At 39.8% G+C, this 72,089-nt stretch overlaps 3 protein-coding genes across 4 annotated transcripts in view; 1 reads left to right on the plus strand and 2 right to left on the minus strand.

Annotated features, from left to right (window-relative positions):
* Positions 1 to 2,092: 2,092 nt before the first annotated feature.
* LOC118784790 (glucocorticoid-induced transcript 1 protein) lies at positions 2,093 to 34,872 on the minus strand. Of its 2 annotated transcripts, none has more exons than XM_036539210.1 (8): positions 34,143 to 34,872; positions 16,849 to 17,000; positions 11,807 to 11,896; positions 8,327 to 8,440; positions 6,988 to 7,134; positions 5,642 to 5,852; positions 5,101 to 5,221; positions 2,093 to 3,544 (listed from the first exon to the last, which is right to left on the minus strand). In XM_036539210.1, the coding sequence occupies exons 1-8, from the start codon at positions 34,507 to 34,509 to the stop codon at positions 3,196 to 3,198; spliced, it is 1,551 nt and encodes a 516-aa protein (XP_036395103.1). In that variant the 5' UTR covers positions 34,510 to 34,872; the 3' UTR covers positions 2,093 to 3,195. The 2 variants fall into 2 exon arrangements, with proteins under 2 accessions (XP_036395103.1, XP_036395102.1); XM_036539209.1 differs by having other exon boundaries at positions 8,327 to 8,443.
* Positions 34,873 to 46,513: 11,641 nt separating this feature from the next.
* On the minus strand, positions 46,514 to 57,034 carry mios (missing oocyte, meiosis regulator, homolog (Drosophila)). The gene is made up of 11 exons (XM_036537849.1): positions 56,966 to 57,034; positions 54,673 to 56,028; positions 54,256 to 54,354; positions 53,876 to 54,130; positions 52,447 to 52,616; positions 49,983 to 50,048; positions 49,368 to 49,526; positions 48,386 to 48,538; positions 47,844 to 48,048; positions 47,262 to 47,391; positions 46,514 to 47,107 (listed from the first exon to the last, which is right to left on the minus strand). The coding sequence occupies exons 2-11, from the start codon at positions 55,973 to 55,975 to the stop codon at positions 47,017 to 47,019; spliced, it is 2,631 nt and encodes an 876-aa protein (XP_036393742.1). The 5' UTR covers positions 55,976 to 56,028; positions 56,966 to 57,034; the 3' UTR covers positions 46,514 to 47,016.
* An 11,361-nt stretch (positions 57,035 to 68,395) lies between these two features.
* col28a1b (collagen, type XXVIII, alpha 1b) overlaps positions 68,396 to 72,089 on the plus strand; it is a 21,785-nt gene continuing 18,091 nt past the window's right edge. The window contains exons 1-4 of the mRNA XM_036539038.1: positions 68,396 to 68,525; positions 68,961 to 69,526; positions 70,839 to 70,859; positions 70,962 to 71,021. Of these exons, the coding sequence (XP_036394931.1) occupies positions 68,405 to 68,525; positions 68,961 to 69,526; positions 70,839 to 70,859; positions 70,962 to 71,021 (768 nt within the window). The 5' untranslated portion in view covers positions 68,396 to 68,404. The remainder of the gene's footprint in view (positions 68,526 to 68,960; positions 69,527 to 70,838; positions 70,860 to 70,961; positions 71,022 to 72,089) is intronic.

A 72,089-nucleotide genomic window follows, 5' to 3' on the forward strand; every position in this document is an offset into this window, starting at 1 on the left:
CAGTTATTTTTTATGCTCTGATAATTATTTTGTTAGGACTAGAGAAAAACCATAGCGGTCAAACAAGGTTCACCTGAGGTGTTACCTGCAGTTTCATGGTGCACTAAATATCCAAAAGATTAAAGGGTGTAGTTCACACATAGCACAAAGTACAAAAGATAATGGCTTATTTTTTCTATTATTTAAGCTCCCATAAGTGAACAAAGTGTATAATCATTTGAAGATGCCTCTATATCACCATGTTGGAATAATAATTAAAAAACATTATTCAACAAGACTATATGTCTATATTAGTGTTAGTCTTTGTGCAGTGTTTGGAGAGCATCCTTCTGATTTTCATATTTTGCTAAATTCCATTATACATTTCAGTTTAACTGTACTGTATTGTTGCTTGCCATTACATTAACACCATTATGCGCTTCCTGAAATTTACAAAAGTAACACTGAAATGAGTCACTCAAAGTTAAGGACAAATTGCGGGGTGACTAGACTGAGTTCATGTGTGGGTCTCAAAACTGTTCCATTCGGAATGGTGCTTATGCTGTACGGCATATTTAACATTAAAGACATTTAAAAGCATAGCTATCCATATAAAGTGATGAGAATGTTAGGCTACACAAGACATGTAATGGGAGAGGCTAACATTTTTCAATGCCTGTTTTTCACTCATTTTGGGGTTTCTAAAGCATCCCCCATCATTAATTAAGTATCCACATATGCATATTTTCAATCTAGTTGCATGTTTTCTGATGAAAAATACAGGTGGAGAAATTGTGTTTTGGTTCAGCTATTAACTTTATTCAAATAAGACACAGCTCTATATTGGAAAAATACAAAACGAAAAAGCCACACGCAGCCAAAATTAAATATATATGTTTGTGTGGCAACTGTTAAACACTGCTGAACACAGTGGCTGGACATTACAGTGGGACTATGCACAAACTTTTAACAAGCTTATTAAACGATGCTCTTGAAATTTCTGCAAATGGAGGAGACACCAAAAAAAAAAAGAAAAATAACATGTCATTATAATATAAACTATTTGGGTTTAAACGTTTTTTTTTCCCATTACCAATATCCTAATCTTTCAATAGTGATCTGTACACACACTATTTTTTAAGGACACCAAGCACTTTCAAAGCTTAGGTGGCTGTGGATGCTGATGTAACATTGTGCTGTTTGTTTGGTGCTTTAGAACACAGGGATGTTGTACTCTACTGGATTTGTGTTTCTTTGGAAATACCCCACTGAATTCTGGGGTATGGGTTCCATCTCAAAGCATGTCAAAACAGTGGTGTTTGTTACTATGTCCCTTATTGTCTAAGTGCATTGTATTGTGTACATCCTCCTTTTCTTTTGCAGACTCTCATACTTCTTTATTGCCATTGTGTGTGAACACTGACAGGTTTCCATGTGATAAGGGTTTGTGTGGGTCTGTGTTGAAACAAAAAGTGTTCCCTCTAGCAATGTGTTTGTAGGACTTTTGGAGTGTTTTGTTTCAGTGCTTCAAATTATGACTTGGTTTCATCCTCAAACAAATGGAATGGAATTGCACATTTTTGAAATGGATTTCAGTATCATATTTAGAGTAACTTTAAAAGGTTACTTTCAAATGGTGACCAACTTGGTCATTGGATATACTATAACATTAAAAAAGGTGCTGGCTAACATTGCATCAACTTGATCCATTTTAAAGCCATATCTAACCTTGTAAAGGTGAAATGAGAAGGAATTATCAATGCTTCTATAGGAGCATATAAATATATCAAAACAAATGTATGTGTTTTTTTTTTTCATTCTCTTCTTTGTGTAGGGGCAAGGCCATCAAGAGAATAAGGGCGTATTACATTTGCAACTTTTCTTTTTGTCATTTAAGCAGCGGGTGCCTAATCAATATTTTCCTTAATCTGTAATTCAATTCAACAGACTTTTCCTTATAATATTCAAACTCATACAATATGTATGTATTTAATGGGTGTTTTGGGGTGACACTGTTAAAATGTAATAAATAGTATTCATGACTTCACAGCCTACACCGTCAATAATAAGGAGGCTTGGTAAGCCTGTGCTTGTATACTCCTGAAATATTGTAATGGTCGTTTTTTTTTTTTTTTTTGGGCGACTTCCGTATGTTACCAACCAACCTACACATGGAATGTTTCTAATGCAGCTTTGTACTGAACACATTCATTTTAAACATTTTAACAGTCATAGAATGAACAACACCTGAATATTTTAATGCAGTTTTGAAAATGCTTTTCTTATGTTTTGTATTTTTTATTCCCCAACGTGGAATGGTGACGTTGTACCGAACACCATCGCTGGTGGTGGAGAGGTTTTGTTTGTTCTGGGAAGCAGGTCCCAGAGTAGAAAGCACTTATTCCAACAACATGGAATGTCATGAGAAAAAGGTCAATGTACAAAGGGAAAGGCAATAGAGTGACGATTATTGTCTGACTTTCTTCTGCTCCAAAATTAAAAAAAAAAGATGCAGACCAGGATTAAATCCATGCATGGATACATTCCAAATTACCTGAGTTTAGACTTGGAGTGAAATACCTGAAGTGAGACCATAATGCGGACGCTGTACAACGGATGTGGCCATTTGTTATTTTTCTTTTTTCTCCTTTTTTGCATTATATGTTTTAAGTTTCAAAACACAACCTGGATTGAGTGTAAACATAATCCTGAAAAATACAGCATTATTATCTTTTTTTCCCATAACATACATGACCAGAGCGATACAGTTTTCAATCGGACAGGCATATTTTCTTTTCTGGTGATATGGAGCTTATTCATATTGTGAATGCGGTAACAGAATACAGGGCACCAAACGTATCTGATTAAACAATCTACCATTTTCAGATGCATGTCCTACCCCCCCACCAGCTCCCTCATCCTGCAGTCCCTTACACTTAATAAAGCATGTTTTTTTTTTTTTTTTTCCTTCTTTCTTAGTTGTTTGTGTGCAAGCAGAACTGCTTATTTGAGAGTAAATTCAAAAGAGATGTCTATCCCTGCCAAGAACAGTGTTTAAGAATATACTAGGAAACACTAAGGAGTTTTCTCTTGCTGGGAATCCTTGCTATGCCATGCAGAAAGGGGTCTGACAGAGAGATGGGGTTCCTCAGCGAGGGAGGCAGGCCGTGTTGTTGGCCAGAGATGGGGGAGGACAGATGCCTGCTCTGCCAAAGACTAGCTGATGACAAAGTTCTGAGGTTTTGGGTGCGGGTCAGCGGGCACCTCCTGGTGGTACACAGGGGACGACGCAGGTGCCTCCAGGGGGTCATCTGTGCTGGTGCTAGCGGAGACCTGAGTCGGGGGTGTGTGGGGTGGCTCGGTGGTCATGGCACATGGTGAGCTGGAGGTGGGGCTGGCAGCAGTGGCTTCATCATTTTCCCGGACAGGACCGGGGTCGGAGGTCGAGTTGAAGAGGGAGGGGCCAGGGAGTTTGACAGGACAAAAAGCCGAGCCAGTGGGGATGAAGTTCACCTTATTTTTGTCGGGGCATGAGAAGAGAGGGATGGTGCTTAACTGGCGAGACCTGAGTAAAACAGGAAGGAAAATTAAAAAAATTAAAAAAGATTTTATCTCAATAGTAGTTACATCTTTGGATATGGGTCATGTAGAATTGAGTACAACCAATGTTACCAAATCTAATAACACATAAACTTGGTCTGAAAAATCTTTTCCAATGGTGCCTTCTGTCTCCCTTGGATAGCATGAATAAATTTCACTATAAATATGTAAAACACATAAAACTGTTAGAGCAACAAGTATCGACATGCAAAGTCATGACTTTAAGCCTCGGAACAGCAGCTAACATATCTTAAATTTATTACGGTTAATAAAGGTTGGGGCTTCAGAGTAGTTCACTGGTTAAGGCAGTCACTGTTAGCATAAGCTGAGCTCTACAGCCCAGGTTCAATCCCAGGTGTGTCATTTGCCTAGTGAAAACAAATTAGCTTCATTTCCTCAGGGACAGGAGTGGGTAGGTCAGCCAGGGTCTCCTTGGCTCTCCACTCTCAGGCACAGAGCAATTCATGAGGCGCCCGTGACTTGCTGAGATGACATCAGTGAAGTAGCACCTATCTATCAGTGAGCAACCAGTCTGCTGTGATGTAGTCTGCTGCAGTGGTACTCCTTAATTTTTTTCCTCTTGGGGAGTGTTTATGGAAATTTTATGTATACAGGAGCTTTACTGACCTGACTTGGCATGCTATACACAAGCAGTGACAGTCATATCATGCACTTGCGTAGTTTCCACTTAGTCGTTGATTATTTGCTTTTAATTATTACTTTAAAATATTACTTGCAAAATTTATTAAATGCAAAATCTACACATGGTAGCAGCTCATCTCCTGAAAAAAGTGTTGAGTCTTTCGCTATAATTTTTAATTGCTTACAGAATGATAATAAAATGACCAGTATTCCTAAAAAGTAATGTTATAACAGTAATTAGGTATACAACAATCCTTAATAGGTGTCATGCATTTAACACATCAGATATTAACCTGCTATCCTATTGCGTGAAGTTGCATAAAGAGAACTCATTATCATAACACTAAAATAATTATTTTTGGTCAAGTGGGCTGTTTTTCTTAACATAAAAATTCATAAATTTTTTAAATGATAAACTAAATATTATTACCACATACTGCACATAAGTCAACTGTATACTTCTTCCTGTCACTTTCACAATATTAATTTAGTGCTGTTTGCACAATGACATATATGTACACATATTAAAGCATGACCATTCAAGCATAATGGTACAGGCAAGGGTTATGAATTTCTGAGGGAAATTGTCAAAGACAATTGCCAAGACAACCAGGATACATAAATTGCCACATTTCCTTAGCAGACTCTTACTCAGAAAGACATGCACAGCATACATATCATCCTTCGTACAGCAGGATATTTTACCAAAGCAATCTGGGTTGAGTACCTTGCTTAAGGGTGCAACAGCAGTGCCCCACCAAAGAGTCAAACCAGCAACTCTGGGTTGTAAGACCTGCTTGTTAACAATATAGCACACTTTTGCACAGGATCCACCTGAGAGGGTACAGTTAACCGCTTGTTGCATGAGGAATTACTTACGCCATCTCCTCAAAGACCTTGACCTTCTCGCACCCCTCTGGGGGCTCCCGTTTGAACATGTAGCTGTTGTTCGGTTTGGGAGAGGAGGCAAACTTGGGTAGAGGTGAGCTACTTCCACTGTCTGTGAACAGAGGAGAAACGACCATTAATTTATTCAAATTATAATACAGGCAAACGTCACCGTGATGATTTAAGATTTACAGTTTCAAGTATTTGCCTAAGGAAGCACCCCCAATTCATGACCCTGTGTTGCATTAATATGCACTGTAATACACCCTTTGCATATAAGCCCCGCAGATACTCCCACGAATGTGAACCTCAAGTGTCTTCTGTGAATGATGTGGGCCTGCACACGTATGGTGTTTGCTGAGTGAATTTTGTGCAATTCTGAGCAAACTTCACCACCACATCTAGTTGTAAGTCTGCAGCTCGGCTCTGCTTACAGGTTTACGGCAGCCGACTCCCACAGCGCTGCGGCGCTCTGGGAGATAAGGACAGGGACTACGAGAAAGGCTCTGAGACGCACGGCACGGGCTGTCACCTTTGTCGCGGTCGTACAGGAGGTCCTCGGCGGAGCAGGGGCTGCCGTCCCGGGAGCGCAGGGGGCAGGAGGGCGAGGGGCATGGCGAGTGGCTGGAGCAGCTGCTGGAGCGCCCGTGCGCCGAGGGCGTCTGGGTGTCGATGCTCCGTGTGCTGCTGCTGCGGTGCTGCGGGGGGAAGGGGGCGCGCCGCCCGTCCGGGACCTCCAGGGACTGGGGGGGGAGGGGGGGAGGGGAGAAGGTGAACAGGGATGGCAGAAGAGGAAGAGGAGGCAGGTTATTTGGGCAACACGTCGAGAGGGAAACAGGAAACACACCATTGGATGGTATGAATACGTCAAAATGTGTAAAAAAAAAAATATTACGCAATGAAGTTGGCTGCACTTTAAATGGTTTGCGGACTGTGTAAATCACAGCTTTCAGGTTAAATGCATACCGTCATCTTTGGAGGGTGTCCAAATGAAGACACACCAATGGTGTGTGCGTGAGTACCAATCATTAAATTACGAAAGCATAGGACAGTTTTTCCCCACTCGGGACAAAAGAATATTGCCATTTCTCCTTTCTCATTTTAATAACATGTATGCACATGTTTGCACGTGTACGCAGATGTATTTAAACTTTAAACACATTACTAATCCTAATAACAACAGACCTACTGCACGTAAAACATTTAAGTGAATCAAACGCTGACATGAACATACATGAAAATGGCGGCTGCTGAACGCCTGAGATACACTGTGACCTTGCGGTGACCTCTGTGCAGAGGCAAGGCGGCGATGCAGCTCATCTCGCTCTCCTGAGAGGGCTCCGAGTCACTGTGTGCAGCATTCTGGTGTGCTGAGCAGGCTCGCTGCAGCCTGTGCAGGCCCACTCCACTTTAATGCACCACGTCATCCGGAATTTACGGCCTTCCTGATACCTCTGCAATGCGATTCGGGCTCTGAGCACCGCGTCCTGTACTAGGGTTTGGCAGCGTGGAAAGCGGTGCCTTTTTTTGCAGCAGGACGCAGGCACGCGCACACAGACACACACACACACACACACACACACACAAAAACACACGCACACAAACACACACACACACAAACACACACACACACACACAATTCGACTGGGTGAAGCATGATATGCAGTAATTTAGTCCTCACCCAATTTTGTTAATATTTGAGAGCATTTACAACAACTGTACCGTGTGTATGTGCATAAGTGGATGAGTAGTGCATTCTGAAATATGTGCGCACATGCATGAGTGAGCTATGTGCACGTATGTGAATGTGCTTGTGTGTACATGTATGATGGAGTTTATGCATGCATGTGCACACATGTGTGTGCATCCGCACTGTACCTTTAGCTCCTCCTTCTCCCCATTGTCTCTGATGAAAACCTTCTCCAGCTCATGGTTAATTCCTTCCATGCTGCTGGGGACCCTCGAGATGGAGGACTTTGGCACTGTGATGTTGGACAGCAGCATCGGGACCGACTTTGACCCTGGCTGAAGAAGAACACCAAATCGTCTGGATCATCTAATGAATTAATGCAGGTAGACAGCGCTGGGCAGCTGGTCGAGATCACAGGTCTTTAGGAAGACAATGCAGAATACAGCCTGTAGCACAACTGTACAGACAGAGTACCGCCTGTATTATAGCTATACAGATGGAGTATAGCCTGTACCATAGCTGTACAGAGACAGATAAAGCAATTCTAACTCTGATGACAAAGACTGCAGTGAAGGTATGTGTTTACGTCTGTACCTACACAAACGCAGGGAAAACAAATACACCAAACAGACCAACAAGCTTTATGTTAAGTCATCCACGCAAACACAGTGTGCAGAATGTTACAAATTACATTCTTTACATACACCATATATCATAAATCCACCTGCCATGTTTTCATTCATTATTAAAAATAATCCCATGAGGCTCCCAATTCAGTCCTTTAAGAAAGTAATTTGACACAATAAATTGTATGCCAGAGAACTGCTTTATTGTGACTACAACGTACAATACCACTTTTCTTTCATACAGTGCCAATACTCCTAAGAAAACGCCTGAGCGACAGGGCATGTCCAGGCATGTCCCTCTCCAGCTCCCTCTCTCTACTCTCCTTGTCTTATCTCAGAATTGGGCTGGTAAACACAAACTGTCTGTAGCCAAGCAATAGGTGCTGAAGGTCTCCTGAAGTAACCCAAGAAAGTTTTTTTTTTTTCAGTTGCCCTAATGGTCAATGTCGTTTATTGCCATTGTTAATTATAAAAAAAATACTAAGATTCTAACTTTATGAACCTTCATAGTTTTTATCAGGTCTTTTCCAGTTAGGTCAAAACTACTTTTAGAGTTGGTGAAATCATTTTATCAATCCCAGGCCACATACCATTGAGCAGGCAAGCAACAGTAGAGTCATCTGTGGCATGCATTTAATAACTAAAAAAATATAAAAACAATAAAAAAAAGTGTCAAATCAAAATGATCCCTGTCCTCTTTTGGAGGTCAAAGCATACAGATAATTTAGGACACACAATGTCCCAGACACTAGAGGAGGACAAAGGGGAGGACAAGGGGGTGGCCAACTGCACGACAGAGACGGTGTCTCCCTGATGACTGAGGCTTCACCATGGGACACGTGCCTGAGTGTGCCAGATGGCTGTGCGCCGGTTCTTTTGAGTCCAGTGGCACCTGACTGACCTGGGCTTGGCTGGTCGCTGAGTGCACCCCCTGTTGGGGGGAGTGGCGCTCCTTCTCCTTGCTCTGACGGCTGCCTTGCTTGCTCCGCTGGAGCTGCTGTCTTAACTTTGCGATCTGCTGAAAGGAGAAAAGGAGAGAGAGATGAGGGAAAGAGATGAACAGGGCGGAGGAATTTTGGAGGTAAAAAAACATGAATTTTTGCTTGTGCCATGACCAACCACAGTTGTATATCCCTTCCACCCATTAAATGTTGTTAGCATTCTAGTCCTTGTACAGCATGTAGAAAATGTTGCAGTGTAATGCTATGGTTTAATTAAAAACAGGATTTTTCTCCTATTTCTGCTGCAGTGTGACGTAATGGTAAGGAGCAGGGGTCATAACCCAAAGACTGGCGTTTCCATTCTTAGGTGGGGAACTGGTGTTGTATCCTTGGGCTACGTACTTAACCCAAAATTGCCTCAGTAAATATCCAGCTGTATAAATCAATAACAAAAATTGCAAGCTATGTAAATTGCTCTGGAAAGAAGTGTATGCTAAGCAACTAATGTAATAAGTCTGTTAACACAGACGAAGACTGATGCTCACAGGATAGTACCTGCACATTCAGCATTTGAACAAACATTCTCCATGTGACTGTTCAGACGTGTTGCTTATGAGTAACCATTTTGGTTGCGCAGGCAACATTAACTTGCCATTCCAGCTACAGCGCCAGCTAAAATACTTATTTTCTGAACTGGGTCCAAGCAGGCTTGCCAGTCCCAAAGAGCTCTCTTATATGGTAAGAATAACCATGCAGATATTTCAAGTCAAAATGATTTGATATTAAGAGGAAACCACAATTACGGCTGGAGGAGCACAAAAACATCAGAACTCCCACAGGAGTAAATAAATCTAGAGCAGTCTATGGCCTGGGATAACCCAGATGCAGACATTGTATGTTTTTCTTGGACAAAACAAGGATGTCTAATAATTTCTGTTTTTAGCAGAGTCATATTGGGAAATTGGGAAATCTTGCTACAAATAAGTAAATGATGTGGTGCGTAGTTACCACGGTTGCAGGTCAATAGGAAAAAAAGCAACAAGAGGAGGTATGTACAATTAAATGCAAGGGAAAGGGGGCTTCCCAGCATCTCCATAACAATGAAAGAAGAGGAATTCTGCTCCATGCATCTAAGTATTCATAAAGTAGTAATCCATGTGCTCACATAATCGAATGTATGCCATGTAGGTTATCATCACTGTGTGTCATCCCACTTAGAATCCAAAGTGTCATTTGGAAATCGAGAATACTAAAAGAAAGAAGCTACTGCCTCATTGTTGCCTCACACCATGGCAACTGACCAGCCACCACTGTGCAGCAGTCCACATCCTTGAGAGTCCATACAGCTGTAGATAAAAAATATGCAGAAGGACATGTCTTATCTGAGCTTTCAGGCTCCTCTTCTGTGTCCTAAATCTAAGTACTGTAGGGATTGGTTTCAGTGTATTCCTTGAGTGGCTTGGCTGCACAAAGTTATTGATACTGACTAGTTCTAACATGGTACTTTTGCGTCTTTTAGCAGAGGTGGAAAGGAGTTTCATATGGAGTGATCAGGAGCTTTTGCTTTTTATTTTTTTATTTTCCATCTTATTTTTTTCCATCTTATTTTACATTAATTATGGCATATCCCTGATTTTATGTTCATTGCATGTGAAGCTCTCGATGCATGTAATTTCTTCATTGTAAAGCACTTTGAGCTGCATTTCTTGTATGAAAGGTGCTATACAAATAAACATTATTATTATTATTATTATCGTGTTACAATAGCATTTACTGTGCCTGCATTGCTGGGAACTGCCCATCCAAGATGAGCTTTATTAGTTATTAGTTTCACCAATTATCCATAAGAGATCTATAACACAAATGGAGAGCATTTTCATGGTGTCTTTCTATGGGGGAGAAATATTTAGCAGCTGTATAACTTTTTGTTCTCCAGAGTAAATCCTGCTGAAGAGATTTAACAAAAAATACATATAAATGTATTTTATTTTGTCAGAAGTAATGAAATATTTAAAGTACACTTAAAAAGCTGGAGGTGGATTTGCTTTAATGACACATACTGTCAATTCAATGCTTTTCCTCCTCAGTATAGTCTTGTGGGTGTTAGTAGGCTAGGAGTGTCCTACATAACATCACTTGCCTGAAGGTCTCACACTAACCATTCCAAGCTGTTATCAGAAACATTGAATCAAACCAAGATCATGCTAACTGAATGTATGGATACAGTCATCTAGTGCTAGCTTTGCTTCTGGGTTTTAACCATGAGCAAAAGTGAAGACAAAAATGAATACAGTTTACAGGCAGAAAAATTCCATACTAGCACAACCACAATGTGTCCTGTACTGAGAAAATGGCTCTGGCCCACCGGAATATGTATACCTCATGAATCACACTAATAAATGATCTGAACCCTTTGCCGCTTGACACCCCACATTGTTTTTTTTCCTCCTCACTGTTCTTGAGCAAACTGCCAGGGCTCTATAAATTGCAGCATGTTTCAGCTGTTGCAAAGGGAAGTGGGCAGGTATGCGGGAGATAGTGTAATCATCTTTCTCCTTGTAGGCGTATCAGCAGTGCAGAACTGAGAAAGGACGATAAGTCCATCACTCACCACACACATGGTCTTGCTCACGTGTTTCCACAATGAAATCAGAGGTAGAATAAATATTTATATATAGTGCTTTGAAGGCTGCTAGGAGAATAATAGCTCAATGGAGTTTGACATCTGCCTACAAATTTTGAAGACCTGTGAGAAAAATCAAGGCCTAACAACTGGATTGAAAATCTCTATATGGTAATAAAGGAGGCGGCAGTGAGGTTTTGTTCACCTAATCAGTCAAACAATTCAAGAGTTTAATTCTTAAACATGTTTTTAGTGAACAGAATATTTGGATCCTTAAACTCAAAAATCAAAAGTAACAGCTACATGCATGCACATTTTTAAAGAGAGATGCTCTGTAAAGATAGGGGGATTCCCAGCTGTAGAGCTACTATAAAGAGACTGGCATCACAGACAGACAAATACATGAACACCCACACATACGCACAAGCACACACAAACACTGAAGCCCTCAAGCACACACAGACACAAGGACACAAGCACAAGCACACACACACACCCATGCAAGCTGAAACCACAGATCATGGCTGTTGAAGAAGTCCTGAAAGAACGAGGGAATTTGTACGGGGGTTGCATAAACTGTTGGTGATGAAAAGAGGTTCTAACACGCAGTAACCATGCCACCATCCAGCTTTTAACCACCAACATTTGCATATGTTTCCGGCAGAACCAGGATGGCTCAACCACATAACACGAACACAGAAATAGGCAACACGCGTACTGACATACGGTCGATTTATGATCACCAAATTTGCATACACACAATGAAACACAACCCATTTCTTCCCGGGTTGAACTCATCTCTTGGCTATGTTGTTACCTCTTTGAGCTGGTCGGCGCTGCCCCAAGACGCAGACCTCTGGTGTGTACCCCTCTTCTCTCCTCCCTCTTCACTCCAGCATCCAGGCGTCTGGGAACATGCAAATCGTAGATGGGCATCAATAAATAACAACTCCCACATCACCTCTCCCACACTCTCATACTCCATTCACACAGAAAAGACGAAGATAGACAAGACTGGAATTTGTGTTTCTGGAGATATGATGCTGATTAAGCACATTGTTTAGGGTCTACTTCTCTCTCCTGTATAGGTCTTCAACACAGTCATTTTGTACGAAACACAATAAACCTAAACTAAAAAATATTAGAACAGCATGGCAAAATGTGAGGTTCTCATGTCGTCACAGGTAACGGAGATGGCTAATCAAGTAATAAAACCACATTGCATAACACTGTGGCAGTAGGTATAATACTGAGGGCTAAAAATGAAATAAAGAACGAAAATCTACTCTTTCACCACCCACTGAATCCCCTGAATCCCACCCCAGCCAAATGCAAAAATGGGGGTCTCTTTTTCCCTAAGCAACATCTACTTTTGCAGTGAATGGGGCTGTCTTTCTCAAATAAAGAGCTAATCTCACCACTGATCTGCCATCTGATGGGAATAATGAGGTCAGATGTGGCTGAATGATTCTCAGTTCAGAATCAAAACCTGCCAACAAGAGCTGAACAGTTAACACAGTGGTAAGTAATAGGTCAAAAATAAAGAATATGACATATGTAGTACAACTGCTGCTCTGTGGGTGTTGACAGAAAAATTCTCAAATGACCGTGGGCAGTGGAATAGAGGGAGGATTCTAAATGCCAATGTCCTTAGACTGACTCCTGGCAGACCTCCTCAGACAAAATGTGCTGTTTGACAAGGAAGGAAAATAGAAAACAAGACCAGATCATTTTCACTGGGCTTTGGAGCCGGTTTTCTGCGAGGACAGGGATTAAAGAGGCTGTTTGTCCTCTGAGAAAGATGCCTCTGTGCTCTGCCGTGCCGGAAAGCAGAAGGATCCTGCTTTGAGTGTAAAACAATTTTTAGCAGTGCCTGTGGAATAACTGGGTGATGCTTTTGCCAGAAGTCAAGTGTAAACGATGAAATCCTTCACTCAGCCAGTGAAAAGCACATGACTTAAGCACAGATAGATCAGCAGTGTTGTAGAGAAAATTCCTAATACTCTGAAGCACAAATTGCACAAATCTTTCGGCCATAAACGTAGGCATATATGCATGATAGATCAAGCCATTCGTGAGAGATTCCAGATATTTATATTGTATAACCTGCCGATAAAAAAAGGTCTAGCACTAAATAAGCTATTTCACTAAGACATGTTTGAAACGCCCAACTCTGTTTTCCATCGGTGAGAAATTATGATCCTTCGGGTATTCTTTACTCTCTCAGTTTTATGATCGTGATAACGAACCATATAAACACACACACTGTTGGCATAAGGTTAATAAAGGTACAAAAATGTTATTACCTTTTCCTTTCATGGGACTGTAGGATAAGCATACAACCTATATAGCGATTTTGTTTTAGTAAAAGAATACAAGCACTTTAAGTAGTCATAGATAGAAAACATTTGATACGACGTTAAATCACCTTGTTCAGAGCAACAGACAACAGTGCAGATGATTCTTCACTCATTTAATGCAAGAACCCTTTTTTTAAACTGCAACTCCAACAGAAAAAAAACGTTCTCCAAATGGAGGATTCCCCTGTTTTGTGTCTGCCAGGCCTGACAAAACATCTGGGGGACAATCGTGCCCTAAACGAACGTACTGTATGCACAAATGCTGAGCAATGAAAAGCAGCGGGCGTTCCACTCGCTCAGTCAGCACCCAGTAAGAGCTTTTCTTTACATGTAGGACGAGTGGGAAACAGACAATGTTCCTCCCAGCAATTAGGCCCTGTCCGTATGCGAGCGCATGTATACGTTTAAGCACATGGTTGTCACCAGATGTATGAAAGGCTAGCTGAGGCCTGACACGTGCCAACTTCAACAAAATCATTCATCGAGACAACATTGGAAATGAATTCACTCAACGAACAGAAGTCTCTACCAACAACAGTTCTGCTTCCTCCATCCTGTGACGTTACTTTGCACAGCTAGCTTTATGATGAAGTCATTCAAATGAAGACCCTGCGTCTACAAGTACAATAGCAGTCTGTTGCACAGACTTTGTGCAAAGGACCCTCTGGCGAGGCCTGCTGTCCTGACCATTACTTCATTCTGTTTCTGGTGCCTCACCATGATGTAAGAGAGGGTACGAAATCCTTAGTCATGCCAAGCTGTAGCCATCAGCCAAACTGCCAGTAAATCCTTAGTCATGCCAAGCTGTAACTATCAGCCATGTTGTTTGTACAATAGGTGGGTGTATTGTATTTTAACATGTACAGTAGATGAGGAAATGGCCTCATTATAAAAAAACTAAATTGAAAAGCAATCACCAGACATTTGATAGTTGATAAATATCAACATTTACACACACTACATATAACCTTAACATGAGATCAAAAGCTGTGCTAGTTGTACAGGGAGCTACTGTAAATAAGTAAAACTTGATTTGACGAGAGTATAATGTGCAACTTTTCAGAGTGAACTGAGCTCTAACCTAGAAATAAGGGGGGTACATTTGCATACAGCACAGTGAAAACAGGATGCTTGTGGTCATGAAGATTGTCATTTCTGACTGACATCATTCAACAGAATAAAGCACTTCTAGAGGCACAAAATCTGACTAAAAGATGGAAAAAGACATGTGCTATTAACTCACAAACAGAACGCAAACCCATCCATTATTCTGATTGTAGGACTGGACTCACACCCTCTATTATGAACAGCTTGCTTGTACTCATGTGAGACCTTTAATAAGCGGGAGGCCATGTGCACAGAGGAGGTTACATAACAAGTGTTGTGCTTGATAACACTGTGATAGAGAGGACGGGAACATACAGCTTAGTGACAGTACTACAGCTGGGCTGAGGGGAGAGAGAACTGGGCTTGCTCACATACACACACACACATACACACAATCAAATACACACACACACACACACACACACACACACACACACACACACACACACACACACACACACACACTGTTCGAGTGTGAAGTAGGCCGTGAAGATGGGATCACACACAGGCATATAGCGCAGCAAGATTTCTTTGCAAACTACATACTTATAATTGCCATCACATGCACAAGCATACACATACATACACACGTCAGTGTGATCTAGCCAATTAAATTTGCCTGCACAAATGCAAGACAATGCTTAAATATGGGAGCTAACAAGCTGCCATTCTCTGTTGCCACAGTGGTTCCTCTGAATGAGCAATCATGCAATTACTATTAATGTTGTTACAGTTTATGTTACTGTTATCATTACTGTACTGCCATGCCATCATCACCATCAACATCCTTTTCATAATATCATTATTAGTACAACAACAATACTTATTACAGTACTGACTAATTTTCATCATTATTGCATTGCCTTGTTTGTCATTATCCCTGTTGCTGATTTTTTATGATGTGTTGACTCGGAGGACCTACTGACACAACTTCCGACAAATTCAGAAATTACTTTCAAAAAGTAATTTTTCCAGTGGTACTGGGGGGGAATCTGAGTTTTAAAAACAGCAGAAAGTTAGCAAGACAGGAAAAATGTAGCCACTGCTGGAATACCATCTGACTGGTTCCAAAACACCTGGAGAGTGGGTCTAGCACCTGCTTCCAACATGATGATTCATTACTGTTCATTTCATAGTTGCACACAATGATGCAGATCCCCCGTTAACCTGCACCCGTTTCCACCCTGTCCTAAACAACTCATCACTGATTTGACCCCTACCCAAATCAATGGGGCTCAAGCCTTCTCCAAACAGCGCGAGACAGCGCAGACGTTCCCTTTATGAGCTGCAGCCACTCGCCTGAGCAGGCACAGTAACTGGGGGAGATTAGCATATCTATGGGGTTTAGCCGCGGGCCGCCCCGCTCCCTCCAGCCCTCACACAAAGGCGGTGGAGGAGGGACAGGTGGCGAGGCGAGACGAGGCGCAGTGTGAGCGCTCGCCAGAGGTGCAGGCCGCGGGACAGGTGCAAGCTGAGTGCTTCCCCTCCGCAGATTCTTTTCACTTCACTTCGCCCCTCCACAAGTTTGTTTTTTTTTTTTTTTTGAACTCACACAGTCTGTATAAAAGCCTTGCTTTTGTAACTGACTGGTTTTGTTATAGACGTGTTTAAAAAAAAAAAAAGGGCTGGGTGTTTCAGGTTTCTCTTTATGAAACAGAGATTCAGGAACTGCCCATAACTGGGTGATTGTTGTGCTCATGAAGCTACCTTTTCCTCTGTCTTAAAATAAGTCAGCAGCATGGAGCTGTGGTTAAGACGCTAATTCTATGTTGGGTACTGCTGTTGTACCTTTGAGCACAGCGCTTTACTAAAACTGCTTCAGTAAATAGTCGTTTAATGAGCAAGAAGTTAGTCACACTGGAAAAGGGTACCTGCTAAGCAAATAAATAAACGTTTAAGTTAATGTTCACACTACATTTGCTTTCTACCTTGGAATGCCACACCTTGAGGTTTACAGGGAAACAGACACAACAGAAAGGGAATGAGGTTCTACGGTACACAATTAGTCAATCAGCCATACAAGTTTCTCCAGGCAGGGTTGATCTTATCAGTTGCCAACTCAAACTGTAAGTAAGCGCCCCAGTAACAGTGCATCTATCATTTAAACCTGCGTTGTTGGGTTCTTGCCAGAAAATGCCATAACAACACCATAACCAACACATTAAACAACTCTAAAAATGCCTTCCACAGAAATTTGCACTTTGACACTGAACTCGCATACCATTTGTATCTGCTCTTCTCATTTTTCCCCATCCAACTCCAGCGAATATGTCAAATAATGGCATCACAAATGTCAGACAAATGGGTGGGGAAGCAGTTCACTTTTAAATAACATCATATGACTCTGGGGGAGGGAACCATCAGATGCACAAGAACCAGGAATCAGTCTTACCTGTGTGGCTTTGTCTTTCATGCAGGAGGGGTAGTGCACGTGAGGGTCGCGCGGCCACTGCCCGGTGAGGTAGGGTCCCGTGATGGTGTCGAGGGAAGACGTCCGCCTTATGGTGTTGGAGCTACGCACCTGCTGCGACTTGGACCTCTCTGCTGCAAGAGACAAGGAGAGACACAAGATTTTTAGATGACACATGGCATTACTTTAAAATGTTCTTTCCCCCGTTTACCCAACCCCCCATTTTTGTAATCAGTAATTGCATACAAGACTTGTCTCAGTGTGACAATCTCTGTACTCGAACGCAGGAGCATAGGGTTAGCGAATACAGTCCTCCAATAATACACTCATGTGCCTGCAGTGACTTCCTATGAATCCCCAGTGCACCACAGCGAAGCAAATGGCAACTGAACAGGCATGTCTCCACTGACACACCCCCACAGGCACCTGACTAGCTGTAAGGTGCATGCCATGAGATGAGGAAGCCTTACCAACAAATATAAAGCAAAATTTCTGTGGGCTCCCAGTCACTGTCGTTTGACAACACAACCGGGCTCTAGGCTGAAGGTCTCAGGCTGTGCTCAGAACTTAAGCACTTTAACTGACCAAGCCACATAGGAGACCACCTTCATACCCCCTTCTGCTGCGGGGTCCTTTTCAGAGCATTCCCAATAAAACTGAACATATGGTTCGTTTCACTGAGTACCCTGAAATACCAGTCCACTTAGATTTCCACTTGATACATTTGACATTTTAACATTTTGAGCTGAGGATTTAAAATGTGATGAATGCAAGACTGCCAGTCATGATAATGTATGGAAAATTACCAAGACTCTGTCAAAAAGAGGATCTGAGACAAGGACACATTTCTCAAGCAATTACAGTCTATTACGCAAGATCAGCCAATCACCTCACTGAGTAGTTATACAACATTAGGCTTAAGTGCTAAGTTTTAGCAATACGCTTAAGTAAACAAGCAGTAAGTAGATAGCTCAGTTATCAACAATTGCCAACAGCATCTCAGCCCACTAAAATAGACAGTGTCCTACTGACACATCACTGAGTAGCTGAACTACACAGGTTTTACATCCGTATTCAGTGGTTTACATTTGTGGTATTTCTCAAGAACATGGATTACAGATTAACAGTGTGCCAGAAGATCATACTGCATGGAGACAGAAAACTGACAGCCCTCTTGTCACAAGTCCAATTCCTCAACTGTACTCAGTGGCTGTGATGCACCAGTACATGTGAACCAGAAAGGAAGCCATTCCTAGGGAAATACATAACCAATTCAAGCACAGAAACAAACTGTTAGAGTGGAAAGACAAAATCTGCCTAGCATATTTATAAACATGTTATTCCACATGCTCATATTTATCCTTGTAAAATGCCCTCTGACCACCCCCCACAACCCCCAAAAAACATCATGTCCTTGTCCCTGATTCCAACAGAGAGGTAATTAACAGAAAGGTAATTCAAGCACTGGTATTTTTTACTCTTATTCGCAGCTATGATTCATTTTATACACAATAGTAGTTGCATTAACTTTTTTCTCTACCTCCTGTATCAGTGAGAGACAGAACAGACTCAAAACCAACTCAGTGAGAGAGTTTCACACATCATACACATGACACTTTGAATATTAGAAGCCCCTTACCCATATTAATGCAAATATCCTCTGAAGACTATATGCAAAAAATTCTCAATGTATGTTTCATTGCAGGAACTATGGAGTCCCATTCACCGACTACAAAAAAAGGTCTGATTAACCCCTTTGCAAAGACTGATCTGCTGCTCAAGGAACAATCAATGCAACAATCAATCATCCTTGTTCAGGACCCTTTGACTGAACGCTTATACCACACTTGGCTATACAAATGTAGCATAAGTGTTAGATTTTGACAACATTCTCTGCATATTCAGTAGAGTAGACATCTAGGCCATGTATTGGTATTTAGCCTGGTATCAGCTGAGTTTACCATACTTGGAGCAAGGAAAAATATCTGACGGTGACTGAACTAATAGCAATGTCTTTTGAGGTCTACGTGTAAAGAGCTCAAGGGAGGCTATTTATACTAACATTGCTAGGGTAACGCGCAGTGCATTTCCTATGAAACGCAAGTAGTTCTGCCACCACTGCTCTGTTCCATTCAGGCGTCAGAACAAAAATATTTTTAAGATCCTAACTAAAATCTGAGGGAATGGCAGAGTGTGTGTAGGGCACGTTTTGGCCCACTTTATGAAACATCAGTTAGACAAACACAAGGCTGCCCTTGAGCAAAGCTGACCAAACAGGAAGGGCTTTGGTAGCTATACTTCACCATCGCTGTGGGAGATTGGGAGATTTAAGAGACAGTGTGCTTTCAGTTAAAAAAAAAAAACCCTGAGAAGAGCATGCTGCAGGTTCACACTCAGGGGACTCCTCAGAGATTGTAATCTTCATTATTGCTGGCCTAGCAAAACCTCTTATTGAAGATGACTTGTACCACTATTCACCTTAAATTTATATGGCTGCGTTTCCACTGAACTAATTGAGGTTATAGAGAGAATGTGTGTTCACATTCTGGACCTCATCTGTTCAAAATATCCAACAGGAGACAGCAGGTGAAAGTCCAATTCCACTCCAGTGTAGGCAGTGATGTTGATATGATACATATACATGTATATATACACACATATATGACACTGCTTAATTTAATATTATGCAAGTACAACAAAATCAAAGCTCCCAAAATACCTTATGGATTAACTTTTTTGTATATACAGTATGAAGGCTCTAGACAAAGAACTCTGTCCCCGTAAGGAAAGTTTGTGAGCAAACCAATCCTTAGACAGCCTTAGGAAGGGGATCAAAAATGCTGTTAGTGTCTAAAGCATAGACCATGTTGTAACACTGTTCATTTAAGCTTTTGGCGAAGACCATATCACAACATCCCTAAATATGTTTTTTTTCCCCCCCCCCCCCCCTGACGGGTTCTAATAAGCAGACACTTGATCCTTGTGACACCAGCACAGTAAAGGTTCTCTGGAAAAACAAATGAGGCTCAGCCCAAAACAAGCCTTTCAGGAAATACAAAATAGCTCACTTCTTAAGAAGTAGAGGTGGCTAAGTTTCTTAAGATGTAAGACTAAATGAGATCCACGGACACATGAGATTCTCATCTAAAATGAACTCACAATAGTGCTAGCTATATTTTCTCTTTTCTAACAATCTTGTCTATTAGTAAATGGTAAAATAACAATGGTACATTAGATCAGAGGGCTTCGACAGGTTAAGCCTGATTATCCTAATAAATTCCATTAAACACAGTCAACTTCTTCCTGATGTCACCTGGCCCAGAATTAAGACACAAGACCCGTCTTCAATATGCTGGCACAGGTGACAGAGGTGATGTCACCTGGTGAAAATCCAAAGGATTACAGGTGTGTTTTAAGGAAAAGGATTTTGATATAGCCACGATCCTGTCAAAAAGCCCACTCTGCTGCACCTAGTAGCAGCAGTCTGAGGCATGCCAAAGCATAAGATCTGCTGACTGCTTTTCTATATGTCTTCTGTCCAAAGCCAGAACCAGCAAAACTGGCAAACAACCACAGAGAAAAATACATCATGTTTCCTCACCTGCAGGAGATTTTATCTTCCCATGTATATTCATTTATAAAATATATTTCCAATGTAAATCAATGCTAGTTTCTTAATATTTGGTTAATAGCTGTTTATTCATTTGTTCATTCAATATTCAATATTCATTTTTTTGCTCTTATTTAAAAAGTTTCTAAAGACTTTTTAACATTTAATGTTTAAAACAGCCAACACCTTTTCAATAAATATCTGTGAAAAGTTAAACGCAAACTGAGGTGTGTTCCCTAAACAAGATCAATTCAGAATTATTCTTAGATAATTTCAAATCTTACAAATTGTTCTTCTAAGAATTATTAAACATGAAGTTAAGCAAGTGAAGCTGTAAAGAGGGGGCGTTTGTGAAAACCCCATGACTTGGCATGTTTGAAACTTCCCCAAGACAATAAACAAGCATACACCAAGAAGGTGCCCCATATTGTTAGACGTATACTGAAACGTCTGTGCTGGGTGCACTAAACCAAACACTTTCCCTGTCTTTTGTTATCCCACAGAATCTAATCAGTTGTTACTAATCTGTTTTACATATATCAGAGTAGAATCTGATGGCAGCGAAGAACACTTAAACCTACACACTTAGACTGTCTAACCATGTATGTTAGACGTTCTCCTTAACTTTCGGCAGCAAATTTAAGCACTTGTTACTTTTGCAAAAAAATGTTGAGTATACAGTATAAATCACAGAGATATAAATTTAAAAATGCTGCATATGAAATGGAGAAAACGTGTCAAACTTGCTTTTACTTTGCACTTTTTAAGCACAAAGCAAGCAAGTCTTCTTTCTGGAGGACCATACTGTAGTCCAACAACATCACTGATTATTCCTCATTTGGAAAAGTGGAGGGAAAATGAAAGAGAAATAGCCCAAATGTCTCCCAGATTGTCCACACCCTGCGAGGACAACATTTGGTGTTTGGTACTGTGGCACCATGCTTTCCCCTCCTTATTTTTCCTCATTTCAGCAGATGGAAAGAGTCAGCTGGTGAGCTGTGCATGCGGACGCCAAAAGCAGCTAGTTGAAAAAGCACACACTGACACCACATCAGGTGCCAAAGGTTTTTAACTGTCCACTGCGCAACCTGAGACCCAGATCTAATCCATCATTTTTAATATTTATTTTCATTTTACCTCTTGGCCAATTGTAATGACTGTGATCAAATCCATTCAGTAAGTTTGTGGTTGACCGTAAATTATAGCTAATCTGTCAAAGAGACAAAGAGAGAGTTACTGTGTGGGCTATAGAAAGAAATAAACTGGGATCCTGTGAGCAACCAACAACAAACGAGTTTCAGTTTTATTTTTACATTTCTTTAAAATAGCTGACCAGTACAGGGAAAATGATCTTGATCTAAGTCTCTTACTGGGTACGGCCTGCTGTGTTAGTGTTTCCCAAAAAATGTTACAGAGTCAGCAGGGAAAAGCTGGGAAAATGTAAAATATCTTTACTTTACAGACTATGTAAGGTAAATATATTTGTACTGCACAAGATTTGATGACTCATCAATGAGGTACCAGTATCAGTCATGGAATTTTAGAGTAGCATTGGTCCTTTATATCTCTTGATAACAGACCTGAGTGTTGACTGGGACTGTAAGTTCTGGGGAGTTCATTTATTGGAAGAATATCGGTTGTGATAATGAAGATAAATAAAAAATTTACTTAGAAAGAAGTAAATTAAACAGGTTTCAATGAGCCTTTTCTCCAGACAGTTACATAAACATAAAAAGCAAAAATTATAATGCATTCAAGTCATTTGATAAACCAGTAATACAGTGATTCCTGCTGACAGACTGTATTTTTAAAAGTCATCACCACCAAATGAATAGATTAAAAAGACCAACAACACATATGCAGACTTATTCTAAAGATAATGTTAATGGCAATGTTTAATGTTTTCTTAACCTACTGTATATAATCACCTAGCTAATTTGAATGTTGTTTAATAATTTGCTAAAGTAATACTAGCTTACAAGAGTTTGTCAACTAGCAAAGATTGCATTTATAGGCAACTGTTCACCAATGGCTACTGCATCAAGATAGCTAGCATAAAAGCTCACATTTGATTTGTTTCCATTTTGTTCACAGCTTCTGAAAAAAGTTCAGATTTGCATTTTTTGCATGAATGTAATACCTCATTAAATTATGTTTGGGTATCAACTTGAACAATAGCTAATTTCCTAAACCACATGCTGAGGTAGGGAAGAAATGGCTATTCAGATGTTAGAAAGAGTTCCCTTCTGACTGAGGTATTCTAAGCATATGAGAGAGAACTGTGGACTGTAAAAACAGGTGGAGCTACAGCTGTATTGTATGCTATCGGGGAGTCACTGATCTGAACCATCGATATTGTTTTGCTGCTGAGAGAAAGGATTTTGGATGGGTTCAAACAAGTCAGTACATAGTAGCTCACAATCCACTGACAGTTTCTAACATAAATATTTCTGATATTCAGTCTGTATGTTTTAGAAATTCTACAGATTTAACCATTCGAACAGGTTCTCTAAACTAAAACATTCAAATATCTATCATTAGTCCCATTTGCCTTTAAATCCAAATCGAAAGTGTCACCAAATGGGCCACATCAGCTCTGCAGCCCAAGATGAAGTATGTTCAGAAGCTGATGTCCAACCAAACAGACACATACCAAGTAAGTGACTTTTAGCTATAAAATAATAGCTACTCACTGGAATAAACACACATTATTTAATATTCCACAAATGACAAGTTAAACTGAAATACCCAGCCAGGATCATTACCTTCAATCTCCCGTTTAAAGGTCTGACATGAATGAAATCTGTGCATGAATTTTAACAAGTAAGCATGCAAAAAAACGGGCAAATTACATGTTAGTGCGATAACAGTGGCGGGGAGTAGTTATTTCAGCCATGGTTACCCATCTCACCGCTTTCAGGCACCCTATGACCCATCAGGTGCCTAAAAGTAGCTTGTATGACATCAGTGAAGCTGCACCCATCCTCGCAATGGCATTTTGCTCAATGCAGTGACTTGCAGCATGCAAAATAGTTAAAAATAGCTGTAGTGTATCTGAAAACTGCAACTGCTACTCCATAGCACTCCTGCACGGGTACAGTGGTTGTTGTACTGATACGAACATAATATATTCAGTTGGTGATTCCAAAAAATATGCTTGCTTAATTTTTTTTAAATTTCTCTGTGAAAATAATATAATATTTACAACATTAGAGAACAACAATAGTCATTGCTCTGATCTGACTGGCTAGACATTTTGCTTCATACAGAAACTATCTACAATTAATTATTAAAGGGCTAAATTAATAGACTATTTAAAGGGACAAATACAAAGAACAAATTAAAGCTGTAGGCCTATATCATTATGATCAACAGGTCTTGAGAGATATCATTAAAATGTTTCACAAAAAGTGTTTCATTCAAAATGGAGGAGAACTCAATATGGTGGAAGTCACAAAAGTGGAAATATGTAGAAATGAAATGAGTTTATTGCCAAATCTTAAAAAATGCACAAAACTGTAGCCTTTATATGGCAGCTTCAATATGCTGTTATATAATAAGGCCTACGGATCTATAGCAATTTTTTTCCAGTGACAGAAAGGATGATTTTTTTAATATTCTGAACAAACACAATAGGGTGCCTACACACCAGCGGTGTTTGGTCCTCAACAAAGGCCTTAATAAACCAAAAATGAGGCATAAGAAGCATATTTTCGTATTACTTCAAACTCACAGCTATCTTTGTCGCTCATTTATATATGAGCTACCTTAACTTTTTAAATGTTTTAAATGGAGTTTATAGTTCCTCCTCCACAGAATTTGACCAGTTACTGACTCCATTAATACAACAGCTAACATGGCGCGTACATTTAAACCTCAATTTAAAAAGCGCACGCTTTAAAAAAATTTAAACTCCCTCACCCCAGCCTCATTGTTGTTGTTCCTAGAACACGCACTGTCTGAGGGATTGCAGTCATTTGTGGGAGTGTTGAGTGTGGCCATACTGTACACACCGCTGAATGAACCTCAGACAGCTGCATTCACTTGATGATTGCCATGAGGGCGGCTGCAGACCTCCTTTGTGCAGAAAGAGGATTGTTTCAAATGCAAATAACCGCCGGCATCTGATGTTCAGCTGTATGGCAAAGGAAGCGAGATGGCTGAAAGATGCCCCCCAATGTTGTACCCCAATTGAAACGAGATTACCCCAAATGAACAGGCTGCCTGTTCCATTTCAGATGGGACCAATAAGCTGATCCATCTTTTTTTCAATTTTTTGGGGCTGTGATCCAGTAAATCATCCCTACAATCAAAATATAAAAGTCCATAAAGCAGAATGGCAATATAAATATATAATGTTAACCCATGCAATCAGTTGAAAAACAGTTTTTTTTCCCATTTGTTTCAATTTACCCCACTTAAACGCAGTTCATGCTCTGACCCTCCTCTGCTACTGTAGTTAGCGTCTGCTGGCATGATTTGATTGTGTTTAGCTAGCTAAGTGAGAGAAGGATAAGGTTATTTTGCTATAAATAAGAAGAGAAAATAAAACTGAAGTAAAGAAAAGTTTAGCACATCAGGTATGTTTGTATGGCATGCCATCTACAATGGTATCTTGCAAATTACTTTTCACACTTTGTGAAAACAGAACAGTATCATCTCTTAAAGACAAAAACTTGTTTGTCTGTGCCACAGGACCAATTCCATGGTACAAATGTTTGACTAAACTCTCATATTTGGTACAGTCTCATGTCATCTCATATTTAATAACAATGAAATAACTAGGACAGTTTCACTACCTACATTAAGAGCAAAACATTGTAAATTTTATTCTGAATTTGAGGTATCCCACATATGTCCCTCTAACTTGAACCTTTGTATATTTCTATTATACAACTTCATGCAAACATACATATGAAAACAAGAAGGTGATAGCTTTTCTGTCAGTGTGTAAAGTATTGAGAGCATAGTGTGCTAGTGTTTATATCTTATTTTTTGAGTGCAGAAATATGAACATTTTGCATTAATACATTCATTCCTAGCCATTAAAGATCTTCATACACACAAAGTAAGTAGTTACGTCTAAATATACATATTCTTGAAAATGAAAAGAAAAGTTTCACCCTAGTATATTATTATAAAGTAAATGTATATATATATTTATTTAAATGAATTAAATGTATTAAATAAAAGAATTGCATATCTAAATATACCTTTGTGAGGAATAGTGTGAAAAATTTAACTGAAAAAATATTTTAATTGCTGATTACTGTAACAAAGAAAAATATAAATGTTTAAAAAATATTAAAACGGCAGCGGTTTTAATTGCAATATTAATTGCAGTATATTTTTCAAATTGTCATGACATGGCATATCATGTCATCACATCCCTATCAGAAAGTCAAATTATGAGTACAAATCATCTATTACCAAAATATTGACTTCTAACAGGGATATTGAGCTGTCAATGTGCACTGGACAGAAAAATGCTTCACTAGAGCTGCTATTGTTATAAACTGTGAGGGCTACATTATGCCCACCCTTTTCTGTAATTTCTCAGAGCTCTTTTCACAGAATAACAAACTGAAAAAAACTACTTGAATAACCCTTTTAACCACCAGCAAGATTATAACATTCAATGTTAAATGTCAAGTAAATTATAGAACATTAAATCAAAAATAAACTGTCCCAATACACCACCCTAAAAAGTCCTTAAGGCTTGCAAAGCATGACAGAATGTGTTTCACACCTGCTGTAGAGAGAAAAATACACTTTTGAAAATTACCTATACTACTATATAATGGATGCCGAAATGGACAGATCATGCTCTTGAAAATGGTCATCTTTTTCTGCATCTGTTCTCCCCTTAGCTTGTTCCTGCCTGTAACTTGGTTCTTTACAGTTTTGTGCTAATTAAACGAGGCTGGGATCACTGCCATGGCAACCTGACATGAAGGACTCATGATCAGGACAGAGTTGGGGAGACAGATTGTCAGGGCTCTTTAGCCTGAGGAGAGAGAGGGGTGTTGCGAGTCTGAAAAATGAATAACATTAGACAAAAACATCTGACAAAAAAGGCCCAAGCAGCGAGGCATTGTGCCGTTATCCAACTGCTGTTTATTTCACTGCATTATAATAGAAAAGTTTACTTGGAAGTTCTTAGCTCTACCAGGAGCAGATGCATGTGCATGTTTTCTGTAAATATTTAACGAACCAACGTGCCAAAATCCAGGTTTGACAAAGCACAAATGGCCCCCTAAATTAATAGAACCTTTTTTCCAGCTCTGGCCAAACAAAGCCGTAAGAATAACATTACAATTGATTATGTGTAGTTCACAGTATTTCACATGTTTTACAAATAAACATGACACTGGCAGTTTTTATATTTCAAATTTACTAAACTGAATTTCAAAACAACCACGCAGGATTGAAAATAGAAATGGCTTGTCTTATAGTCCAACCTGCAAGCACAAAGACATTTACATGGGCCACTTTCCATCCTTTTTTTCCCCAGAGAGGAGCAAAAACATAAGTAAATAAATAAATGAAAACTTGTGCTGTACATTCGTTTAATAAGTATTATTTACTTTTAACAAGAATGTGATGACCCTTTAATATTTCTCTCTATGCTCTTTTTCGTGTTTAACTTGTGCTCTCTTTTCTTTAATAGTTTCCTTATCAGCCACTCACATGCACATTCTGCCCTCCAGAGTCCCCATTTCTCTCATTATCTACCACCACATTTTGGCTATCAGCAATCGCTGGCCATTTTTTACTGTGCCATCCTTTCCATGGCATATCTTCCCAGACCTTACAGCTTGCTCTTTCTGATAAATGCTTTGGACAGTAATAAAAAGCCTTGTAATACTTATTCTATTATTTTCTATAAAGCGCATATTTGAGGCAAGTACAGTACGGTTTTGTACCAAACCCCTCACTGCAATTGATGAGTTAACAGAAAGAAGCAATCATGCCACTTACTATGTTCCCTTTTCTGCCGGCGTGGTGAAAAAAAAAAAAAGAAAGAAAAAACAACACTTACACAACCTCCAGCAATGAGTGAGTGTGGAATCTCATCCTCAACTTCATATGACACGACCGAATCTCATTAACACTTATCCAACTCCCTGTACATAAATATTACCATGACAGCATGCATATTCATTCCAGGTCAGATGGTAGGTTTGACATGAAAAATTAAACTGTAGGTGTGATTAATACGCATCAGGAGGTGATCCCAAAGATAGATTAACAGCTAGTACAAGCCAAGGGAGAATTCCTACAGTACTGTAAGCTACTACTAGAAAAAAAAAAAAACATTTTCATTTGCTAAATTGTAAACATGCAATGAATAACTATGAAGATATTAATCAACCATACGTAACACATGTGCTTAACATCAGCCAAAGATAATCAGTACAGCAGTAAGAGAATGATGTAATAACAATGTTTAAAAAAGGCAGGAGGCAGACTTTCTCATTATAAAATTTGAAAGATGCCCAAAAAGTTACTATACTCTCAGTTTAAATGGTCATTTGCTTTACATATGACAACAAAATAATGAATCATATTAATAGCATGCCACCTTGGTGGTTCAGCGCTAATTGAGGCAAGACAACGCATAAAAAAAATGCAGTATTGCAAAAACACTGCAGTAAAGCTGAACAGAGTTATAGCTGGATGTGACCCTATCGCCAGTAGTGTCATGCGGCCTTGTGCAACCCCACTATTTTATCTCCGTATTTGCTTGCTAATCAACATGTCAATTTCACCCATTTCTCAGTGACAGATAAACCCTAGCTAGCCAGCACTGCATAGCTGCCAAATATTATTACTGGCAGTTGCTTGACAAAGCATTGCACTATAGTTAGCCACACAGCACAACTACAAAAGCTTGTTAAGAAAGGTCTGATGTTTTGTTTGTTTTTTTTTTTTCTTTTTTATTGAACACATTGAACACATAGCTGTAGCAAAAGCAAGCAGTGACATCTAACCATTAGCAAGATAGTGGGACATCAGCATTGTTGGTGGTGTCATCAGAGACAGTAATTTCTATCGAAATATCCAAATACATAGAATGTAAGTCACTCTGTATAAGAATGTCTGCTAAATGACAATAATGTAATCTAACCTCCATGTGCCTGCACTCACATTCAAAATCCCACGGCAAAGTGACATCAACTGTCAGCCATTGCATTACATGGCCAAAATGAAAGGCAAACTCTAAACAAGATTCACTTTGGACAAAAAAAGGTGTTCCCATAACAAGTTAGTTACAAGGGAAACAAATATGACGAGGGCCTGAGCCCATCTTGCTGACAAAAATATCAGTTCATGGACAGGAAAAATGTCAGAAAAGTCAGAAGAATCAAAAATGGCAGCTAGTTTTTCAATGCCACAAGTCCATGCAAAATCAGTGACAATTCAGCCAATTTGGCTGAAATAACCAAGTTACGGAGCTCTGCTCATGTCATATCAAATGCCTTGAACCCATTAAAACAAAATACCCTACCCAGCTCAACTGTAATGTGGACTGCATCAACTACTTAAATAAAGGCATGTGTTAGCATTACTGTACCTGACAAAAATGAAAACTGGTGCTAATTAATAGAGATGCACCGATCCATTTTTTTTTTTTCAGTTCCGATCTGATTCCGATACCTGAATTTGGATATCTGCCGATACCGATACGGATACCAGAGCTCTTTTTTCTTGATTATTATTATTATTATTATTAAGATTGTTGTTGTTGTTATGTGTAAGGTTACACGAGGCCGTAGTAAACCACACAGCACTTCTTACTAAAAGAGCAAAAAAACAGGTGTAGGGCTGCAAATTGCTATGGCAACTCCTTTAATGTTTTGGAAAAACTTGAACAAATCAGGTGCACAGCAATGTATTATCAACTATTAGTAGGCTACATGCAAAGCATCGATGTAGCGATGGACTCTCCTATGTGTGAGCCATGAAATTGCTTAGCCTGCAGCACTGCTTTTTGCAAAGTAAAACTTGAGTCTATCCACTGTGCTGTTAGACTTTCATTGGACATACATCTGAGCTCCAGGTGTCAGTTGAGAAACTAACCCTTGCAATGTTTTCCAAGCATTTCGAAATGAAATCGCACACTTTCCTGTTCTTATTTGGGATAGCCGTTTTGGAGATGAAATGCCAGTTTCTCAACGTGTAGCAGGGCTCCAAATGTTCGATTAAGCGTCGAAAACCCACATTTTCAACAACAGAAAGGGGTTGGTCATCCAGCACAATGAATTCAGCGACTTTCTCCGTTACCAGCTTTGCTTTGTTGCTGTCTGGAGGGAGTTTCTCATGCTTCTGAATCGTTTCCAGCAATGTTTGTTGTTGCAGCACACTTTTCCTCTTGGCACTCGTTGCCTGTATAAATTCGGCATACTCCTTTCCATGATGCTTCTGCAAGTGTTTAATCAAGTTCGTGGTGTTGAAGTTTCCAACGCTACTGCCACCCCTTGAAACAGTCGCATTGTATAAATTGCACTCGGCTGTTTTGCTTTTTTCTTCCTTTATCTTAAAATAACTCCACACAGCTGACATGATGACAGCAATGCTGACAGGTCTCTCTCACGTTCTAGCTACTGTTCATGTGACACATGCTGCTCATCTGTGTTACTCGTGACACATCTCTCTTTACGGCATGTCGCTCAAAGTTTGGTTAAGCATTTACATGATAGTTTAGGCTAATGGTCGTATTGGATTATACTTTTTTCCCGATATCCGATCCAGTGATTTTGGCCAGTATCGGACCGATACCGATACTGAGTATCGGATCGGTGCATCCCTACTAATTAATGAACCAGTTTTTGGACCAATTAACAGCATTAATTTCAAGGTGATTTTCTATTTACATTACAGAGTGCACACAACTTCCATGTCCACTAAGCTGTATGAAAAAATAAAACTCAGGTTTATGACAACTTAAAATAACCAAACAATACAGAAACTGCCTAGAGTATGGTTGTAAAGTTAGTAAGTAATTTGAATGTGAAATGACGAAAGTCTGTTGGCTTACAGCCCAAACCCAGCAGTAATTCAGAACAAATGTTTTAATTTTAAATCATTTTGATCTGTATTAATAAGAAATCTCTTAATTTAAGTAAAATAATTTTCTTTGTACGTACTTAGGAAGGCATTATTAATGACTCAATAAGACGAAGGTAACGCAAAATGTAATGGTTTTGAGTATGTTTTTAAGCAAGACTAAGTAAGACAAATTGTTGTAACACTGATGATACTTTCTAGGCATTCAGCAGCCAATAAATATAGGATTAATGACATAATGACATTAATGTGTGTTTATGATAATAACCATCAATAAAAGATGTATTACTAGACATTCTTTAAAAGTGCTATTGAACACATTATCCCTCATACAAGATGCCACTGTGAGGGACACCAGGATGAGGTAGGTTATATGAATACAAACTGTGTTCATAGCTAAAAAGGTTAACGCAAAGCCTAATTGGACAATTGGGGAAAATAATAAAGGAAATGCATCTAAATAATACTGACTGGAGTCCAAGGGCCAGTCTCCCACCAAGCTTTCTGTTATTATGGAACAGCTACAACATTTTCAGTTTTATAGCCTTGAAGTTTTTAAATTGAAATTCAAAAAATGAAAAGCAGTTCCTTTTATAGATATCAAAAAGGTGACATTGCAACTGATTCCAAAATAATACACAAGAAGTCAACAAGTGAGTCCATTTCCCACTGTATAAAAACAGATTTGAGAGTAACATAAAGTAGTCATTAGGCAACAATTGGATTTTATGAAGGCAAAGAGATCGTATGTGCCACGGTCTTGGTTGGAGTGTTACGTTATAATTAGTTCTTCTAATCTCAGCTCTAATCCCACTGTCACCCTAACCTTCGGCAACTGTGAGGGGTGTGATTACAGGTCAGCATTGAGATCTGGGCCAATTTTACCAGAGCAACGAGCAGGAAAGTTCTTACTATTGTGTTAAACTAGCTAGTTGGTTTAAAGAAGCAGATGTCACAATAAAGGCGAATATGATTTCTGAAATATATGAATGTATTGATCTTTTCTGATCTATATACTCATTATTAATTGGATTATATGCATTTTAAAACAGACTTATTGGTATTGCTTCACTTTTCACTCAAATTACATTTACCTCCAGCAGCAGCCTTAAATTGTCTTTGTTTGTTTGTTTATGGGGGGACAATTTGACCTGTTGTCACCAAGCATTCTTCAAAACACATAAAACAAAAAAGCGTGACTATAACTTCTGTGATCACAATTGTAGGTTCCATTTATGACATCTCAACTCCCATGTTTTGTCTAATTACAATCACTTAAATGCAATCACTTAAAGAATTAAAGAGGAAAGGCTTTGCAACTCATAAATAAACCATCAGCTTTGGCATCTGGAGGCTTGAGTTGGTGGGGGACTTCTTTGTTGGGGAGTGTCTGGCATAGGGATGATGTCATCATTTCAGAACCTAAAGGTCATGTGTTGGAATGTCACCCCTGTCCCTTGACTTCACGCCTGTCCTGTTGTCCCGGGAACTCTTTCAGTCCCATCCAAGTGTGATGAGAGACATAGTCTAAAAGGACGATTTCACATAAAAACGTACATGTCTCCGTGTATCATTAAACTCACACTTATGAAGTTCAGCCCAAGGCACAAAAGAACCATCACACAGTCATCAAACTTGTGACTGCAGAGCAACTAAGTACCGCAATTCATTCTATTATCTCCATCCTCATCGTTATCTCTATTGTTACTAGTTCGTTTAACATACCTGTTGGGTCACTGACTTCTAGGAGAAATTTAATTAGGTATAAAAGTTAGGACCTCTGTACACAGCAAGTCTGTGTCAATTCATTTCAAGTTATGACTAATCTTAACGCCAGGAACAAAAAAGCAAAACAATGAAAACAATAATGTTCTAAAATTCTCATGAGATGATAAAAACACATCCAAATGTGTATTCTTTTGGAATTTTTCCACATTCTGCAATGCGGTGTCATTCGGCCCAGCCCAGGTGCCACGACCTCGCTTACAAAACACTTGTACCGTTTTAATTCGGAGGTCACCCCTATCGAACTGTTGGTCAAGTTTTCATCATGTCCTCTGGGGCTGGACAGGGTTGGAGGTCATTGCTTTCAGGGTGACGAAGAATGTGAGGCATGCTTTTGTCGTGGACTCAAGTCACGAAACACACAGAACCCGCAATGCAGCACACAATGATGGAGGCTGCCATTTTGAAAAAGGTAAGGACTGCCGCCATTATGCTCTGGCAATATAAGAGCTGGTCTCGACAGCAGGAATGCTGGAATATGAATCGAGATTCATGGCCTGCACAGACCACAATGCACTGAAGGTCACGCTAGTAAAAATCCCCTTCGCCCTCTTGAAAAATAGTCCTAAATAATGCCGACCCATCAATCGGGTACACCGTACAACTCGGGGCGTCAAACTCAATAACAAAAAACAGCTCAAAGTTTTTCATAGCAAACACCATGTCAAAAACAAATTTCACTCACCAGATGATGCATCTGGCTGCTTTTGACTGTGGCTGAATATTGTATATTCATTTTAATATATGAATAAAACTGTGGGATATAATAATGCCAAAGCGATCCGGGGAACACACCAAGCCATTCAGAAGTCAGGAAAGAATAGCTCAGTCTCAGGTTCTTCATCGGCCTTCAGAAGACAGTCACAATCGTCAGGATTTTCAGGGGCCTAGTCCGTAAGTGTGCCTGACTGGCCCTCCATCTTCCCTTTCATTGCATCTCCTCATTACAGAGGAAGCACAGCCGTGAAACCCACAGAAGCATCAAATGTCAAACCTCTCATCTCTGTTGCACATCTGTTAATATGTAAAACAGACCTTAAAATACCCTGCCTGTTTTAGATGCATAGAACACACACACACAGTCAAAGCCTTCTTATAATGACCTACTAGAGTAGATTTTTGCATTAGGCCTTTGTTTCAAGTTTAAGTTCAGGAGTTGCTAATCCTCGGCCCTTAGATGGCCAAGTAAGCTTCCCCAAGCCAATTCTTTCTTGCCCTCTGCCTGTAAACAACGGTACATTGGCAGTACCCTGGGAATGCTCTCGGAGATTTAAACAGCTTCCTCATCATAAACACTGCCCTGAAAGGTTTACTAACTTTCACCTATCCTTGCCATTTTCTGAGTTGTTCAGTTTCACCACCAAGAGCTTATTTTAGCCAACAAATGTGGGACCAGGCCACATCGTCAAACATAAAGGCAACAATCTGTGCTTTAAAACAGATTTATAGCAAGACATCTGAAGAGCTGTGCCTTGTTAAGTCGCGTCGAAATAAGTTCCGTCTTTCAAACGAGTATTCCACAACCGGACTGTGCAGGGGGAGTCGCGAGCACGAGCAAGAAAGCTATTTTACCAGGTCGCGTACGGGAATATCGTATTAATTATATAATTCCAGACAAATGTACAGTTATCGAAGTAATGTTAAAAGCACTTCAAATGTTCTTAGCTATCTCCAGGACAACGTAAGATAGTTGGATATAGTCTTCAGCTCATTGATCCCATATTTGACCTATGAATTTATGTATCAGAATACAGTATAACAGCTGCGGAGGGATGCAAGGAGAAATAAATGGTGGATTTAGCCGTCTTACCTCTACAGACGGGTGAGTTCGGACTCCGCTCAGGTGAGCCCTTGTTGTCTGGCGACAGTCTCGGTCTTGCGACCAGTCTTGCGTCCACCGAGCCGTTCCCCCCCGGGTTCGACAGCAGCTGTGTCGGGCTAGGAGGGCTGGAGCACTGGGTCGTGGTCGGTCCTGTGTTGCTCCCAACTGAGAAGGAGGAGGGAGAGCGGGTTGGGCTGTGCTGATTTCCACGCAAGAGCTGGTAGGGCACAGTGGCGCGGATGGGTTGCAGCCGGCTTGTGCTGCTGTTGTTGCTGGTGGAGGTGGGAGAACCTGCATTGCTGCGTCTAACTCGAGACTGCTGCTGGTGAGATGAGTTTGTAGCGGATGCGGACATGATCGCTTAACAGTGCAACAACACTTTTTAGTTTGAACACAGAACGATTTGCCAGAGCTCACCCGTTCCTAGAAAAAATGAATGATGGTTTCCGATAAACATTTAACTTCCTTTGATAACAGTGCGGCTTTTGTAAATAACAGTTTAAAGTGCCAGCTTATTTTGTATAGCTTGCCAGTTAGCTAGCTAACGTCAGCAGTGTTTGGTCGTACTCCTGTGAAGACAACCAGATTAATCCGACAGTCCCATATTAAAATATACTTTTAAAATATAGTTGAAGCTGTTATGATTAAAACAAGAACTTTGAAGCTGAACAGGAGGGCATAATATTCCAGTGCTGTCGGTAGAACTCTCCAACTCTGCCAAGCCTTACTCCAAATGACAGTTGCATCGGCACAGCGACTGGCTGATACGCGTAGGCAGGGTACGGTCGTCAATTGTAATCATCTGGTTGGTGGATAAATGATAGGGTTTCAACGGTCATTGGTCCAACACGGTGAACTGACTGTAGCATTGACCAATAAATTCATTGAGGTTTTGTACGGGAAGGACGTATTGTGTTTCTTTCTTAAAATGCTATTGGTCTAAGAATGTAAGTGGCAGGACACAACGTGAACCCGGCGTATGGTGACATATAGTGCGTAAGTAAACGACAGAATGGTGGATGATAATTGGCTTCGAAAACATGCGGATACCCGGGGTAAACACGTATATTTAAGGCTATATGAAAACTATGGAGGCTGTGAATACTATTTCAAAAACTCTTCAAAGGAGTATTTCAGGATAGGTTTTCATGGATATGTGGTCTGCAGATATTGTATTTTATATTGAAATAAATGAGGAAAAGTTTTTCAGCTAAATGCCATAGATAATATCATAATTGCATGCTTTTTCAAAAAAGAATGTCGTATCAGGACAATCTTTTAGGTCGATTAACATGGAATAAAATTGAAAAAAAAAATCTCAAAGCAGTGTGCTGTTGATTGATTGGGGCAATAGCTTAAACTGATTGTTAACGTGTAATCTGACTTCAGACATTTGCAAAGTGCTAAAATAACTAAAGTTTATATTTTGATTTAATCACACAATCCACAAAGCCTACATCAAAGCACCCTGTACTGTTCTAGTCAATATAAAATATATCTATTTATTGTTGTAGTGTATACTTAAGAATATTAAGTGTCCCATTGTGTTATATCTGTTTTTACATCACTTTTGATTCACAGACACTTGGCCAGTACTGTGCAATAAGTGCATTCAGGCCACCAAGCCAAAAGATACAGAATCTGTGAACTGTCTCTGATAAAATAACTGTTCTTGAATCATCAACTAAGCAGCATCTGTAAAAAACATTTTTACTATCTGAAGAAAACTGCTAGAAAAAAGGGGCTGTGAACGAAGTATAGATAAAAGCTACTTGTTCTGACTGCAATGCACCATCAAATTTACTGAGGTTATCTACCATTAAATTAATCAAAATAACTGTACTTATATAAATGTATTTATATTTTCCCACCACTTGCATCATTGTACAACGTGTAAAAACAAAATATGACCCAGAAGCCCATTTGAAACTGAGCTACCATTCCTAAAACATTTGGGCATATGAACTGACTGTACCACACAGAGTTACAACTTATAACACACGGTACATTTGAATTCCTGCATTTGTTATACTACATGTTTGTAGATATTGAATTACAGGTGTTTTGGCATGGCCTGCAACCTCAGACTGAATGAAGTAGTGTGTTCCCCATCTCCAACATTTAAAATGAGTAGCTGCGATACAGTACATTGCATGGCACCACTGTGAGAAGAAATCACTAAGATAAAGATCCATTGCCGAGTGGATTGCCTAGTGGTGTCCGCCTTCCATGTGTTGTACTAGTCTTGTTCTACAATGTATTTTCATTTACACAGTTAATTGGACAATCATACAGTTCAGGTAGCCTAATATGGCATTTGCTGTTACACGTAAGCAGGCCCTACAGCAGCCTGACATGGTATACACAACAAAATGTATTTCAAAGAAAAACAAAAGATAAAGCATGTTGCAGCCATATGGCATATTTGATTTTGTTGCACAAATAGTTGTAGCATCTGTTTGGCCTGTTGGCTGGTCCTGACCACCTGGTGCCTGTCAGTGGTACAAATGTGTCACAAGGCAACAGTGCCCGGGTGGCCATGCAGACAGCGAAACACTCGGCTCAAGTTTGCAATGAGAAAACCCGGTCAACAGTCCCAGAAAACAATAAATACTGTCCGGCATCTGTTCAATGTGTGCATCTGACATATTGCTACCAGTAAATCACTAATATATGCACACGCTGCACATCAAAATAACCTGATGTTTTTTTCTTTTTTTTTTTGTTTTGTTTTTTTATTATTATTCATGAAGTTCCACCAAATGAAAATGTAAGTGGAAATATTGAGAACAGTTATTGTGGTTCCTCTTAATTTACAGAGTGTTCAAATATCTACACAACAACATTCATGTGTTATATTTGTGAATACTTACATACTTTTTAATCTACATATTCTTGAAAGATGACTTAAAATGTCATTAGGCCAGAGCTTGCTTTTAAATGTGATGGCTGAAGATGGGTACCAACCCTGTCATTTTCAATACTGTCTGATTTAACTTGAATGAGGTAAGTAAATGTAATCCCCAATTATAAACCCATATGCAGCTTTTCTTCACTGCTTTATGGTGACTACACAGCACCATAGGATTTACCTCCACCTCATCCCTGCTATGGCAAAACTGTCTCACAAAGCAATGTTTTGATTGAGTTGGGTATTGTTTACGTACAGAATGTACAGAGAGAAGGTACTCAAATTTGGGAGCTGATTTTAACCAACTTTGCAAAAAAAAAAAACAGATATTTCATTGGTTTATGTATGAATGCAGAAAATGAGAAATGTTCTGATTGGTTTGTTGAGGTATCCATATCTTAGATTTATATCAAATTAATTGTTGGATATGCGCTAAATATAATCTCATGTGAAATGAATACATGTACTGTAAGGGATATAGTGAGGTTTTCTATTATCATGTAAGACATGTGAAAAGGAAATAGACCTGCACACAAGGGTACAAAGTGCATGTGTATGTTGAAACAAGAGGAGGCTATTGGCACTGAAGTCAGACAGCCTTTTCAGCCTGCTCATCGTAGTTCTTGTGTTCTGGTACTGCACTTAATCTTAAAGAAGGCAATTAAAAGGTTCACTACTGTAAAATCTGTGAACTAAATGGAAAAATACTTCAGCACAATAGTATAGTAAATGAGATACTACTGCAGGCCCTAGCAGTATCTTCCACCATTACACTCCCAGGAAAATGAATGCCACAATATTAAAAGAGGAAATAAAATGTTAAAAATATGCTTAAATATAGCAGTTATCATATGTTGCATTTCTTTCATTTTCAGAACTACTTCAAGATATTGTGATCATATTTCTGCAGGTGTTCTGTTATAGTAATATAATGGAATTGGTTTTTGATTTACCAGTGTTCTTCATTTGAGTTTTACACAACTATTCATCCAAACAGATTATGTAACTAACTTTTCAATATCATAGCAAAATAACCTGTGAATTACAAAATAACCATACAATTATATAAGCATAAAAGGTATACTATGTGATTTTTTTTTCACAATAACCATCAGCTCCACAAAAAAGATTTAAGAACAAATATATTTATTTTTTGTGGGACAAATGGGTCAATAAAGTGGATTATCTGTAATTAAGGAAGGGTTTTCTGATCACATTAATGGATTAGGCAGTATTAGGGCCTCCCTGGGACTTAGTAACAAAATCCCAGAAAGACAAAACAGAAACACAAAAACAATTCTAGCCCTCTCTGATAATTACCCAATACTGTATGCACTCTGTAATCAGGACATCTGGAGGACAACTAATTACAAGAGGATTTTACACAGATCTATTTGGATTTTCAGTGGATTGCATGTAATTTCCCCCACTTGGGTTCTTGATAATTTCAGAAAGAAGTGCAAGTTCAAAAGAATTAGTTAAATTATTTGCAATGAAACATTATTCACACATGGAGAAATGTGTCCTTCCAGCATGCAATAGCTCCATTAGCCTGACTACCAGCATCTCACAGAGATCCATGACTAAGTGATTTAGCCAGCTCTTGGGTAGGCCTCTCACTTACTTGTGTGAATTTAAGCCAGACAGCATGGTGGAAAAAAATGAAAGACTAATTGCTTTTAGAAAAAAATCATTTATAACCCTTCCCCTCCACCCTCAAAGACTGAGGCGTTGCTAACCCTGAATATGCACAGCATATTGATGTGCAGTATGCACATTTTTTAATCAAGGCTGGATTTGGCTAAGGGAGAAAACAGAAGGCCTCTCGCTTCTCTGAATCAATGGTGCTGTGGCAGCTGAACTTCTTATTAGTGGGAACAATTCGGAGGGTTTGTCTGAGGGGCAAGCAGCTGCTGTTTTCAGGGCCTCCTCTGCGATTTCTCTCCTCCCACAAGGAAGAAGAAAAGCTCTGACTGTAAATTCTTCCTGGCTGCAAACTGTAAGCAGTATGTAATCTACCCCACCACCACCACCTTTGAGGCCAAAATACACATGCAGATGAACAGCTAATTAAATCTCAGCTTTTGGAGTATACAGATGAGCTAAGTAAAATCAACTAGTTCAAACAACATTTAGCCACATACACAGCCATAGCCAGAAGCAGAGTAAACAGGAGAAGCCCCTGAGTGAGGTGAACTAGACTTGAGTGGGAGTCCTTCATTTGAATTTCAGATACTGCAGTTGTAATGTGCTTCTCCTGAATTGTTCCTATAAAAGCAGATTTGGACGATAAGTATGCCATCAACAAAGTTACACTTTGGAGGGGTATATATACAGGTGGAAAACCCCAGCTTCAGAAAGTAAAAGTCCTGCCACGTATTTGTTCCACCCATGCACTACACCAGGTGAATTTAATTAGCACAACTCTTCAGCCAGGTAGAGGAGCTAATTAGTGAAATCACCTCGTTTAGTGAATGGCTCGCACAAATACATGGTAGGACTTTTACTTTCTGAAGCTGGGGTTTTCCACCTCTGGGTATATAGTATACTTGTAGCACCAAAAGTTGCGCCATTGTTGGGGTTTCCTACAGAGATAACCAAAATGACCCTGAGGTCTGACTCATTACAAACTTTCACTTCTGTGCCAATATATTAATGCATTAGCAGAGCCAATCCTCTGACACTTCAGATGGTCACAAGATAAACTGAACTTGTGAGCAAGTTGATGAGCTTTAAAACTGACTTGCTCTTGCTAACCAGCTAGTTAGCGAATACAGTTGATAAAGTATTGCTCCTGATTGTTAACTACCTAGCTTATTTTAATTTAATTCAGCAAGATACTTTATTAATGAGCTACCTACCTTAATAATATGTGAAAGTTGACTCCGCCTCTGTTCTGACATGCAGAGATTCACGATTTATAGGCTATGAAGTGACTAAAAACTCTTATTAACTAACAGTGATCTCATAATTCTCCTCTGTTACACCACATCATTTCATATGCATCAGATCAATATAACCCAAAAACATATAGTACTGATATAGTTTAGCTTTATATCTCCACAAAAGATGCTTTCTCTGTGCAAGAACAGAGTCAATCCCACATGCTAATTATTTATTCTCTATAAGTCATAAATATTAAGCCAAGGAACAGCACTCCAAAAAATGGGTATTATTATCTAATATAAACGTACAAGCATTATTCCAAAGCAAATCCATTCAATCTTTCCCAAATTATTTACTGGAATGTGGTGTTCCTGAAACCTGTGTTTTAGTTTGTGTGTTTGAGAAAGACAAGATGATAATATTAAATCCTTGCAAATTCTTCATTATGTTGTCTTTACAAGTTGCCACCTTAGCCAGTGCAGCCTAATCTTACTTCACATCCATGTGTGTGAAACTCTGTACAGAGCAGTGTGGTCTCACTTAAGTGCTTCAGGTAAAGAAGGCCCTCTGTATAAACTAAAAACAATTTTGTTTTGAAAGTGGTATTTCACTAGAGGCATGTGTGGTTGCACCACTTAAAAATTACTGAGTAATGATACACTCCCTTTCTTATCATTTATGATGTGGGGACAGTTTGTATTTCCCCAATTACTCAATTCACACATAGATTTTCACAACCTGGTTGCATTTCTCCTTTATTTGCTGGAGTTCTGCCCATGGGAAGTACTATATTTCATCAAACAGACAATTGCAGGGGACACAGTATGTATTATTCAGCTTTAGATTTTTTTTGATTTATCTTTGCCAATTACATCATCCATAGATTGCTGGAATAGCTGCTAAAAACAACCAAGACTGACAGACCAATGTGGATAGAACATGTTTGCACTGTGTTACTGTACGAAGTAACAAAATATCAACACTGACAATCTACATAACATTAGGACCAGGCTTCAACCCTTCAAAAAAGTTTGTAGTGTATCTTCTTTTTAATGCTAGGATGATCTTCTGCAAATATGAGTAAGTTCATAATGGGTCTTCTATTCAATACGGCACATGCCTTTTACTTCCAAGTGGTGTTCTGTAAAGGCTGCTCTAAGTGTTGTTGCAACTCAGTATCAGATTATCTAATGGCCATGTAATATCTGTGATACTATAATGTGTATGCAAATGTATAAACATTTGCAGGGTGTTTTTTTTATCACTAACCATTTTTAAAAAGAAACTGATCCATTGAAACATTTCCAATAAGTCACAAATACACACAAATATTTTTCCACAATCATATGCCAGTAAGGATCTCAGTGGACTTTTTGTTTACAGTCAGAAAGACAGGACAGATAATGTGGAACATTGAAGGAAATATTTGTCTAAAAAAGACCAAACTGAATGCAACACGTTTTAATTTTCAGTACATTTTTTTTGTCATAATATAGCATTCTTAAAAGCCTCTCTCATAAATCTTATATATTATCAGCTAGTGCCTATGAGGCTGTGAGAAACAAATGGCATAACATGTAGCAGAACCTATTTTAAGTTAGTTCCTGTTCATCTCACACACTATGCAAGTCATCACAGTCTTCTTGTTTTACAGCCACGTAGACACACCAGTACCCACATTAGGGACAGCTGCTTGTGACATCACCAGCTTGTGTTGAGAGGGGTCTCTTTCAATGTCAGCTGCAGGTATCAGGCCACAGTCCTGCCTTTGAGGTGTTACCTCCTGAACGCAGTCACATAATTTCTGAATCATTATAAAAACAGCTAAAGAAATATTATGCTTTACAGTTCACATAAATATTAGTGTAGTGTAAATATTAATGATTTGCATTATCAGTAATGGTATTTTCCCACTACCTGTCCAATGACATTGCCACTTTTTTTATCAAGGTTTGTTTTGATTTTTGCGTGCTAAACAAGGTTTAAAAACAAAAAACAGAATGGATAAATATGTGGCCTGTATGCTCAGTACATCATTTGTCAAAGGTCACATGTCTTTTGGCATTGTAAATCCCCATATAAGGGGATAGCATATGTTTGCTATGCATAATTGTATTTAGTTATTTATTTAGAACTAAATCAATGCAGCAAATCAATTCTTGTAAATCAACCTATTAATGTTACCCCTGGAGTCATAAAATTGTAAAGATGTATGTTAAGTTGATGTGGATTTGCAAAATACTGTGTGGTGACATTGCCCTGTATGGTATATGCCCAGTCACAAGCAATACTCCATAAATGCCCCCATAAAGTGTTAGAAATAAATTCAGCAGCTTGGTTTTTCAGCAGGGCCTTACTGCCCTTCCTGTCCATAGCTGGGTTTACTAAATGGTTCAGAATTTAGCATGAGTTATGCGGCCTTTCTTCCCCCCCTTTATTCCTGATTGTTCTCTATTTCAACACAATTCAGGAGTTGCCAATATAGCAGGACTCTACGACACACGACTACAGAGCTGAGAAGAATCATGGACTTTACACTGACTGCTTCACGTACTTGTGACAAAATAAAATATACCTACTTTCGCAAGAATTATCTTGGCTGGAACAAAGGAGGAAGACACCAGCAAATACATTGGTTATCAGTTTGCCTTCATGCAACTAGGCCCGCTTTGCGTGTTTGTGCAGGCAGAGTTCTGCTGAATGGCTGCTAGCCCTCATCGTGAGGAAATTATGCTGGCTCTGTTGCACAGTCACCCCTGAACCATGAGCATGAGCCAAGAGAAACACACAGTATCTGACCATCTGTGTCTGTTCCTCTAAAGAGCAGCTCCATCTTACAGCAACAGGATGAGATGAAAATTATACTGTATTGCTCTTTGCTGGAGAGTTTCCTGCCTGCTAGTAATATTGTCATTACCTCTGTACCGACCTCTGAGGGTTGTATGAATAGCATATTGATTATTTAAACCTACTTTTATTTGGTCTAACCCATGTTTGCACCAGATATAGATTAAGAATGTTGATAAAGTCCTGCAAGTTCGTGTAGAGCAAATAAGCAGCTGTGTCTATAAATATGACACTGTAGTAAATCACCCAATATGCAGAATTCCCTGCTACATTCTGACAGCAACACAAAGCTGTCCTTTCTGTAGGTAAGTCACCAGAGAAGCAAGGATTTTATTGTGCTCTGATTGTTCTGATAAAAGCAAACGTAGATAAAAATAGGAGTAAAGGTAACTACCCATACTTCCTCTTGGACCTCAAAATGCTGCATGACACAAGGCAAACCCAGGTCACTGCCCTCAGCATCTGATAAAATCTGTCCATGTCCCCTAGGATTATTTTGTTCTGTCCCATTTAAGCAAAGTCATGTTTATCTTGTTTATATTGTATACATCTACCAAGTAGATTTTGAAAAGAAAAAAAAGGTTTTTCTGCCATTATGATGAAGACAGCAAGAGAACTTAACACTATTTATGACAGACCACACACATTAAGCACTATGCAAACTGAGTAAGGAATTCATCCTTGCTTTGAGTTTCCACAACAAGAATCCATCAAGTTTGTCCATGCTAATGCATTAAATTATACATGTATACAGTACGTAAAGCATAATGTCAATCATGCAAAACAGAGTGCCCTCCATATTTATTAATACTCCTATTAAAATATGAAGAAAAACATTCAAACTCAGGAAAGCAGTTACAAACAAAAAGAAGAACAAGAAGATCCAAAGTACCAAAAGCAATTCTGCAAGGTGGAATGGTTCAAGGCGGAACGGGAAGCAAAAATGGGAAGCATCTTACCCATTTAAATGCTTGCAGTAAATACTGTTTGCATGTAGTGTGTCAGTCAGTACAACAGTTGGGCACCTGTAGTCTTTGTTGCATATTTTGAGTGTAACAGTTGCATTTAAGAATCCCACCTCAATTTTTGTCTGGTTAATTGTGGTCATAAATAACTTATAACACTCACTCTCACATACACACACAAGATGGGGAAAGAGAATGCTCACCTTTGCAAGTATGAATCAGGAATACCATCTCCATGATGCATATGTTGTCATATGCCACGTGAGTTCAAGAGATGCAATTTCATCTGAAGGCCCTGAGTTATTATGTCATGTTTAGTATATAACTTTTCATTTACCATTAAAGGTGAACACAGGTATAGGAGAACCTTTTCCACAACTGAAAGTCAAGTCCAAGGGTGATGGCCACTGGATGTGAAACAAGACATTTCTGTAAACAGCTTTCTCTGTTTTTCAAAATCTACTGAACTAAACTTAGACTCGTTTCGTTTTGAATGGATGCACTTATATTCAGCGAGGAATGGAAAAAAGACCAAGGAGTTGTGCTGTCAACTACCCCACACATACTAAGGAAACATTATTAATGATTGATTAACTGTAATCGATCACTCATGGCACTCTGCAATTTACTTAATAATGTCATGTTTGAAATATGTTTTTTTGGTACATGCTATCAACCCCTTAATCAATTTGTCACTCTGCACATATGTATGAGAAAGTCTACATTGTGAAATACATCTCAACCTTTGCATATACACTGGCATGCTCTGTCAATAAAGACATTATAGGTGAACTGAGATGAACTCCAATGAGGATCAGTTTATAGACAATATATAATTACATATATCTTTATTTCATATTCATATTTACAGTGCAGCTTGGTAGACAGCACCCCAGAATCCTCAGAAGAAAATGTCTGCCATCTTTACCCATACATTGCCTTTAATTCCAAGCCCACATACAGATTTGATACCTTATACAAAAGGTGCTAGAATCAATTTTCAGAGAAGCAACATGATCAACATGACCCAAGAACAACCCTTGACTGACATCACACCTTTATTGCTAACTTATAACAGTAATTAGGCCCCACCTGCTTTTTGCTTAATGCCAATAATGTGACGTAATGTAACGGTATTGTCTCCAGGCTGCTTAGATGGCAACATGAGAGAAATTAGAGACTATCATTCAGTAATGCCACTTACTAATTAGATTCATTAGATATCAAAGGAGCTTTGAATTCAGATGAGACCAAATATAATTGATTATTAAAACATTCAGCCGTGAGATCACTGATCAATTTCTTTCAAAATGCTTTTAATCAAATGCTTTTTAATGAACAAATCAGGAAATGTATGGTTCTTACCCTTATAAATATTCAAGGAGAACCTAAAACATTGGTATTACTTTTTTTGCAATTCTGATTGTAGCTCTCTTTGCAGTTTCACATTATTTCCACAGAAGCGGAGTTGCAAACAGTGCTTGGGGGAAGAAAAGCAGGGTTTGATTTGAATATTCGATCTTGCCAATCATAGAATATTTGAATATCAAATTGATCAAAATTCACACACCTACGTTAGAAAGTTTTCTTTAAAAAAAAGTGCTTTCAATCCCCCTCTCTAGTGTAGGAGTCTTGGACTGAATGCATTGTCAAGTTCTGCAAATTAAGATATGCATATCTAAGATTCTTTTTCACACAGTCATCTAAAATATATTTTACTTTGAATAGTGTGCTTTTTTAGCATAAATCACTCTTTGTTTTAGTATTTAGCATGTGTATATTCTGAAAACATCACAATGTCAAGTTTAAAAAAATGTCTTAAAACTTCACACACTTTGCACAGGAAAAAATCCAGGGAGTCCATAGGACTTCTACTATTTGTATTGCAGCTACTGGACCCTAGATGAATATATGGTCATTTTAATTTATCATATGACAAGATCTTGTTCAATATTACCATCTATTCGTAGATATTACCATCTACTACCTGAAGTGATCAAAACTTGAAATGCTACAATTGTTGGAGGTGCCGGTACTGAATAGCATAACAGCGTGAGGTGAAGCAAATGGAAGTCATACTCTGAGCGACAGGGTAATCTCATTTATTGCATTTTTCTTCCCTTCTACTCATTCATTCCTAATGGGAATTTCTAATGCTTTTAACTTACTTTGTCAAAAGCTAGATTTGCAAAGAAACTGTCTGCCCAGATAACTGAATGAACCATCAGGAGCAGTCCTGCTGTACAGCATCTGGTAAACCCTCAGCATCGTCACTGTATTGGTGAAAATGCACGCCAAAATGTACAGTAAAACCATTATGTCACATTATCCAAAGGGGAAGCAATTAATGGAGAAAACTATGGACTTCAACAGTCAGCAATAGACTTTTAATGGACCACAAGGAGGCTGGAACAGTATGCTTCTTGGTCAGCCACACCTAACAACTTCTGTTAAGCTCTACAACATATCCTCATTCACCTACCAAAATACAGGAAGTTCATTCACACCATTTCCATCAGGGGGAATTAGTTCAATCATTATAGTGCTTGCACCAAAACTGAAAAATACAATCCCAACCAGCCATTGTGAGAATAATACTGACTACATATTTTGTGAGATGTTCAGTAGCAACTGGACTACACATAAAACCCAATTTGCTATATTATCATGACATCAACTATCAAAAATCCACAACAAAGCACATCAAAATGTTTGAGAATAGTATGGCACTAATAAGTAGCCATGGATACAGTGTCAGTATACTGACACCTTGTGTTCAGCCCACATGTCACCACAAACCACCTGAATGTGACAGAGTCATGCCCGAGAAGCAAGTATGACAATTCTAGTGAATGTTAACCTCTTTAGGACCGTTGCGGCTGAATTTTCAGAAGTGTTCATTTTTCTTCCATAGGCTGTTAGCATTTAATGATCTTTGATCAGCGTTCCTGTGGGCTGACTGCATCTCAGCTACATCCATCAAAGCATGGGTCAGGGGGTTGCTCTGACCTCAAAGACACCTTCCAGAATGTTCCTTCAGGATGCTGAGTACTTCTCTGAGGTAAGGCTCAAGACACAAAGGCCAGAGGGGAACATATTCCCCCTCTGCTGAAAGACACTGTAGACATATCAGCAACCCGAGCACTCGGGGCCCCCAGTGTTAGGCGTGGTCCCAGGGAACGGTGGAGAAGGGGACCCCTCAAGGAGACCGCTGACAGCGTTTTGGGGGTTGGGTGTCTGCACAGGAGAATCTCTAGACGCTGTCAGAAGGGACCAGATTCCCTGTGGTGTCCAACTGCATGCACTTACAGGTACAGGCAGAGACGGGGCACTCTGTGTGATCTCTGTGGGGGGAATGAACTGTTAATACCTGCCTCTTCACACACTATAGGATGCTTCTTTTTGTTTCCCCCAACTTTGTGTCTGATTAATATTCAAGATAGACTCAAAGCAAGCAAGTAACGTCATACATGTAACAGCAAGTGTAATGATCCTCACCTGAACCAGCTGAGCATGTGGCCCGCGTGGCCACCATGGCGACAATTGTGGCACCAGGTGAACCAATTGTTGAACTGGGCCAGCTTCTTGTCCTTGCTGAGGTCCACCTTTTCGTCCGATTTACCTGTGCCTGGCAGACACATTCAAAATGTCTTATGTCTATAAAAGTCTAAGCTTTATCTTAAAAAGCATAACAACACTCACAATAAAAATTTCAAGGTTTCAAATAATGACATACAAACTTTTTTGTTATTTACACTGCGGACATTTAGTACCTTTAAATCAGCTGAAACAAGAAAATCAACATGACCTAACCCTAGTGGGTGAGTGACCGTGTGTGTGTGTGTGTGTGTGTGTGTGTGTGTGTGTGTGTGTGTGTGTGTGTGTGTGTGTGTGTGAGAGAGAGAGAGAGAGAGAGAGAGAGAGAGAGAGAGAGAGAGAGAGAGAGAGAGAGAGAGAGAGAGAGGAATTTTCTGTCTTCCGCTTGTGCAGAGAACCGTACAATGCATTTGTGTGCACGTGGTGTGACGGCACTTTCAGCTTGTGTTTTCCTTTACATGAGGAATAAGAGTGGGTCAGTACCTGGGCAGCTTGACACAGGTGTGCCCATGTTCATCAGGCAGAGTGCACAGCGGGGGAGGGGCTTGCGGCAGCCTGGGCAGCTGGTGACCTTCGACTTGGTGGGCGAGCCACTGACCCCGTACTGGCTGAAGCCGCGACCCTGGTGCGGCATCGCTGAGCAGCTGTAGGAGATGGACTTCCCACAGAAGTTACAGCTCACAAAAACCTGAGGGAGTGACAAAGGGTTTGCTGTTCTCAGCATGAACTGAATTTACATTGTGGGTGATTTACATGTTACATAAAATGCCCCTTTTGGGTACAATATAAAAACAACAACAAAAAAAATCTTCACAAAATATTCACAGATAGCTGATATAATTCTTATGTAATTTTATAGGAAATAAACTTTATTTTTTATTTCACACTGACATACTGAATAGTGTGTGCAGAGTGAAAAATAATCTGTACATATACTCAATATTCAAGATAAAACAAAGTCCATCAAAAATGTAGAACCCTTGTGACAAATGAACATCTGAAATGTGAATTCCTCGCAGTCATGCCTGTGCAAGGGGCTTTGAGCTGGGGTCTAGCTTGCTCCGGTGGATGTCAAATTCAGCCCTTTTGTGCCAGAATCTCCAGGCGTCCAGCAGGTTGCGGTAGTTCTCAATCCAGCACTGGACACGTGGGTCCTTCACCACGTCCCCTGGGGAGCCCTTGGAGGAGGCAGAAGGTCAAGGTAAAAACCCAGAGGAAAATTGGTAGCTGTCCTTTACCTCAGACTTAGCAAGCATAGCCTTCCCTCAGTGTGCCCCAACACCGCCCCTCAGAGCTGATTTTGGCTCCAGTTGCCTCTAAGGAATTATGTTTAACTGAGCTATTGACTGAATCCTGATCTTGGTTGGACATCACCTAACAGTTATCTGGTTTAAATCCTTAAGAAGTGCCTCAATTAATTTAAACTGGTTGGTAAACTAATTGCTCTAGTCCCTAAAGCAGTGACTTGAACAACTCATAAATCTAAATTAAGCTGAATATCAGTTTCACTAGTCTATTCAACAGAAAAAAAATGATCATGAACAAGTTGAAGTTTTCTGTTCCAGAAAAATATAAACCACACAATTCACAATGAAACTAACACCACAAACCAGTCAAGTACAGTGAAACCCAGACCTCTACCCAAGCAGCTAAAGACAATCCAAGTCGGAGCTCAGTTGGAATGAAAACCAGCATGTAAAGTGTGCCCTCAAGACCAGGGTTGAGAAACACCATTTTATGAGTACAAATTGTCAAAGGTACTGAATGACTCACTACATTCTTACACATATTAGACCAGAAATATCTGCACCTGGCCATGAGGATGACCAAGCAGATCCTCCATATCTCTTAGCCTCTAACATTCTAATAACTGTAAATAAAAGAGAACCTTTGTTCAGTTAAGACAATAATTATCTGAATCAGCTGCATAAGGAGCCACGCAGACAGCTACCTAAACAACTGCCTTACAGGACCAGAATGGAGTAGAACCTGTAATCAGTTAATCACCTTGAGCATGCAGAAACTGGCGGTCTGAACGTCTCCGGTCCGGTCAACGTAGCTCTCCATCAGGTCCACCCCATCCTTGGTCAGCCCTGTCAGCAGGATCCCCTCCAGGTTGCCCGCCTCTTTCATCTCATTTGTCAGCTTCTCAATGTAACGAGGCAACTGGGCAGAACAACAGACCAATCAGCATCTTTGGTCACTGGGAATAAAATCTATTCACAAGTAATGAGGACAGTTTTTCAGTTCATTATTGTGAGATCATTTCAAAATTAAATTCACTAAAATTCACGACAGTGAATGACACCTTATTTCTGAGACCACATTATTACACACAATATAAGGCTAATATCCAAAATTAATATTTGCTAGCCACAAGTAGTGAATAACATTCATGGTGAAGGACAAATTAATGTACTTCAGATTGAGTAACTGCTTAAGTACAATAGAAAGATGATGAGCTATACAAAAAATGTAGAGCCCTTGTGACAAACAAATTTCTGAAAGTCCTAGCTGTCATATCTGTGCAAGAGGCTTTTAGCTGGGGATTACCTCTCCAAATTCAGGAGGCAATTACGGACCATTCCAGGATGTCCTGGTAGTGATGAATAAGAATCTCACCTGGGAGTCATTGAGAAACATACACGCGAAGGCCACTCTGTCCCTGACTGCCACACTGCTCTCGTACTGCAGAGAAGGGGAACAGAGTCAGCTGAGACCTGCGTGATCCTGGTGCAGAAGCACAATGCAGCAATCACGGCTATTACAAACACACTGTCATAAGCAAACACTTCTTTAGGAGACTGTCTAATAGACTCAGGCCTTGCGCCAGCTTGAGTCTATTACCGTTACCAAGAAATAATATAAACAATTTGAACAAGTGGAGTCCAGACTGGAAACATAAATTTAAAGGATTAAATGTTTTAATTTCCTTGTCATGATTTGATAGACCTTGCTCTGTGTCAACAATAACTGATATTGCGGTCGGTGGAAACATGAACACTCATCTAATTTCTGGCTTGATCTGTACTGAAACTGTCATTCACTACTGGCCACGTTGTCTACTTGATTTAAAATAAGCCATTATGAAAATGATTCATTAAGTTCAGCTGTAAAATGTAAAATCTAATTCAACTCAACACTTAGTCTGCTGTTGCAAAATATGTAGATGCTCTTATTTATTTTTTCATTCAGTCATTTATAACTCATGGGTAGATGACTGATTCTCTTTTTGGCACATACTGAATGGACAACACAGAGGATCTCACACAGAATGCAAGCTTACTGTGGACCACAAATGACTGTCATTTTTAGGGGATGACCGATTATGGATCCGATATTCGGCATTTTTACAATTATCAGCATCATGATTTTTTATCCAACTGCTGATAAAATTAATTCATTTAAAAATGCGCTACTTTGGCTCTGATGCAGCCGGCTCTCTCTGTCTGTAGTCACCACTTTGTGGTCTCGAGCAATGTCCCGCCCACAGCACTATCTGATTGGTTACACATCACGAGTAATAGCCTATCAACAATGAAGGCTACCGTGCCACATACGGGCACAGAGGAATGCATTTGCAGACTGGAGCAGCTCCGGTGAGCGAGCGGAGCTGTATGTCGAAGGTAAGGCAGCAGATATTGCCAAAGTTGCCATAAACATCAAAATCCTCTACACTGAAGTTGCAAAAACACCACAATCTTATGATCTATTTCTATGATGACAAGCATGCCCAGTTTCCTTGCTACACTGAAAATGCCTGAATAATGCACTTTGTAGCAGTGATATACAGTTACCTATAACGAGATAAGAGTTTATTTATGTAGCAATAGCTATATCTTTGAGTAATGTTGGTGCCAGTGCACCTGGAACTTATTTTAGCTCATTACTCGCCCGTATGAGTTAGTGTTTTTACATGTTATAGGTAGTCGATGGTCATAATAAATGTAAGCTAATGTTGAGTCTCGTAGAGTTAACTTGAATGTGATAGTGAACTTCAACAAGTTCACTTGTTGATCCATAATTTAGCCAGCTAACTAGCAAAAAAAATTGATAGGCTATAACGTTTTTTCTTGAACGTCACTTACCAGGGCTGGTTATACTGTCAGTCTCAACCTACGACTACTAGTAACATTACTGAAGTGTGTCCTGAAGCTGTCTCTGACTGTTTCTTGTAGAGAGGTGCAGGATATTGTTGTTAGAGACTTTGGACATAATGGAACTCCATCTAAGGCCTGTGTTAATCCATACATGGACTGCATAGATGGTGTACAGTTGTCAGAGTTGAATAGTCAGCTACTTTGTCTATTTATTTATTCATTAAAGTTTTTAGTTAACTTTATAAGAAATGTTCTTGGGAGCTCCCAGCACTTTTGGTTTTAAGATAATGTTGAAAAGTTCTCTTTTAATTAAACATATGCTTAAAGGCATGTCAATGAAGTTTTGTGTTGGAGTTTGTGTTATTCTAAATTTTGACACCAAGATTTTCATTTTTACTGCAAACGTATGCCGGTTCCAAATATCGGTTATCAGTCTCCTTGATTACTAATAATCGGTATCAGTATCAGCCCTGAAAAAAACTATATCGGTCGACCCCTACTCATTTTCTTTTTGCTGCCAGTAAGTAAGCCACATAAAATGTCATATGGCATTGCTACGAATAGACATGTGAACACCATGTTTCTCAAAAACAGAAAAGAACATACATATTCTCCACTGTGTTAGTATGATCTGTAAATCAGCAAATATTCTGCAGCTTGATTCAAAAGCAACAAATACACTTTCCTGCTTAATGTATCCTCATATTTGTGACTTTACAGTTAGAAATATAGCATAAAATTGTCAACCTTGTGGTTCTCAAAATAAGCCTGGGTTCTACATTGATTACGGCGCCAAAACAAATGACGATTTGTGACAGTTCCTTTCTATTTGACGGTCTCTGGTGGAGTTACATTTCAGTCTGCATTAACTGTCTTTTGAATAATAACAACATGTGAGCAAGTCCTATTTTGAATCTGAACTTCTTCTTCATTTTTGATGTGCGTTGTCACAGACAGCCAGGGTACTCCTTTCCCTCCCCACGTACCAGCACAGCATCGTAGGCCCCCGGCTCGCTGGTGAGGAAGGCAAACATGACGCACAGGTAAGGGTTGTTCAGCTGGAGTCTCAGGGAACTGCACATCTCTCGCCACAGGGAGTTCTTCTCATCTGTGTAGCCCGACAACGCCATGGCAACCACATTCAGGTTCAAGTCCCCTGCGGGGGTGGAGCACAGGCTTGAGTCAGGTTCAGATAATTCAAACAACAACTGGCAATTAACTGTGACATCGGCATTTTGGTGGGTGCTCGCCAGTTAGGATATTTATCCCTTACTTATTACATACGACACAAGACCAGCTTGGCCTGTTTTGTGGTGCAAGAGTGGTTTTAAGATTTGTAATTTGTAATTTTTATCTTCATGTATGCGCAACAGAAAAAGTCTGCAAGCATACACACACATACATACTCTGCACCTGACAAAAAGAAAAAACTTATTCATTTTTTGAAAGACAAAGCAAAGTTTCTCTATTATGGCAACAGCACATATCCACAACAGTGGGAAATCTGAACCTACTCTATCAAACAATGGTGACGCATGTTATGCTACCAGTTGCAATAAGTACAGTCACAAAAAGTTGCCAGAAAAAAATGACATTTTAGGCACAGGGTAAACATTAGTGGTCTAACCATTATTATATTTAGTAATGTTCAAAGCTGGAAGCAATGATAATATGTCTTGAATTATCACAGGGCAGCAAGCAGTGCACTTACAGTTCTGTTTACACACCTTCTATCTAATTACTACCACTGCCACTCATTACCAGGCAACACTCACAGATTGTGCAGTTGTCATAGGAGCAAGGAGTGGTGCAATATCAATGACAGCTGAAAACCTCCCCTTACTGTGAACTTGAACCACAGTCACGTGGATCTGAGTCAAAGGTGTTAACTGTGTGGTCTATGAATTTGATCTAGCAACTTGTATGGAGTGTTAAAAGCTCAGCAATGTGGCCACCTTGTGGCACATGCAGGCCATGTTCTATGAGAGTAGCTGCATAGAATAATGTTTGAGTCACTGAACAGAAGGCTGTTGATTTGAAGACAGGTTTCTGTATTGCATATTACCCATGTGCTTCACCTGATTTGTTCCTACATATTTATGGAATTAATCAGTAGAAGGAAATATGTGACACAACCACAGTAATTCTGCTGAGGGAGTAATCAACACAAGGAAATGATTTATACTGGTAAAACCAAACTTGCGAGACCGAGATTCCTGTCTGTAAACTCTGCCAATTACTGATACACGAAATACTTTAATCAGAATCAATGTATGTATGACAAACCAGTAGTTGATTTAAAATTCAACCATATTCAGGAGTATGAATGTATAAATGAAGTTAAAATGTAACAATGTCAGGTACAGCAGTTAAAACATGGACACAGAGCTTGATTCGTTTGGACTAAACCTGTACCTTTTTCAGAGGAGGCGCCCTTGTTGAGGATCTGGATGGCTCTCCGGATGTCCAGGTTGAAGAGGGCGACGGCTGCGGCACGCTCCCACTCCCCTTCCTGCTCCAGGGACTTGAGGAAGGGCTCCACATCGATCTCCGGGCCCCGCTTGATCCAGCCGCACAGCTGCAGGGCCAAGCTCCGCTCCTCGCTGTGGAACCGCAGCACGTCCGTCTGTCTGTCCGAGCCGCTCCAGCAGCGTCGGCTCTCCGTCGTACCTGCGGGGGGCAGCGTCGAGGCAGCAGAGGAGGATGGGTTGTGTCCATGTCAGGACTAAAATTCATACCGTGCATTAATCAAGTGGACATTAATCATAAATGCTTTTAATAAATGAGTCACTCACCAGAGCTGGACTTGACAATGTTCTTGATGCCTGAATACACCAGAGGCTGTTTGTTCCCTTGCTGCTTTTGCTCAAGGTCTTCAGTGTACTGTTTCATAAGTGATACTTACATAGGAAATTTAACACCAAGATATGAAGAATAACCATGCTGTGTGGTACGGAAGCGCAAAGCTCTACGGTTCACACCACATGCAACCTGCATACACCTTAAGTTTAGAAGTGCTCTGGGATTTTACAAACACCTCGGGCCACACCAAAATTCAAAATTATGGTGTTACAACATATGCAACCCCATGCAAATCTACACATACTACTCTTCAGCAAAAACATTCCTCCATCCTCTTTATCAATGAGTTTTGAAATGCAGATCTACACATAACTCTTTATTGCCTGAAGTAACACCGTGCTGAAGGATATAATATAGAGTATACCAGAGGGATTTGAGCTGTGGGTCATTCCCTCCGGCCAGCAGATGGTTTCTCCACACCTGGACGGTGTCATGGCCGTATCGAGACTGGGCGCGCTGCCTCATCTTGGTGGCGATGTCCACCTCCGCCGCGCTGCCCTCGCCGCCCTCCTCCGTGCACTCGTACAGGTGCCGCCCACACGCCCACATCAGCGAGGTGGTGGAGCTCCAGGCCAGCGAGATGCGCTCGAACACGGTGAAGTCCGTCATGGCGCGGTTGGGCGACACCACCACCATGCGGTTCTGCGAGGACGGGTGCCAGGCGAAGCTGCCGATGACGCTCTCGCAGGGCTGCACGCTGCGCTCGATGATGGTTGGCTCCGTCTCGTCGCCGATGGGGGTGGGCGTGTGCTGCATGTCGTAGAGCCGGACGATGTTGCTGTCGCGGGTCAGCGTGGCCAGCAGGCCCGTGCGCGTCGGGCACCACGCCACCTTGGTGAGGGGCTTGGGCTGCTCCGTGAGCGTCAGCACCGGCTTCTCGAACTTGCGCAGGTCCCAGATAGCCACCTGGCCCTCGAAGAAGGAGGCCACGCGTTCGTGGAAGTGCGGGTCCACCGTCACGCCCTGGATGGCCTTGGTGTTGACAAACATCTTCTGGCTGGTGTTGCGCAGGTCGAAGATGGCCAGGTTGCGGTGCATGCCAGCCAGCAGAAGCTTCTGGTCGCGCGGGAGCCAGCAGAGAGACAGGCAGGCGTCATTCTGGCCCAACTCGTACAGCGGTTTGGTCACCACCATGCCCGAGTCTGTGTCACCTGACGAGAGACGGATCTTATCCGTAGGGACAGAGGCCTCGGGAGCAAACTTACTGCTGATGTCCCAGATCAAAACTGAGAAGTCCGCCCGGTGTTTGTCCAGACCGGCTGCCAGCCAGTTGCTGTCCATGGGGTTCCAGGCGAGGGTGTTGCACTGCCGCGCGTGTTTCGGCACAAACTCCTTCCCCATCAGATCCTTGCACTTGGTGTTGTGGCTCTGGCCCAGGCTGGTGAGGACCACCCTGCCGTTAGCCTGCCCCACAGCCAGCAGGCACTCAGGTTCGTGCTTGGGGTACCAGGCCACGCACTTCATGTACGGCGTGTCCGAGTTGATGGCGAGCAGCGTGGCCGCCGTCTCTTCGGAGAGCGGAAGCGCTCCCGGTTTGGCCTCCGCGCTGCCCATGGATTCGATCCGGTACAGGCTGAGCTCCGAGTCGCAGATCACGAACCGGTCCACGTGGTGCGGAGACCACAGGATATCCGGCTTGGAGCCACTCATCATGCAAGAAGAACGCAGCCAGCTATCCTGAAGGAATTTTCATGAAGTCTGGGTATCTGGGAAAACAACACGATTACATGTTTCTACACCTACTCAGTATGCAAACAAGCATTAATAATAACAATAATAATAATAACAACAATAGCAATAACAATAATGTAACATGGCTAAAAGTATACTGTAGCAGGAATGTAATTAGGCTGGTTAACGCGCAGCTTCGAATCTAAGTTGCAGCAGTGCAATTTTACCCATGGGGAAAGTATTTGAGTAGGATCGCCTTTCTAAAAACTGTGTAGCAAGTTACAGTCAATACATAGCTGTAAAGCAAGACGTAATGCGCCCTAGATCGTAGGTGTCTGCTGTGTCAATACGTACTGTAATTAGGCGCTACATCTGTCATGCAGTACTCAACCAGCCACACAATTCACGATACTTCGAGGAGAACACGGATATTGTAACCAGACTCACAAGCTAAGTGGCTAGCTAAGTGACACAAACGATTGAGACATCGCACTTTAATTCCACGAAATCTTAGTTACGTTGGGTCCTCCTATGGATATTACTATTTAATATAGATACACTACTATTTATCAAGCTACCTACTGTCGTCCTGAAGGTTGCGATGTGCCAATTAACGTGTTAACAGCTAACGCTGGTAACGATAATAGATCCCTAACTGGAGGATAGTCTGCGACCAGTAGCTTGTTAGCTGTGCAGTAAGCATAACAGAGGCAGCTAGCTGCAGACCCTACCTATCTACGTTAGCTGACTATAACTGATAGAGGTGGCTCTCTCGAGTTCGTTGATGTCCTAAAGCTACCTAGTTAGCAAGACAGTGAAATATCTGACACGGCCACCCAATACTATTTGCGAGATAGCCACCAGTGTAATACGCAATCAATCATATATACGTTCAGCACACTGGAGAGCAACTACCAAACTGTTCTGAGTTAGCATTTTAGAAGCTAAATTTTGAAATTAAACAGCACATACCTGTTTGTCACTCACGATGCCGATTTAATTTTCCACTGGATACAGTTACAGGCCCCATTTGCTACTGTGCCGCATCAAAATAAATCCCCAGGAACTATATCCTGTCGAGTGTGCCTATTTTAAATGCACTTTATGTTCTTTAGCGCCATCTGTTGCATTGGAGAACGACTAGCTCAAACGCTGCCTTCCATTTTCATCCGTTCCAAAAGGGGGCGGCAAAATGACAATTGCTGGAGTTGTGTTCTTATACATTTGTTTATTTAGACCTGTAACAGCAACCGAGAAAAATACTTGATTAAAGTCAGGATTTTTTTTCATGTCTTTAACCTCAGTACTTTAGGTTGCAGTGAGGGTATCAGTAACAGATCATAAGTGCTGTGGTGTATTGGAGAAGTGAATCGCTCCACGCAAAACACAGGAAGTAAGTGGAAGGAGATCATCAAACAAAAATTTAAAGAGGAGCTATATAAAGTAATAAAATCTGTTATATGTCACTCTTGTAATATGACGTAAATAATGAAATGTTTCTTAATAAGGATGAAGGATCTAAAAATCTTTACATTTTGACATGAAATCTGACTCTGAAAGCAGCTGACATAATCGTTTTGGAATATGATGGTTTTATCCACCATTGCAGTCTTAGTAAAACACATAACTTTTTATTCTCACTATATTGACCGCTGTGTGCAATGGCTTCTGGGTAAGGATTATTTTATGCAATTAGGATCTAACTTCTGTTGTGGATGTGTTTTTTTTCAAACATGTTTTCACTCTACGGCTCACAACCTCTTGCGATATCAGGGAAGTTTTGAATATACAAATAAATGCAATTGCATTGAAACCTGAAGCCAACATGTCATTGATGATGCTTGTGTTTGCTTAGAATGTAAGGAGTTATAGCATAAATAAATGTTTAATGAAGCAGCCCCTTGCATTAAACAACCATTTAAACTAATGTGGTTCATTGTGGTCCTGTAACAGCTAACCATATGTGTGTGTTTGTGTATATGTGAAAATAATCTGCAACTATTTGATGTAAAACCTTTGGCTAATATAGAGACAATGCAATACAATTATACCTGGATGGAGTTCAGACTGTCATCAGTGTTGAGACACAGGTATGCTAAGTATGTTAAAAACACAAGTTCATTCAGGAAACTAGTAAAGATATGTTTATGGGTCTTGGATACCTTGTTGTACAAGGTTGTTTTTTTCTTGACCCTGCCCAAATTATTTGGAACAAATAATAGCAAGGGGCAGCCACTGTCACACCTCCAAATGGGGCCATTAAGCTGTTGGAGGCCAGGGAAAGGCAAAACAGAATACTAAAGATAATGGTTGTAGAGAGGCTGACTGCTGATCTGACCTGTCAAACAGAGTATTTGGAAGTGAATGGGAAACTACTTGACCTATCTTGTCATGATTCCACATAAAGAATCTTAAACACTTGTTGACACCCTGAGACTTTCAGAGATGTGAGAGATATATGGAGCATCAATCACGTGTATTTGGGGAGGGGTTTACCATTTGTCAGAGCAGCGAGAGGCACAATAAGGGAGCCGCTTCCTGATCTATCATTCAATGGGTTCTAGGGAAATACTACTTTTCTATAGGGCTGCGGTCCCACACTAAGCGTATGTCAGAGGCCTTAGATGCTTGCCCCAACCCTTTGCATTCTCCCAGCTACCATGTATTAGAGACAGACATTGCTGCAGGGACCAGGGTGAATCCCAAAGGACCTTTTGTTGATTTTATGTGGGTTGTTAATTTTGAGAAAGATTTAAACTTCTCAGTCTTAATCAGAAAACTGTAAGACTGACCAGTGATTTGCCCCTGAATACCTATATTGCAATAACACACCTGTTTTTAGTCACTCCTGACAAACATCATAAAGTCATCAATAGCACTGCACATGACTGAGGCTCCAGGTAAAGTCCTTACGATTTCACACTGTGTCCCCCAATCCAAGCTTGCACACACATATATAAACATTAAGTGTATAATATAAATATTCTAATACATTTTAATATAGATGGCTAAATACATAAATGAATGCAGATACAGATACAGATATATAGAAATATACATGCAAATATTATTCTGGGATGCTGTGACACTTGATCAGGAAATATGATCATGGTTCCTGATCTGGTGGCTTCCAAACAGGACTTACCAATGCTGAACAGCAGACACAAAGCACAGAGAGTGATAACATATAGAAATAACATTATTACACAATGTTACGAAATGTTATAATGTAACATAACATTATTTCCTAGCATTTAGGAAAAGGAAAAACATGCACTCATAACATTTTTAATGAGATGAGGAAGCATAACAATAATTAGCATTGTGAGACACTAGATATATAGATTTATTATTACAGATTCCTTCAATTCTTATTAATATATCATTGGTCTTTGTGTTATTTTAAAAAAATGCAAGTACAATACACACAAATTTTGCATTTGAAAACAACCAGAGTGTACTTAGTATTTTTGAGGGTTTCAGAGAATTCAATGGCTGGTAAAAATTATCCCATTTGTAAAACATATGCAGCACCTTTGCTTTTTTTTTTTTTTTGCAAAACATGATGAGAAGTTGACATTTTGCTCATTTTTCATTTGCAATAGAGAAAGTGACATATTTTCTCATACCTTTTCATAAACAAAACAATAAAGCAGCAAAGCCTGCAGCCCAATGCTTTGGTTAGTATCATCACTATTTGTTTCATAATCCTGAAGTTGTGTTAGCTTTATAGTGAAATGGTCAGAAAATCAATAAATTGATTTTAACTGTCAATGTGCTTTTGCATACATGCTTGTCTTTGCCTAGCCCTTTAAGCTAAAGATTGCTTTTCAAATACCAGCTGTGGGTATTGAAGTTATTCCTTACATATTGCTCTTACTCTGTAAGGCAAGCTTTTCAAAATCAGCGAATGCTATTTACGAAGTGTTTGCAGTTCAATTACAGGTGAAGTGTGCTGGCTCAGTGAGTCAATTGTGTGGGTGAATTTATGATTCCTAAATGCTGAGAGGAAACACAGTGTTCTGGTTGCAAATGTTTCTCTTAGCATTTTGTTCGAGTGGGAAGTGGAACATGAATGTTTTTAAGATTTGAGGTCTCTGTGGCGTAGAGGAGAGTGGAAAATATCTTCATAGATTACTTTATGTTTTCATTCAGGGAATTCTGTGTCTAACACACAAGCAGTTGCCATGCAGCATGAATCCAGCACAAAGCACAACCACTCACGAAGTTTAACAAAGGTCATGTTCCTCTTTAATAACCAGGATCTCTGGACTTTTTGTACAAAGGCAAACTATTCCATCTGAGGAAAGGCTTATGTATATAAATACAGAAAGAAGAATCTTGTTCATGGAATCATATGAACTATGACTTTTTCACTGTAACTTTCACTCTGCACAACGGATTGTACACTATCAAACACATTTTGAGTCTGTGAATAGGACCATAAAGAATATAATAAAAGTCACAAATTGCTGTTTGAGTAAGACACCTGATGAGTAACGTTGCAAATACCAGGTTTCTTAACTGGGCAGCTGATAGAACAGCTTAGTATAAAAAGAAAGATCACAAAAAAATTGGGTAAATTATTGGTTATCTGCATTTTTATCCGTTCATCATACCACCATCTCTCTGTAAGACAATATCACATAATGTTGCATATCTCCATTATTGTGCAGTAGGTGTTACTACTGGCCAAACAGCCGCAGTGTGGTGACAAGTCCAGACAAAAAGATGACTGTAATTTCAAACGGTTCCTCCACACAGCAACCATGCTAGAAAGCATAAGTGACACTTCTTGCTGTGTTTACCTCTAAGGTTGCTTGACGAGTGTGACTTGATTTCGGTACCCTGCTCAGCTGTGGCCGTTGTAGTGCTTTATCTTAGATTCATATCCACTTACAGCCTGGTCTCCACGCTGCACTGTGTACAGTCAGACTGCACTGCCAGTATCACGGTTATGCATGTTGAATTGTTTTACTTGGATAGTCTATGCAATCAAACAGGAGACTGTACTGTAAACATCTGAGAAAAATGTTGTACCTGTAAAAATAATAACATCTAAGTGAATGTAACCTAAATACTGTGAAGTCCTGCTCAACAATAACAGGAAATATTTACTGAATCACCTGTCTACCTTGCCTTATGTATAAAATATCTTTTTAAAAGTATGTTGTTAAGAAATTTATGTATGATTTAGCAAGGAAAGAAATTATTGATGTTAACTTTTCCCCTGTAATAGACACTATTGCTAAGTTCTACTTAGCAGAGCTTAACCTGCTAAGATGGTACAGTACACCTTCTTCCACAATCTCCATCAAAATGCTTTATCTGCATAGGGTTGTACAATTGCAGTAACAAGGTAGTGCTGAATTATTTAATCATATTTTTTTAGGTATTGGATAACCGCAATTGAACAATTTCTTCAAAGTGAAATGATATCTTAAATGATCTGAACTTGTACAGACTAATACTATTCTCTAAGACAAAGTGAGTTTTATCTAGGCCCATCAAGCTGTCAGTGCTGGGAGGGTTATGGTTCACATTGACCTGCTTAATTATCAGACCAGATACAAGCCAGGTTCAAGAAAACGACAAACCTAGAGGCAATACCCATAACAACCAAGGACCAAAACTGTCAGTCCACTAAAACTTGACTGATATATGAAGTACTTTGAAGCCGCACATGAGTGAATGCTGTCTGGCTTTTTTTTAGCGCTTTGACAAGTTCACTTCAGGACAATGAAGGCACAAGACATCTTCACAATAATGAAACCCTTGGCCCAAGGCTTGTCACAACCAATGTTCTTTATCAAAGATGAGGTCATAGCAAAGGTGCATTGCTGCATACAACATTTTCAAAATATTTGCAGCTCAGTTTGAATGAACAGACAGGTGTAAATTTTCTGCCATCTCTGCTAGCAGTATAGAAATCAAGATCCGAAAAGATATGGGGAACCATCAGAACCGCAGAGTCAGCTAACGCTGTCTGCAGTCTAAGTCCAAATACTGGTCTAAGCTAATCCAGTTGTGACTGGAATCAGTCTGTCTGGATTCTTGGGATTTCACAATGGTTTTTCTCGATGGGGATTTAAAGCTGAAATACTGTAATGATGTGGTCAGACGCATTAGGAGGGGTGATATCACTAGGACTGAAGCTACCCAGCAGCCAACCACTATCCTTTATGCCCTATGGCCTTGGTGGCACACCTGCTTGCATCCAAGGCAGCACAGCTGTGCCAAAGTGTCCATCAACTCAGGTATTCTACCTGCATTACATATCTATATGAAAAATTCATCATGAGCAGTTTGAACTTTCCCCGGGTTTAAGTTGCTGAATAAATGTGCTGTGTAATGAGGTTCAGCAGAGCAAAGCGCCGTAAAGACAACAGCACGTTCGCCATTCGGGCCGGCAGAGTGCCCAGAATTCCTTCAGCTACAGACAGGATGTCTGCCTATTGACCGAACGAAAATGCACACTGAATCCCTTTCACTGCATCTGAAACAGGGCGGTGACGGCGCAGCCGCCGTCTGTCGGTGGGGTTTCAGAAAGCGCTGTTGTTCTTTTCTGCTGCTTGGCCACGTGTTAACGCGCCGCTGTGTGGAGAGATGCTGCAGGAAGAGCATGCCCTCCTGCTCCTCTGGCATCGGTCCTGATGTCTCCACCCGCTGCCACTGTCTGCTATGCGTGTTGTTTTAGCACAGACCATCTGCAGACACCAGGCAGAAGACACTATTTGGGGGCAAAGCAAAAAAAAAAAATCTTTCTCTGCATTTTACCTTTATTTTATGAGGGAAAAACTGACTTCATTTTAACAAATGCGCTATGAAACATCTACCAATCACACTTCTAAATATTTTGGTAGAGAAGTAATTCACATTATTCATTTGTATGACAGCATTGGAACTTACACCACAACCCTCATGGTTTACATTTTGATCATAGAGAGTATGTATACTTGCTGTATACTTGCTGAATATTGATAAAGGATGCATATCATTGAGCATGCATATCATGCATATCATATCATATTCAACTGAGCAGCAATTCACTGACCACAATGCTACACTGCTCCCAACCATGCTCATTGCTGTGTAGTCCAGTAGCCCAGCCATTGAGAATTGTAAATTTATTTTCTGTTTTAATTGAAGTTTCATTTTTAGCATTTTTTTCATCTGGTTGCAAAAGAGGAAGTGCCAGCTGAAAAAGGCTGTAGACCTGCTTGTTTTTATGCTGTTAACCACAGTATATAACTTTGCAATATTTACATGTATTTTGTTAATTTTCCATCCAATCATTATATAGCATATGTTAACTGAGAACCAGATAACAGATAACTTTTCATGATGACCCAGAAAATAGCCTGAAAGCACTGCACTACAAGACCACATTATAAATCAACAGACACAAATGCTCACCAGAGCTTTGCCCTTACATATAAAAAAGTAAATAATACATAAATGAAAATTGTTTAATTTCAGTGTCCTCATTCTAGCAGACCTCATTATTTGCTGCAAACTGAGACAAGTTATAGTGTCACAAGTGTGATTAGCTCACTTGATCTCAAATTATGAGGGAGACATATATGTCTATATATACAGCAGATCTCGAAAGTGTACAAACCCTTTCAAATTTTCTTGTTCCTTGATGCCTGAAATGAAAACCCATTAAATTAGATTTTTTACACTTTCATTTAGACACAGTAACCCACAACACGAAAGTAAAAAGAAATGGCACCACATTTCTGAATATTAATTTAAAATAGAAAAACAAAAACAGCATGGCAGCATAAGTTTACACACCCTTTATAAAGGGAGCTGTAGCTGTAGCTGCACACGTCTAACCAAAAAACACCCAAATCATGCCCAAAACTAAATGACTTCACCTGTGACCAATTTAAGTGATTCTTTCAGGATAAAATCAGCTGCTCCTGCAGGTTTTCTGAGCGGGTTTCCTCGCTTCCTAATGCATGCCAGTGTAAGGAAAACAAATATGGGCAACAAGGAGATACCGGTACATCTCTAGGATCGGATTGTTGAACGGTACAGATCAGGAGAGGGTCATAAAAACATATCAAAGGCCTTAAATGCATCATGAAACCAAATAAAAGCCATGATCAAGACATGGATTAAATATGGCACCACCAGGACCTTGCCTACATCAGGCAGTTCCTCCAAGATGGATGAGTGTGCAAGGAGGAAACTCATCAGGGAGGCCACCAAGAGGCCAACAGCAACATTTAAAAACCTGCAGGACTTCATGGTGAGGACTGGTCACCATATGCACAAAGCAACAATTTCACGTGTTCTCCACAGTTCTGAACTGTGAGGTAGGATGGCAAGACAAAAGCCACTTCTTACAAAGAAGTACACCCAGTCTTGTCTGAATAATGCAAAAAGACACTCTGGATCTCCTGTTGCCAAGCGTAAACAGGTTTTGTGCTCTTATGAGACTAAGGTAGAACTCTTTGCCTTTAATTCTAAAATATATTCTTCACACAAATCCAGTACAGGCCATCAGCCTAAGAACGCAGTCCCCACTGTCAAGTATGGTGGTGGCAGCATCATACTATGTGGCTGCTTCTCTTCAGTAGGGGTAGGAGCTTTGGTGAGGATAAAGGGGAAAATGAATAGTGGAAAATGCAAAAATAGGAAAAACTTGCTACCCTCTGCAAAAAAACTGATGGGAAGAATTTCACCTTTCATCATGACAATAACCCAAAGCACACAACCAAATCCACAGTGGAATAGCAGAAAAAAAGGAAAATCAATGTTCTGGAATGACCCAGTCAGAGCGCAGACCCCAACTCCATTGACAATCTTAGGCCTAACCTGAAGAGATCTGTTCATAAGCGGTCCCTTTGCAACTTAAGCAAACTCGAACTCTACTGCAAAGAAGAATGGACGAAAATTGCAAAATCTAGATGTGAGAAACTGGTAGAGACTTATCCAAAGAGACTCACTCTGTATCAATTTAAGGGTGTGCAGACTTACGCAACCAATACATTCAATATTTTTCATTTTTAATACTTGTTTGCAAAACTAAGGCATTTGATTTTCACTTATTGTTGGTTACAATGTTTAAATAAAGCTAAAAAAGTCTGACTTGTCTTGATTTCAGCCTTTGAGACACCAAAAACAAGAGATTTTTAAAGGGTGCATAGACCCTCTAGATACACTGCATATGTGTATATTTAATTGTATATATAATGTAATTGTATATACAAAATTTGTTATTTCACTTTAATATTACATACATTAACAGATTACTTGAAGATTAATTACCCTCCATTTACAATTATGCCACCCCATATCCTGGGGCATGGTGGAGCCTTTCTTGTAAGGTGCATCTTTGCTGTCATCTTCAGTTTTATGTATTCTTATGCATGTTTCTGCAAGGAGAGCAAAGGAAATTGTACTTTTTGGTGATATCTTTATTACATTTGTAAAATTATCTAGACAATTGTTTAAATCATTATTACTTGACCATTCTTTCTTGGTCATTGTTCCTTATTCTGAATATAAAAAGCAGTCATTATTACACTGCCAACTTTATATGCTTTTGAGACTTAACTCATAACCTGATGTCTTACATTTTTCACAGGGGCCATTCAAGTTATGCATCTGTTGTATGTTAGCCGTTTTAGATTGGCTGAAGACATATAGGATGATTAGTGTTATATTGATTTCATAAGACTGAAAGGTCTGAGAACATTATTTACATATCCTGGTGAAACCTTAAACTAATACAATTGTCCAGTTCTACTTGTTTTATTGCCCTCTAGCCTACCTGTTTATTTAGCCTATATCAGACAGGTTTTATTAGTTTTATCTAATCCGTCATGTTTCCTACTGGTCTGCGGCAGTTGTACCTCCCAATTTAGAATTAGATAAGCTTTCTTCTTTTCAAAGATACCTATAGTCGACAGGACAAAATTGTTCTATTACCTGAATGCCATTTCAACTGACATCCCCTTGTGACCTCCTTAAATTATTGATATCTTATATGATATATGGTTACAGCTTACATTGTGCAGTGGAAAGTGAAAATGTGTTGCTAGACAACATAAGATTTGGGGGCGAAAGTTTTTTTTTTTTTTTTTTTTCACCCAATACTGTCTGCAGCGCCCAGACGAAGTTATTTGAGTTCGAGCGTACTGAAGAGAAGGCTGCGCAAGCTTCATGAATATTCAGAGTGTCCACCCCTCCGTGCGGGTCTCAATGGTGAAGTGTACGGTCCCACTAGTTTTGGATCTACACGAAAAGAAAGCTGTTTTGTCCAGTAAATAATGTAATTCTCGCCGGAACATCAGTTGTCTTTAAATGAGAAACGAGGTAAGATTTAATTTACCTGTACTTTGTATTCCTTTACTTGTTTGCTCAAGTCCAGGGAGAATGCGCTAATTTTGTGTATATGGTACTACCCGTATCCATATACATTTTAAGATTTGTGTCGTTATATATAGGGGCAATACGCTTGTGTATTAATATCGTGCAAACTTCCATTCAAGACATTTGTAAAGTTAATATTCTGTAGGATATATGATTAATGTACACCTGTCAGCCAATAAAGTAGTGACTGGCCCTCTATAAACTGGAAAAGCCGGAAAGCATGCATTACCTTACTCGTAAATAGTAACGTGTACCCTTTGGTCCTTGGACATAGATGCCAAATATTCAATGCACATGTAATTAGCGGTGTTTGTTAATACATTCTTAAGACTGCAATCGGTTCAGTTACTGCTACTATCACGTCTGCTAGTTTCACCAATGGCAACAGACAACATATCTGTGCATTTTTGGAAAGTTTCAAATATTTTTTTTTTCGTGCATTTGCCGTTAAGTAATGCCAACCGAATTACTCTGAATGTTTAGAAAGCACCTATCTCAATGGCGAATCCCGCCTGCCCTGGAAATATCATTTGCTGGTGGTGTGGGGGTATTGAATTTCTCCTTTGGGGGTTGAGCGCATAATGACGCACGTAGTAGTGAATACAAACGCACCACTTTCTTGATTGTCATTCTCCTGCAGTGTTATTTTACACTCTGAAATAGTCTAAATATACTATGTACTATATAACTATTGAAAGCCGATTAAATTCAACTAAAATATTGAAAATCAACCGTTAAAGGGTTTGTCTTGTAAATGTGGTATTTGATTCAGAGTAATTTTTGTTCTTTTTATTGGAATAACCCTAATTTATCTTAAAATATTGATATATGGTACTGTCCTGGGACATGCTGAGGACATGCTGTAATTATATGAAGTTCAACGACAGCAGTTTTTGATTTGAGGCAATATTTCACATTCACCGTGTAATCCAACAGTCAAACAAGTGTCATCATTTGATAGATGTTTAGATTTGATGAAAGGAGGGGCTTCTTGGCACATAAGATAATTAATAGGTACAAATATATCATACTTTAAAAGCAATGCTTTCAAAGTATGGTTTTAAAAGGTACCTCATACAAGGGACTGTTGAGTATTCTCCTGTTCTTGACAAGGTTTTTGGTTGATGCAGAAATTGTTTCTAGAGTTGCTGTGAAAAGACATAATGCAAACATGCAAACTCAATGCAAAATTCATTATCTTAAAAAATGTAAAATGCCCTCATTAAAAAAAAACTTGTGGAAATACTGTTAGAATAAAATCAACATGACACATTTATAGTTTAATATAAATTATCTTAGGTAAATGTACAGTATGAAATCTAAAAAATATAAATGATGCCATATGTCTGAAAATACTTTGCAATGAAATGAATAACAATGCTGGCAAATTGACTTGTTAGAGTCAAAAATTTACAACTAAGACTCAATAAGCAAACAATTCCTTGGAATTATGACAGTTGCTGGATTTTAAATTAGATACCCATGGGTGTTGCAAGATAATTATGCAATTTGTTTATTCATTTGATAATTTCCGTTACCATCACCTGTTGAGAGTGAATGGCTTTGACAGTATCCACAGGCAGGGACATACAGTATGTGATTTGGACATAGTGAAGTGATGCTGTATTAAAAAATGCACATCAGGAGAACGTGGTTGTAAAGGTCATATTTCGAGGGTGCTCTCTAAACATAATTGGATGTGTCTGTATTAGATGTATCTTTCACCTTCTTTCAGCGGGCCCAGATTGAATCCTACCCCCGAACATTTTTTCATTTCCTTTCAAAATAAAGGACCTTACTTAAGTAAGTAGGTTGCTTACAAAAATCAGTCAGTAAAGTTAATGAAAAAAAGGAACACTTTCTGAATTTTGTTATGTAAAGTAATCCAAAATTCTAGTTGTGTCTTGCTGTTAGATTGAATCTGGGCCTTAGGTTGTTTCCTAGATTGCTGTGTGGATCATGGAAGTCTTGTAACATTTTCTCTTTTCAACCCAAGGGTGGAGAGAGGGACCAGGGGGTAACATGGCAAAAAGCATTGCACTGTGCCTTTTACTGCTGGCACTTTCTGATGTGTCCAGAAGCCAGGGCAGACGAAGGAAGGGTCAGAGAGCCAACAACCTCATCGTCAGAGATGAAGGACTTAGTAAGGATGCTTCCAATGGCACATAACATTTCAAAATTAAGGAAGTAATTCTCTGTGCTTATGATAATACTGATCATTAGTTTAAATGATTTCAATGATATTTTTGTGTGGTTGCCCACTTCCTCTACCCCCAAAAAGAGCATATAGTAAATTTAAGAGCAAGTTTATTAAGGGGTTGTTTTACTTACTGCTTGTTCTATTCAGTACAATTTAATGCTGACAGCTAAATTTTATTACTGCCAAACTCATAATAGTCATATGGTCCTCATGTACTCATATTCAACTGTAGTTCCTGTTCTCTAATCCAGTATAAGAATAAGGAAATACATTCCTTACCTGGAACTGACAATTGCTGATAGCATTCCTATCAGTTTGGACCCCTCAACTCTGAAAACAATAGCCAAGTGAAGTATAGTAATTTTTCATCATTTACAGGTATGATATGCTCGATGAACATTGCGTTCATCCTGGACAGCTCTGAGAGCGCTAAAACGTTCCTTTTTGAGAGGCAGAAGGAGTTTGTACTCAGCATCAGCAGCCGAATCATGCAGATGCAGCTGGAGGGCTGGAAGCTGAGGATCAGGCTGGCTGCCCTGCAGTACAGCAGCACAGTCTCAGTGGAGCACAACTTCCTGGACTGGCAGGACCTGGATGTCTTCCAGAGCCGGGTCAACGGCATGGCCTACATCGGCCACGGCACCTACTCATCCTACGCTATCACCAACGCCACACAGCTCTTCCTCCAGGAGACCAAGCCCGACAGCGTGAGGGTGGCTCTGCTCATGACGGACGGGGTTGACCATCCTCGGAACCCCAACGTCATTGGCCCCGCTGCCGAAGCCAAGAGTTACGACATTAAGCTGTTCGCTATTGGGCTGTCGGACCTGGCGCGAGAAAGCCCAAACAGCGCCAAGCTTAGGTCCATTGCCAGCAGCCCACACCAGCAGTATGTTCTCAGTCTGACAGACAGTCTGCTGGAGGAGAAGCTCCTCAGAGAGCTGGTGAGTGCAGGGCTGGTTACAATACCCACAACCCTTCCTGGTCAACAAGATCCACACTGTGTCCTGTGTGGTGTTTCATTCATATTTGAATTTTGTCAATTACCAGGATGAATTCAAATGAAAAGGGGCAAGTGCTTTTCAGAGAGATAGCTTGTCAAGAATGGGGCTGTTAACCGTTGGCCCAGGTGGGATAATAATAATAATGTTTCATATAATTTCCATATTAGTTCTTGGGCTAAATGTATAGTATAAATATGTGTAAAGCTCTATCAGTTGCCCTGGACAAGAAGCAAATAATCAGTAGTAGTAATAAAACTGTACCCATGACCAATTCAGTTTAAAAGACTTGTCACCTTATCCCTCCTGAATTACATATCCTGTTCTTTTCAATTCATTTTTACTGACCACACTATTGTGTTATCCAGTTATAATTTAGTGGAACAATCATCTTGCTGTAAAGTACAACAGCAATGTCTTGCCTAGGATTCAAAACCATGACCCCCCAGCCACTACCGATGCCACTACAGCCCATCCCTCCACCAGGGGTTCAGAGCTGGTTTGTAACTGCTATTTAAACTGCGCCCCATCTACTAAAAAATGACGAGTCTCCAGCCTCCCCATTCAAGAAGAATGCAGTAGAATGTAAGAGTAGTAAAATAAAAGTGAAAGTCATAAAATGAGAGCGAGGAACATCTGCAGCTCAATGATGCTCAGACCACAGTGCTGTGAATATGTGGAGAATTCAAATAATTCATCCATGAGTCAGCTGAGATGAGCAAGTGTTGAAATGGAGTCTTCTAAACATTTCAATGTAACAGTCAAATATTTGAACACAGATGACAGGATTGAAGGCAAATTGAAATCCCTGCATGTTTTTAGGCATTATACATTTATTGTTAAATTATCAAGGTCCTTCAACTTAGTGCCTACAAGCTATTGCAGGAACTGGGTTTATGAACCCTTTTCAGGACAGAGGGAGCTAACGTCAATGCTTAGATTGTGTGAAACTGGGGAAAATTCCTCCTGTGATGTGAATTTTCCATAAAAACACAGAGCTGTCTGGAGATTAATGGGGGTCAAGCCCTGTCTGGGGTTAGACAATAACATGAATTGTGTTACATGCCAACTATGCATTGTAATGTATCTCATCTATGTGTATTTTAAGTTGAGGACCTTTAAAAGTACAGTTTGATGTCCTTGAATAACCTTTGATTAATTATTCAAATGTAATGGCTGTATAGTATGAAGACTGTTTTTAACAATTCTTTAATTTTTTTACAATCAATTTATTTACATATTCATTTCATTTCAGAGTATCATCGCCAGGGATGGAGTAAGTATACCAACATAATAAAAATGTTCTGTAGGAGTACCTCATTTCTATTGACGCATTAGCTCCATACTCCTTTATCTTCATATACTTCCTTTGTTGCAGTGTTCACAGCCAAATGGATGTCTGTGTGAAAAAGGAGAGAGGGGTTTTCCCGGTCTCCCAGTGAGTATGCCAGTTTATTACAATATAGTCAGTAACAACAATTCCTTTATATAATCTGATCAGCAAAGAGAAATAGTTATCACAGTTCATTCAGAAACCCAAGTGCATTGCTAAGTAGTGTGTGGTGACAATGTTATATTACGAAAAACCTCACAGAGTAACATGAGATCTTCAAAATCTCACTGATGATCCTCACTCACAGATGAGTGGAGATCAACCTTTTGCAAAAACATTTATTTATTTGAACACATTTTTCCCCTCAAAAGTGATGAGCTGGAGACATGGTTGCTGGCAGCAGGGAAAAGCGACAGCACTTTTTATTCCAGATCCAGTTTTACTTGTGCACTCTGTCCTCCATATAGACAGTGGAACCCAAATCACAGCAAGACACAAAGCCATTGGAACAAGCGTCCAAAATGACTTCCCACACTGCAAGTGTAGCATGCCTTCCTCCTCTTGGCAACCATGAAAGGCTTTATTTTCATAACCCCGTTTTTAAAGAAAATAATGTCTTGGCATATGCAAGGAAGGCATTTCACTGAAAGCAAGGGTCAAAAACAGGATTAGGAACAGAAAAACATGCTGATCCCTGTTGATTCTACTACACAAAAGTGGAGATTTAGGGCACAGAGTGGAGGGTAAGGGCAACTGCAATCTCACATGGAATCTGACCAGTAGGATGTAGGCCTATGTCAGTAAGGAACAGGTCAAAAATGTATATTTTCATTCACATAACTACTTGATTGTGAACATGGAAAAACTCCATAGGAATTTAATATATGATAAATATCTCAGTTTCTCAAAGCAGTTCTCAGTCATTTGGAATAAATAACTACTGCATGGCTGATTGATGGCATGGTTGATTATTGAAAAACAAAACAAAACAAAAAAAATAAAAACAATGGAGGCTCATATCTGACAAAGTATGAACTGTAATTGTGATATACCTATTGATTGATGTGTACTGTGATATCTTAAATTGTTGAGTAAGAAGTGGAAAAAATGTATTCACAATAACTTCCAAACTTAGTTACAAGTCCTATTTCTATGTTACTATTTCTCATGGAT

Source organism: Megalops cyprinoides, chromosome 10 (genome assembly GCF_013368585.1).
Source record: "Megalops cyprinoides isolate fMegCyp1 chromosome 10, fMegCyp1.pri, whole genome shotgun sequence".
NCBI classification, from domain to species: Eukaryota; Metazoa; Chordata; class Actinopteri; order Elopiformes; family Megalopidae; genus Megalops; species Megalops cyprinoides.

What these genes read in the sequence shown, in the direction of transcription:
- LOC118784790 (XM_036539209.1), bottom strand. Translation starts at nt 34,509, where the DNA reads ATGTCCGCATCCGCTACAAACTCATCTCACCAGCAGCAGTCTCGAGTT. An exon ending in GCGCCGACCAGCTCAAAGAG is followed by an intron (nt 8,444 to 11,806) that starts GTAACAACATAG and finishes TTCTCCTTTCAG; the next exon opens with CAGATCGCAAAGTTAAGACA. An exon ending in GGGAGAAGGAGGAGCTAAAG is followed by an intron (nt 5,853 to 6,987) that starts GTACAGTGCGGA and finishes CTCCCCCCCCAG; the next exon opens with TCCCTGGAGGTCCCGGACGG.
- mios (XM_036537849.1), bottom strand. Translation starts at nt 55,975, where the DNA reads ATGATGAGTGGCTCCAAGCCGGATATCCTGTGGTCTCCGCACCACGTG. An exon ending in CCAGTTTCTGCATGCTCAAG is followed by an intron (nt 48,539 to 49,367) that starts GTGATTAACTGA and finishes GCCTCCTCCAAG; the next exon opens with GGCTCCCCAGGGGACGTGGT. An exon ending in ACCTGTGTCAAGCTGCCCAG is followed by an intron (nt 47,392 to 47,843) that starts GTACTGACCCAC and finishes TGTGTCTGCCAG; the next exon opens with GCACAGGTAAATCGGACGAA.